Here is a 72,089-nt window from a genome sequence, read left to right as displayed (position 1 = left end):
GTGGAAATGTATAATTTGCTGGCAAAAGATGCCAGTTTTTGACATTAGAATATAGAACCATTCAATTAGATTTACAGTTCTGAAGTCTGTATTCCCTGGAAGATTAAACGTTCATTAAGTTCCCCCTTTTCTTCCCCTTTATTTCCTGCCTTTCATTCCCATCATACTGTAACTTTCATAAGCCCTCTTAGTTTTAGTGCTTTGGTAAAACAGCTTTTCTTGAAGGTATAAAGGTACTTCGGATTCTCTGAAAACATTTTAAAAATTCACCCCTAAATAAGTAACTCACCCTTCCTTCCCTATCCCCTTGTCACCCGCCATACGTCTTCATTAAGATGCATCTAAAAGAAGGTCGTCCATAATTTAAACAATTACATCAAGGGTTTGATTTTCTTTCTCTTTCTCTTTTTTTTTCTTTCTACCATTGTTATGACTAGACAGAGGATCATACTGAGTACATTAGCCAGGCAGTGACTCAGGACACCTACTGCTTGGAATGCCATTGCACTCTGAAAGGAAAGGGATAAAACCGTCTATCCTCCAGCCCTGAACCCCACTACGTAGTAATATTTCTGCCACAAAAATACTTTGCTGTCAGCTCCAGCAAGGCAACATTGGATAGCTGCGGTAGTTTGTTGTCAAAATGAAAAATGGTTCAGTGCAAAAGGTCTCATTGCTGGGATGCTAACAATCAAGGAACACTAAGTCAAGCATTTGACAAGGAACTTTGGTCTTGCTGTTAAATACCACTTAATATTGTCCTGCCCGATAATCCCTGCTGTTTAACAACTGTGCAATCATGGCTCAGTGATGGCATTATGCCTTTTCTGAAAGGAAAAACTAGGCCATATGTCATGCATTTGCCTGCAAAAGAAAAATACATGTCTCCTAACATCCAAGGAAAATATAGATGTTTCAAAAATAAGACAATTACAAACACATTATAGCCTCGATTCTTCCTTGGAGTTTGTGTCCAAAGTAGAGTGTTGTAGTTCTCAAGGAGGTTAATTTTGGATGGAAAGCTGAGTAACCGCTAATCTTAACCTGTTGAAAAGCTTGTGTGTACTGCATAGAGCTTAGGAGCAAATGAATGCAACCCAGCCTTTATTCAGCAGTGGAACTGGAAAGCTTTGTTGTTATCACTCTGGTCTCTACATCTTCTGCCTAAGGAAGGGCTCCCTCGTGGCATGAGTTGTCTCTCCCAGTTAGATTTGTTGCCTTCAGGCCATGACCCCTCATGTACCCATTCTTTAACTGGTCCTCCTCAGATAAACCTCTGCATTCTTTGTGTCATTTTTCTTACTGCCTTTCAATGCCTCATCTCTTGGGTCACCCAGCCACAGATGACTCCTTTCCCTGTTTTGATGTGTCTTTTGGATGGTTTAACTCTTTTTGCGAATAGCACCTTTTGTATTTATTTGCCCTATTTAGTTCTGAACATACTTCTGCATTATGATTTGGGGAATGCGTAGTATGAAGAGATCCTTTACAACAGCGGTAGAAAATGTTGCAGTGTAAGATGAATTAGCAGGAAAGTCAATAGGAGATGTCGTCTTTTTAGTTTACCTACAAATCTAAGCCAGAGCTGGAAATAAGGATATTCACACTGAAAAATGGGCAAACAAACAAAAGCAAGAACAAAAACAGTCACTGAAAAAGAGTGAAATGGGCAAAACTCTAAGTGTAAACAGTTTGCAATAGCACAGAAAATAGTGATAATGACTTTCAAAGAGGGAATTCCTGAAAGGGCGAGAGACCTAGTAGCTAAGGAAGAGCTTGAAGACAGCATTTGGGAAAAGAGTAGAGATCCGAGACAACTCAACCTCTTGTTAGTTCAGTGTCCTACTGCTGAAGGGTGAGATCCAGCAGCTGAGCCTGGCACTTTTCTACTCATTTCTTCTCCATTGGTGTGCTGTCAAGGGAGAGCTATATTGTGCAGCATTTTGCTTACATGTAGACCCAAGTGAACTAAATAAACATACAAAAAAGCAAAGAAATTCTGGAAGAGATGGCTGATGGCAAATATTTTTCTATGCTTGATGTGTCAGCAGGGTTCTGGCAGGTGCCCTTAGAAAAATACTGCACACATTTTTCTGCATTCAACACCCCCTTTGGGAGACACTGTTTCCTCAGACTGCCCTTTGGGTTATGTTCAACACCAGAGGTGTTCAAAGGAAAATACAACAACTGTTTGATGGCACTGAAGGACCAAATGTTTGTTTAGGTGACATTTGGATCTTGGAAAACCAGGGAGGAACCAGTCAGTGGTTCGGAGCAGCCTTGGAAAAAACAAGAGCTAGGCTAAAAGCTAAACCAACAGTAAATCTGTGAGATGCCAATAACATACCTGGAAGACAAACGTACATGGCAAAGCTAAGTGCAGATCACAACAAACTTGATGTTATGTTGGCTCCAGAAAGTGAAGAAGGAGTCAAAGGTTTCTGAAGTGTAGAGGAACCTGTTCCTGATGTGACTGCCTGGAGAACGTCAGTATGAGTGCCAGAACCCAACCAGGTGAGAGCTGTGTGCTTATACACTCTGACTTGTTATCACCAGACCAATGCTTCACAGTGCTGCCAACTGATTAGCAAATCCCTTGGCCAGAGCAGCCGAGTGTGTGTCGTGATGTTTGACTGCTGTGACCTGATTCTGACTTGATGATAGAGATGATGGAAAGGGTGTTGTTTTGTCTGTTTCTCAGCATTTCTCATGGTAATCTACTTCTGTGAGGTTCTTCCAATCTGTTAAGTCTCAATCTGGAGAAGCAACTCTCTTCAGAATTACTAAGATACTGGGCAAGATTAAGGTCTTGTAGACTCCACTCTCACTTTACAAGATCAGTCTCATATCTAGGAAATGCAGAGACCACTGTGGTGGTGGTGGTGCTGCTGCTGCTGCTGCTGCTGCTGATGATGATGATGATTTGAAAGGAGTGCACTTCTCCTGTAAAGACTTTGTGTGTTGTCATGATTTTGTACTTACCCCAATGGATCAAACAAACCTATGTTGAAGAAAGGCATATGCAAACTCCATATAAATGGAAAACTAACCTTGTTAGAGCCAGTTCTGCCACAGTAAAACTCCATTTGTTTTATTTTTTAATCTAAATTTTTACCAAAACACTTTTTGTGTTTGCAATAATTGAGAACTGTACTTATGTGTAAAGAAAGCAAGTTTTAAACATTTCCTTTATGCAGTTCATCATGGTAAGGCATTAGATATCTCTTTTCTGGGAACAAAGTAAGCAGTGAATCACTGATGATTTTGCCATAAAAGTAAGTAAATCATAAAATGAATTTAAAAGACTGAAAGAACTGACAAAATTTGTGGTTTTGCTGTAATCTCCACTGTTGTTTTGTGTTTTTTTTTCCCCTTAATTATCTAAGTAGGTGAAAGAGTATCAAATTTATAGTGAAGAAAAACTAATCTTTCTGAAACAGCTTTTCCTATATACTACATATATCCCTTCCTGTAGAATGGAGTTTTGTTTGTTTGTTTTTCTCCTTGCAGTGATGCAGCTCAAATCCGCTGGCTCCAAAGGAGCTCAGTTCTGTTTCAAGTATCCTTAACTTTATGAGTAAGGCACCATTTTCCTTGTTCAGCAGCCCCTGAGGGATAGCTTTAAATGGCTCTATAAATCTATTACTGAAACTCTGCAAGGAAATGATAGCCTGCCAGGCTGAACAAAACAGCAGATACTGTGTCAGATGTGTCATATCTTGTCAAATGGCAAGTACATGGCTACTGGGGTTGTGTTTCTATTTGCTATGGATATTAGCTGGTTGCAATTGTTAGGAAGGATTACTCACCCTCTTTACATTAAAGAGATGAAATGGAAAATAAAATCGTTTCAAGATTTCCAGTGCTAGAAGCTGGCTTTATGTGTTGGAAGCATCTAGGCTGAACAACAAAAATGAAGGAACTGCCTCAAGGGTCTCACCTGAAAAAGGGATAAATCCACTTTAGGTACTTCGTTTTATTTGTTGGGGGGAAGAAGGTAATGAGAAAAGAACAAATAGTCAGTCCCTTGAAACTGGAGGCAGAGCTGGAAATGCTTGGTGTCAGCTGAATTTGAAACTCTGCAGCTCTTGGTGCATAACTGGAGGAGAGGACTAGCATTAAGGCCACACAGATCACAGACAGGGTTTTCACACAGCCTCACTCCTCAGGTGAAACTCTTGCTGGGAACTGACTTCATGGTGGCTTGGATGGGATGAGGTGTCACAGCTCCAACCACTACCTGTATTTCTGGTAAATCAGACTGGGCTGCCTGTGCTTTGTAGATCGAGACTCACCAGCTTCCAATTACAGAGGAGCAGAAAGGCAGCAAGGCAAGCACTACCAGTGGCATTTCTAATAACAATTCCCTAAATAGTAGCTTAAAAAGGCAAGGAAGCAAACAAAGCTCCATAAACTGCAAAGTTAAAGCTCCAAAATTACCGGTATGACTACAGCTTACCTTGAAATACTAATCACTGAAAAGCCCTGCATTTAGAAGTAAGCCTGCTATTGTAAAGGTACAGGAATGTTATAATGAGACATAAATGACCTCTACCATTTTTACTATTTATTCTCTTGAATGGATGCTATAATAGTGGATCTAGGTTCATGAATGGAACATAGTTACAAGCCAGTTGAGGTTGTCGTGCTCCGGACTAAAAAATGAGATTTCTAGGCTCGCTCTAGACTTAAGCAGAAAGGTTTTGCCTTCTGGGTTGTGGAAGCAAAGGCACTTACAAGTTGTCCTAGTCATTTCCTTCTCGTTTAGATCATTAGCCATGGAAGCTGATATTGCTAAAGGATGTCAGGCCAGGGGCCAGCCAGGATGGAGTGGAAATTTTCCCTCACTTCTTCATCTTCCTCTAATCCAATATACTTCGATAAAACTTACTCTTGAGGAACGCTTTGCAGAATTTTTGTGGTATAAAAACAAGACTGAAAAGTAGTTAATAAATCAGAGATCTGGCCTCCTACACTTACTTCACTCATCTCCAACTGAACCTTCTACTTTTTCTCCAAAGAAATAGAAAAAATACCTTATCACTTACCGCCTCAAGAAAAAAAAGCAATGCTAATTCCTAGACCATTCCAAATTTTTTCTTCTTTTTCTGGGAAATTCACTATACTCCTTTACCATCTGGCCAAATGATGTAGGAAAAACCACTCTACTCATTTTTAGTAGCCAGTTTTTTCAACTGAAAGTAAAAAGATTGGATCTTTCTCAAGAATGATAGGGAAACCCAGAAGTTAGTTGGAATCAAATTCACAGCAATGTAGTTGGAAAAGAGCAACATTCCTCCATCTTGTTTTTATATTATCATACTCTCATGGTTTCTCTAAATTCTATACTCTGAATATCTATTTGGACCGGATCTTCAGGACTAGATGTGAATTGAAGAACAATGGCTTGGGCACATGGCAGTTACAGGAGCTTGTGAGCAGGTTGAGTCACCCAAATCACTCTACACCTTGGGGTTTTCCTTTACTTCACCAACAAATATAAACCTTATTATCCTGAGCTGCTTCCTGAACTGGCTCCTTTCCAGGGCTTTTCCTTGCCAAAATATTTGGCTGACTGTAGAGACATTCTCCATATTTTAACTTTCTGAATTGAAGTTAATGGGACCCACCTGGTCTGGTTTGGAGATGAGTCAGCAGAAGAGTCCAGCATATTTAGAAAGAGTACTTGAAAGTCATGTCTAATAGAGACTCAAACCCACTGAAGACAGGGAGCCAGAGTTTACGTCACCAAGGCTTAAAACTGCATTTGCTGCGGGACCGTGGTGGTAACTGCATCTCAGTGACATCTCCTGGGATTTTATAGAAGTATTTGTCCAGATAGATAATATTTCAAAATGAATTGAGTTTGTGATTACAGTTATTTGAATGGACAGTTTTGTGTAATCTTCCATGCTTCACTTCCCAAGCAAAACTCACCTTTATCAGTAAAATCCCCTAGATCAAAGCATGTACTTGCTGTTAACATGAAAAGCTCCAATGGAAGTAGAGGCTGTAAGTTCTTCCTGTTCTTGTCTGGCCAAATGAAGTTGCTGCTGCTGGCAGAAGTTATTCCACTTTAGCACCTCTCTGTGGGTTTCAGAGCCCATTCTAGGCTGCAGGTAAGGCAGTATGACCTAAACCTCATCAGTGCTTCTCTCTGCAGAGAGGGCATGAGACAGTGGATACTCATAATTCTGGCCATGAATGTAATGGTGACTTTTCAAGAGAAGGAGTATTAGCAAAAGAACTGTCTACAAATAGAAAGCAACCTCGTTTGTGTCAGAGTAACTTCTGCCTTGGAAAACTGTCCCTGCTCCAACCCTCAGTAGAATTCAGAACTTTCATCATCTCAAAGTCTGTGGAGGAGAGGATCACATACTCTAGGGAAGAACCAGGGACAGAGGGACTGGCAATTTACGTTATGTGAAACCTATTGTGCTTGTAGATATTATGGAAAAAATGCAGAACAAAAATAACTTGCCATTCTTAGCTGACATTAGAACTAGTAATTGTAGTTTAAGTCTATTCCCAAAGAAATGTATCTGACAGTTTTCAAGACAGATCAGTCATTCTGCTAAGTAGCAAGATCCTAAGTGGCAATCTTTCATTCATGCTCATTCCTTTCTTCTCTCTAATAATTGAAATGCTAACACTGAGCCAAGACTAGATGAAACTCTTCAGATGTATATTTGTGGTTTGCAGAGAATTCCCTACATCAACGTTCAGTGTTTTTAAGGGAGGAAAAAAATGTTAGCAGTAAGATGTTCCTTTGGAGGCAGTGATTGTTTCACCCCCATGTGAACTTCCCTAAGAGAATGGATTAAAAGCTGTATAAAGTGACTGATAATAAGAGTGAAGTAATTGTGTGCTCTGTCCTAAAACCAGTTTCAATAAAAACTGATCAATTCAGCAAGCAAGTACAGTGTGGTCCTGGGCTTCTCTGCCTGGCAAACAAGTAACCTTGGGGCATGTGTTCTGGGGACTGCCTTCAGCACAAAGCTCAGTCCTCAGTCCTGTGCATCGTGCTCAAACGTTGTACCAGCTGTAAAGCTGGGCCCTTAGAATTGGGATGTGTGCATGTCTGTTGCCAGATGGCAGTGAATCCTGTAGAGCAAGGAGTGATGGAGAAAAGCTATTTACAGCTTCTGCAGATTCTCTTTAGAGTAATTGGGTAACCTCGCTAATTATAGAATAACTACAGTAATTAAAACCAGAGAGAAGCAATAACTCTTATCTCCTGTATTAAATGCATTTAATGCATTTAACAAGTTTCTAAATGTCAGAAGCACAGCCATGTGTGAGCCCCTGACTGCCAAGTCAATGTAGGACACTGCTGTCATGGTTTTTTGCAGTAAAACTGTCAAGTTAACAAAGAAATCCTGTTACAGCTGTAACTATGACTGTGCACTTGTGTCCTGGAGGCAACTAGCCATGAGGGAGTTTGAGTTAATCATGTATGTGTAATGAGGCTGATCTTCAGTTTTGTCCTAATTGAAGGCTTTCTGATTGTTTTTATGGTTTGAGCTGCAGTGAGAGAGAGTTTTGTGACTTTAATTTCAAGCTATCAGTGTTTCTATTTTCACCTGGGAATATTACAAAAATCCTACGTGAGAGTGGTTATTGTAGCTAGCATCACATGTGTGCTTCCAGACAAATCCTTGTTTCTAATTAAGATACATGATGGATTCCGCAGAGCTATGAGATCTTCAAGAAGCTGCAGTTGTTCTTAAAAAAAAGCAAGGGAAGATAATAGCTTAATTAACAGAATCTGGATCTCATCCAAAGCACATTATGTCAGTTGAAGTATGTGAGGTGGGGAAGCACAGGGTGGCTGGCATGTGAAAAACATCACTCATGATGAGTCTTGCAGGAAAATGCCAGTCACACTTCAGCAAGCATCATTGGGTGTCTGCTGCCTGCTGCTGAGCTCCACCACCCACCCTGACATGGTTGTTACTGCTTCAAGAGCATTATGGTCTGTAGCCCTTATTTGCTAGGAAACACTCCTTCTGCCGTCCTCTATGGCATCTCACAGAGTCACTCCAGTTTTGTTCGGCTCAAGCTGTAGCTCAGCTGGGAACTCAAATTGCAGTGCTCTACTTTGCATTTGCGGCCAGTTAAACCTGTGTAATGTGCTCAGGTTACCAAACCCTACATTTAAACGTGGAAGGATCACAACACAAAATTTCAGCCAGGGTGAGGCTGTCACTCCCGTCTCCTGCTTCAGGGCACCACTTGTATTTCCAGAGTAAGCTGCAATCTGTCCATGTCTGACACACAGGTGGGCCCGCCCAGTGTGGTGGATTATTATGTATATTAACTATTATACCGGAAACAAAAAGAGCCCTCTTTGCCTCTTGTTGCACCTGGCTTTGTTTTACATGTTCTGTTTGTCAGGAGGTGTGTCGCTGGTCCAGCAAATGTCACTGAGCTCATGACTTCCCATGCAAGTGCCCAAATGTTGGTTTTTGTGGACAGTCTCTTGTGAAGGGTGACACAAGAAGGATTCAGAGGACAGCAGTTCATTCTTGCAGTGGGTTCTAAGACTTCTGGAGTTAATCATTCTTCAAGGGCACAGCAAGGCACAGCAGTGCCAGGTGTGTCTGATTTCCCCAGGGCTTGATTATCTCACGATAACCACATCCTCTGAACTTGATTTTCTGCTGTGTTTTCCCAGGTCGGTGTTTTCTTTTTGTTGTTTTTGTTTTTACCAAGGAATTATTTAGGTAATCTGAATTGACCGTACAGTTTGCCGAATGAAATGCCCCTCTTTTTTTAAGAACATCACATAGCCAGTTTGCTTAGTGAGAGAGGCTTGCAGAATGAAATAACCCCATTTATATTTTTAGCTTCAAACATGGGTGTCATTTCCACTGAAACTTTATGAACGTGGAAACTCTGAGATCAGCCTTGAACTTGTACAGGTCAAGCAGCAATGAAGATTTAGAGGGGCATGGGAATGGATGGCCATAAAACAAACAAGAAGATGAACAAAAAATAGTTCGTACATCCCTTGAGCTGCTGACACCTATTCCACTGATGTGGTTTAAGGTATCCCAGTGCTCCCATCTGCAGTGCTGTGTCCCAGTCACGCTGGCTGGATATTACTGACGTATTTTACTGAGTGTGCTCAGTTTTACCCAGAAGCTATCCCTTTTTACACGAGGGATGCTCCCAGCTTATGTAACACTGGTCTTTTCTCCCTTCAGATTTTAAAAGCAGCAGTAAAGCATTCCAGCATTCAGCATTGTAGCATGGGAAGTCTCTCTGAATCTAACCCCCAAAACTCATGAGCTGCATTTCCAGCTCTGTTCCTAACTCGTGTTGTGAGTTTGGACATGGCATTAGCATCTTCATGTGTTGTTTTTCAACAACTAGATGACTAATCTCAGGTAGATATGAGAAAGAATTCAGTCTTGTTTAGATCACTGGTTTAATTCCAAGAAAAATCTCGCTAGACAATCCTGATATACTATTATTAGTAGTAACACAGTAGTGGTGCAGTCAAGATATGGATTCCTCAGCTTATGTGGCCAAGCCTCCTTCTTAATTATTAGTTTTACTTCAAAGCAAGTGGAAAAAAAAGAAAAGAAAAAAAACAACAACCAACTGTTGACAGCCTCAGTGCTGACAGGAGGAGAACTCAGACTCCCGTGTCTTGTAGTAAATGTGACATCTTAGCTAATGTGTCTAAAAATAAAAGGGAAGCGGTGGAGAAAGTGCCTGTTACCTGTGAGTTCAGCCACACCCGGGTGCATTCTTTGCCTGATGAGATCTTTTTGTGACAGAGCCAAACTCCAGATTTCCAAAAGCCAAAGTGTCAGTCAAAAATGGTAATTTCACATCCACTTCTTGCTCACCATCGCTAATGTTTCATCTGCTGACAACGGAGCAGTGACAGGGGCTGGATCAATTCCCTTGGAGGAGTTTGACTCAAAGAAGCTCACAGCGTTTTTTGGAGGTTCCAATTCTGTGTGTATAGATGAATTTAGGGACAGGTTATCTCTTCTATCACCTCTGCACCACTCTGGACACATAGAGTGCCTGGGGGCAGAATTTGTCACTAGTTGAAAGAATTGAGAAGAATCTCTATTGAAGAGGTTCCAGTACCATCCTCCATCAGGCATCGGTCTGCTGAGAGCCTTGGTAGGAGGCAGTGTGTTTTCTCAACTGGAATGCAACATGATAGACAACAGCAATCAGCTGGTGCTGTCCCTGCCAGAGCTACAAAACCTCCACAAATGGACCACAGCTCTTGGTATCCAACTCTGTAAATCTCTGTTGACTCTGGAGAATGAAGATCACAATCATTTCGGATGGCACAAACGTACTGGCAGCTCGCGGCCCTTCCAATGCGTGGGGCTTTTTAGGTCAAAGCACCTAGTTCTACAACGAGTTGAGGATTTCAGGAGGAAAATTTTTCATCATGATTCATCAAAACCACGGCTTTTTGCGGGAATGTATCCATTTTGACAACGCTTCCCACATGCAGGACGGCTCTTGGCTTTTGACAGTGAGAGACATCTTTAACAGGCAGTCAGAATATTTGAATTGGAATACCCAAGGTCCCAAGCGACAGCTTTCACCACTATTACATGTCCTCGGGTGGGTCTCTTTTTCTAAAATATTTATTCCTAATACCGAGAAAAGATGTTTTTGCAATCTCAAGCATTTGTGGGATGGGAAAACTGTCAGGCATCTTTAGATTTTATCCAGAACTCTTTTTTTTTTTTTTTTTTGCAAGGATATTTGTCTGAAGCATCACTCTTCTTGTTTTAGACATATTTTTAGTTAAAACTAAAAGCAGATGGAAGAGATTAGTTTTTCTATTTTTTTTCTGAGGGAAATAGTGAAATCATCAATTTTTGTTTCGAATGAAATTTATGGAAATGGCTGCAGGAATTGACAATTTTATTTTCTTTTTTTAGATCTGAAATAGGATAACTAGAAATTTTAAGTTTCCTAGAATAAAATCCATGTTTGCATGATCAATATTTTGTTTAAGTTTTCATCAAGCACCACAACTTTTTTTTTTAGTAACTTACTGGACAAATAATTGTAAGTTATTTCACACTCTAAGTGCAGAACCCTGATTATCTGAAGCAGATTGGTTAGTTCAAACTGTTTGGAAAGAACAAGAGGAAAATACTCTTTACTAAAAGAGTTCAAATTAAAACAAAGTTGTAATTGAAAACAAAATTCAAATGTCGGTGTTTTTTGCTATTACTTATTTACTTAGCATGCCCATTACTTTCATAGCTCTCATCCAAGAACAGGACACCATCAACCTCTTCTGTGATCTTGCTGAAGCCACTGCAAGATTCAGAAGTTGAATAATTTGGCTTTCTTCCAGATGAAAACAAAATTTCATTATATCTCATCAAGAAGAATGGTAATTTGTTTGCCCCCTTTTTCCTATTCAGACATGAAACTTCAAGTTGCTCAAAGCTGACGTTTGCTTGCTGAGTGATGCTATAAAATCACAATGTCAGGCACACAGTGGTAATACTCATCTTGAGGAAGTGAATGGAAGTGATAGTGAACAACATATGGGAGCTAAAGGTGTCCATTGGAAGAGTTTGAAGACAGATGTGTGTTTGGGATGAACGTGGAAGAAGGCTTCAGAAGCCATAACACATTCAGTATAAGGTTTCTGCAGTAGCACAAAGACATCCAGGTTGGTTCTCAAGTCTGTACATCTCCAAAAGTAGGTTGAGCATGTAGCAGACTGAAGAGATGTTTGGGCTGGTAACTAAGCCGTTAACATTTGTGGATCTGATACAGGGCTTGTGCTGTCAATATTCTGAGAATTACAATGTGGGTGTCAAAGCCCCAGGATAGCATGTGTTTCATGGTATCCCTCTGCAAGCTCCAGCAAGGAGCCCCTTAGCAACACTGGAAATCCCCACGGTCGCATGAAATGCGCTTTCCTGGCACATCAAGAGCTGAGGTCATGTGGAATGTCTGACTAAAAGGGTTTTCTCTATCTCAAACTGGAAGAAACAGCAGGCACTTTTATTGTTTTTCCTGAAACCTGCCTCTCGCATGGGTGAGTGCACTGGCACTCTGCATTTCTTCCCCCTTTCAATAAAACCAATTATCTTCTGTTCTGCCTTCTAGGGGCCTTTGCAGTAACAGAGGAAGAAGGTCCTTTGTGCTGCCCTCCGTTTCACTTCAGATAATAATATTCTGCAAAATTCCAGAAACTCCCGTCAGTCTTTCAGCTGGTTACAGCACTCTGATTTTGTCTTTAATAATAGCAGTAAAGTGCTGCTATCCAAGAGGCTGTTTTCTGGATGCAAAATTTCCAAAATGTGAACTCCAAACCCTTGAAATCCAGGCTTCACCAGTGTGACTGTGTGCCATGGTTGGGAAGGAGCAGGAGCTGTGGTCCTGTGAAGGCCTTGTCCTTTATTTTCTAGGTTTTTCTTTTTCAGTAATAGTAGAAGGAGATGAAGAACCTGAATCCCCAGTGAAAAAAAAGAGTCACAATTTTCCCTTCTCTTCCCTAACAAAATCCAGCCCCTTCCTGTAGAATTGCACAATCATTCTGGTTGGAAAGGGCCCCAGGAGGCATCTGGCCCATCCTTCTACTCAAAAAAGAGCTTAAAACTGTGTTTGGATCCGGTTCCTGACATCCAGTCAGGTCTTGAAAACCTCCGAGGATGGAAGTGTCACAGCCTTTCCTGTTCCAGCCCTTCATTACTCTGATGGTTAATTGATTTCTCAAACTGAGTGTGTACACAGTGCTTCAGTGGTGATTCTGGTTATAGTGCTGCTATTCTCTTTCTGGATGACATCTCAGATGTCTGACCATTTTCTTGATCTTTGAGTTTCTCCACAGAAATCTCTTACTTTGGGGTGTCAACGCATTGCTAAAGCTTTAAGCTTCTGGATTTTAACCTCAGCTTTATCTATTCACTTGCTTATCTCTTGGTTACCTGGCATTTCAGCCTCAGAAGGCAGAATTGACACATACCTCCTGTTATGATATGACTGATTTGGGGTATTCTGTTATCCATCTTTTGTCTCACAGTACACAAATACTGAGTGTATATGTATCTCCTTGCACAGGATGCCAACAGATGGCAATATTTTATTGTCATTACTGAGTGCAGTCCTTTACTGTGTTTTACTTTGTCTTGTAGGAAGTTTGCATTCTTTGTTGTGAATTCAGGAGTTGCTGAAGCTTGTACTTGTCTAATCCTAGAGACACCTCTCCACTGTGGCATTTTTGTTTTCAGTGGAAATCACAACTGTACCTTCTAAAATGTGTCACATTTGAGAATTTCACAGGAGTCTCTTTTTAAGCCTTTGCATGTGCTGTGGTTCCTAGAAGGCTCTGCACACAAACTGAAACATGAGCTGCAGAGCGCATCTGAGATTTTTCCCTGGAAAAATCCTTCATGTGCATTTTTGTAACTGCTGCATTTCTCTGTACTCAGAAGACTTACAGGCCCTGGCTTCTACATTACACATATTTCATCAGGAATCTTTTGCTGCAGTAAACCTCATTTTTGGCTGTATTTGCTGTGGATTTTATTTTCCTAATCATTCCAGCTTACGTGTTGATGTGGGTGGCAATGTATGCATAGACCTAGGAATGAAAAATCCTGCCCTTAAACCATTGGGCTTGCCACCTAATCTCTCTGCTTCCACTTCACTGCATGCAGTGGCCTGCTGGAAGATTTTGGACTCAAGTGCTATTAGTTATTTGATCCAGTTGGCGAGGTAAAGAAGGTACAGGGAGGTGTAAGTCAGGCATGAAGGAGGGGAAACCTGATTATGTCTCATCAAAAAGCCTAAGTTTGCAGAGGGTTCTAGAGCATCAAGATCTGCTGGGGAGGGCTGCTATTTCAGATAGGTTTTCAGCTGAATGTGCCAGTTTGGTCAGAAATGAACCTCCTCAGTCCCTGTTGGTCACTTTTTCCTAGTTGTTGTGAGCGAGCGTTTGGCAGGGGAAGGAAAACAGATGGTCCTCAGCATATTGTCTTCTTTTCTTTTTCACAGTTCACTTTTTGAAAGGGGGAAACCCAAGTAAATAGGTCTTCTTTCTCTTTGGGCCAGGAATCTATGTATCTCTACACAACTATAAAATCCTTTTAAAGAGCATGCCTTTTCCTCTCCCATTATGTTGACAATAGGTGACACAGGTATAAGCCATGTCTTGTATCCTGTAACAATACACATCAGCTTTGACCTCTGCAATGAAGGCTGGACTCCAGCAGCAAATCCTCAGGCAATAAAAATGAAACCACCAGAAAACCAACTATCATTTATTTCTTTTTAAAAGTGCTTCTTTCTTTCTTTCCTTCTTTCCCTCAGCAGACTTTCCCTGTGTTGAAAGGGATCCTCTGGTCACAAGTCAGCAGGCGAGGTTGTCGAAAGCTTTGACAGTCAGTGAAGTGGAACATTACAACACATGGTAGCAGCATGCACCAATGCAGAGTCCCTACACTACATGGACCTCCCTCCAAGAGCAGCTTCAGATCATTCCTCATACAGGCCCCCCTCTAGTGATTCCGATCCCCTACTTCCACTAGTCCTGACTTTGCCCAGTCCCCAGGTTGTCCTTTTCCACAGGTATTGGAGTGAGCTGGGAATAGGAGAAATTCCAGCATCAAGGGCAGGAGAATGTTTGATGATGCTGGAATGGGCTCTAAAGGGGTAAAGGACAGCAATGAAATAGTATGAAGTCTGTCCAGTTAAGGAGCATGGAAGCAAAAATTCTTGCTTATAGGAGGGTATGCTCTCCTAAAGGACAGTCTTGCTTATAGGAGAGTATTTATTTTATTTTTTATTTTCTCCTCAGCCAGAGTAGCATCTAAGTGCCTTTTGCAACATCTTTGGCACCTCTAATGAATGTGGCAATGCGTATATTAAATGTTAAATGTTAAATCTGTGAGCTTTTATGTTTATCTGAGTTAATGAATATCTAAGCAGAAGCCCAAGAAAATTGTTTGCAAAATGACATCTTGAAGTTACTTGCGTGACACACATGTGACACTGGCACAGGCTGCCCAGGGGGTGGATGGAGTCTCCTTCTCTGGAGATATTCAAGACCCACCTCAACACCTACCTGTGTGACCTGGTGTAGGGAACCTGCTTTGGCAGGGGGGTTGGACTCAATGATCTCTAGAGGTCCATTCCAACCCCTACAATTCTGTGATGCTGTGATTGCTAAAGCAAATAGCACGCAGTATTTACTAGGTGCAACACTTCAAATCATATTAATCCAGCCAGTAAAGTATTTATGGCCAATAAAAATTCCACGGTGGCGTAGCTGATTTGTAAGGAGGATGAACAGGAGACATGCACCCTGCCCCAGCCAGACTGTCAGAAGTCTGGGAGGAACAAGAGAGCAGCGAGAGGAAATGGCACCACAGAGCTCAAATGGTCCATGAGCTGGGGACAGCAGGAGAGGGGGGCACATCAGAGTACACTGAGGGCTCTGTTTGCATTTTGTGGTTGTAGGAAACAAACAAACAGATGCATAAATGGTTGTGCTGATGGTAGCTGTGAATAATGCTAATGCTAATATTTTAGGCCTTTTTTTTTTAGTCCTTTAAATTTGGATAGATGTTACTTTTGAATTTCATGTGTAACTGATTGCTTTTGGCCCAGGGGGATCTAAGGAGCATATTGATTTGGGGACATCAAAGACTTTTCAACTAACTGTGGGTTGGTCTGTTCTTCCTGTTTTGTTTTATTCAAAGCTAAAGAATCAGACAGTTCAATGAAAATCACTTTCTTTCCTATGTTAGCTCACTGGAGATGATACGAGGAAAATGATACCTTATTCCCAAACTTGACTGGCATCTTGAAGCACTATGAGTCAACAGATGCTGGAGACAGCAAGGCTTCTGGTGTTACTGACAGGTATCTGTGTTACCATTCCCAAGGACGAGGATAGGCACTTGCTATTTTTAGGTGGAACACGGGGAAGAGAAGGGAAGAGACATGAACTCATGGAACAGTTTATGATTTGTCACTGACATTATGTTGCCTAGTCAAATCTTTCTTAACTGGTAGTAGTTTGGCAAGCATCTTTTCATGCTGCCACCCAAATTAACATTCTCTCTCTTTAGAGGTTTATGAGTTAGTGTTGTTGAATGCCATTCTGCAACAATAACAGCAGAAATGGGAGGGCAGAGGCAGTCTCACTGCAAATACAAGCATATGAGGTCTTTTGTTTGCTTACTTCTGTTTTTTTCCATGCTAATTCATAGGTGACTTTCCATTTGACATCCTGTATGGCTCTGAAAGGACATTGCTCCAGCAGAACTTGTGCCTGTAATACCACCACCCTTTAGAACAACAAACCCATCAGTACGTGTAATACTAAAAACCCTGACATGGCATGACAGAGATGAACAAGGGCAACACCCAAAGTTAGCAAAGGCAGGCTGTGATACTAGGGTTCCTGGGAAGCCGTAGGTCCAACTTCTTGACTGAATAAGCTGCATAAATTTAGTCCAGCAGAGAGATTTTGCCCTCGGGAAGCCTCCAATTCCCATACTCTCTTGTCATACAGGTGTTTCAAACTGCAGAAAGTAACAGCTGGATTGATATGTTCAGTTTGGAGTTGGTGTTGTTTCAGAGCACGCTGATACAAAGTGCCACTGGCCCACAAGTGGAGTTACTTGTCCAGCTTTTGTTCTCATGCTGGAAATAAAAGAGAAGGTTTTGGCAAAGAGGAGAATTTTCCATTGCTTCCTGAAGGAATAAGGATTTGTTGTGGTCATTCTTAATTACATTGAGGATTTGTGGTTCTCTGACACCCGACTGGATGTGGTCTGCAGTAAGATAGAGACCTCTGTCAGCTCATACAACTGGCTTTCAGCCTCATGGTTCTGCTGCTCTGTTTTTGTCTTTCCTGTACTCCTTTGTAGAAGTGCTAGCAGTATATGGCCAAAAGCAAAGAAACAAAATTTTCCATGAGCATGAAGTATTGCATAAGTTGATGTATGTACACCTAAGTGCCTACATGTGTGCATTGGTATCTGCATATATACTTTATTTTCTTTAATCATTTCACATGCAGGCAAAGGATTCTATACGTCAAGTCATATATTTGTGCATTGTATGATGTGATGGAAATTAACACCTTAATATATATATATGAAAAACAGCTCCAATTGGATTTTTTTTCTTTTACTGTGTTTCCTGCTCCTTGTGACTAAGTGTGGGTAATTATCTTGGCTCACTTTTTCCACTCCACCCATGCTTAGAGAAAACCTGTTGCGAGTTTTCTTGATGTTTTGCTTTTTTTTTCCCCTCCCTCTCCTTTCTTTTTTTCTTTCTTTTTTTTTTTTCTAGTTTTGTTAATTAAAAGGTTCACAAATTATTGTATGTGATAATTGTTTTTAGTTGGGTTTAGCACCTTGAAAGTAGAGATTTGAAAAAGGAAGTCTAGATGTCCAACACAATTTATTTTTGTTGTAAGAATTATGTATATATAAAAAACCCTGCATTTCTAAAAACTTCTGATGAACATCCCCATTTAATGAGGATTGGACCAAACTGTTGTTCACACTGAAAGAGCTCCTTTCTTGCCACTTAATTTCTTTCTGTTTGGTATGAATTCTGTAGCTTCCAGACCTCATATCGCTCACTGGGATTGAAACTCAAGGCCACATCTATGCCATTTTCCCAAAATAGCTGTGCTGGAGGGAGAAAATCTCTCAGCAGCGAACTTCCACATCCCCATTGTGAATTGCACTCTAACTACAGTCTGTGTGACTCCTTGCTTGGGCAGGACTGCCTTCAGAAGACTGGCAGGCAGCAAATGGTTTTCTGTGCGCACCATCCTAAATCCGTCCCCAGATCCCCCAAGGTCACAGAAGTAAGAGGAAGCATGTTTTCAGGTACGTCAGAGAGACACTGTTTCCTTGGGCTTTCTACAGCCTGAAGGACACATCTGGTGGAGACTTCCCAAAGCACTCAGCCTTGGTGTTCCCATTCAGCTGAATACATTGAATTAGCTGACAGTTGAAAACTGATTAAATTAGTGCAGAAGGTGGGTTGCTGGCTGGCATTTGGAGCCTTGCTTTTTAAAAGTTGTAGGGTTTGTTGTTGTTTTTGTAGTTTTATTTTGTTTTTACTTTGTTTCACAAACTTTCAATTGATTTCAAGACCATTTTCTTGTCTGGAGAACCAGACCTTTGGAGTCTACATTTCCCCACCTTGTAGAGAAAATCTGGCAAAATGGAGCAGTAAATTATCAAATAATACACCTCATTCATATAACATTTCACACATAAATAGCAAAAAAACATAAACATTGACCTCCATGGATCAAATGAAATGGGTCTCTTAGGCATTTTCGCCTGACCTCCAAAACATCCATAACTTTTTTTTTTCTCTAATAAATGTATTCTAACTTCTTAAAGGATTTACTGTTTTGATCTGAAGAGAGTCTTGCTCTGTTCTGCTCAATGGTTAAACAACACTAATTAAAGCTTCTAGAAGATGCAGAGGTTTAAAATATGGTTCAAAGGGTGACAGTGGTGTTTAATGGAAATAGACTGTTCCATTAATGCTTCATACAGGTGATAAGAGACTTAATATTACTATTTTAGATCATAAAATACTGTGCGTTGCACAGACCTGGACAGATCCTAATTATTTAAATTATGATTTATTTTATCTTAATGAAAAACATGGCTGTCAGAAGTACGGTGAGAGGTAGGAGAAAGGATGGGAAGACACTTAGGATGTATCTGTGCACATAAACCGTATTGTCATTCTGCTGGTAAGAGCCATACAAAGCTGGCTATTGAGCTGCCAGCAAGAGTTCATTGGGACAGTGTGACTCCTGTACTCAGTATAAAACGAGCTAGTGAAGAACAACAGAATATTCATAAAGGTTTTGTTTGGTGATTCATTTCAGTTCTGAACACCATGAATGAAGAAGTGTCTTTATCCAATGAGTTCTTACTTTCACTGTTTGCATATGTTTGAGTTTTCTATCGCAGACATTGTCAGTATCCACATCTGTATGCCTTCCTTTCCCCGTGCATTTGCCCGTGACCCTGGGGCAGGAGTAGGCAACTTACCCAAAGACAGAGTGAAGAGCAGCATCAAATTATGCAGAACCTCGCCATAAGTAATTAACAGATGATATGTTAGTTGAGTGCAAATGCATTTATTTCTAGGAGGAATAGTTTTATGGTTTTCTGCAATTAATTACTGAGCACAATTCAAACAAAAGAGGGAAATAAAATGTCTCAAACATAACTTTGAATCTGTGTAAAATAATTTTGGAATTTTTAGTATGTAAGCAGTGAATGACTGAAGAGGAAACTGGTGGGTGCTTTTCTAGTTTCTGTCACTCTGTGTGCTTCTTCAAAACGTTTGCTTCTCTATACCTTTCTTTTGAGACTTGGAAATGTTGGTGCCTTTCTTATGAAGAAAGGTGGTCAGTAAGAATATGGAAATCAGTTGTAAGATTACCCAAGAGGAAGAGGTGGGGGGCTGGAGCTGGGGCTCGGGAACATTTCTGTTCCTCTCTGCAGCTTTGCTGCCTGGGTGGAGAGGACCCGTAGGAAGTCCTCAGCACTTTGCAGGATCTGACCCCAGTATCCGCAGGCGATGGTGCCTGAGTAAGCGTGTGGGTTTTCCTGAATTACGTTTGGCTGTCAGCTTTTCTGCTGCAGTCAGCAGGGACTTGTTTTGTCTTGCCATCCGCCAAAATAATTCCCACAGACTGAGCAACCAGAAAGGTTCAGGTACAGGTTACAGACTTCCAGTCATCCAGAAAATTGACAATCGCAACAGGAGATGGATTTGACTGTGTCTCTTTTAGAATATTTTTCCTCATGCATGAGATGTTAGGCAGACATCTTAGAGAAAAGTATCAGGTCCTTTTGTTCTGCCACTTCCTTTGTTTTATCAGAGGAATCTGACAGATCCAAGGGAGATTTCGTCGCCGGTGGCTTTGGTGATGCACATGCCTTGCACACACTAGAGCAGCTGCTCTGGAGCAGTTGAGCTTGATGCAGTGTGAGATAAGCAGGAAGAAATAGAGGTGAAGAAGAAGGTATGCATTAGTTCCGGTGACTCGAAAAACCCTGTCAATTTTATCCCATTTAATTTCTGTTACTGCTCACTGCCAGTCTCTGGCAAGAAAAGATTCCCAGTGACCATTTGCTGGAGGGAAGAAAGTGTGGAAGAACCAGTTGTGGCTGGAATTTGATTTCATAAGAGAACAGTGATGTTATTTGTTACACAAAATTGAAGTGCTGTTCAGCTTTAGATAATGCTTCATCCAAAGCCTAAAGGAAGAAATCATTGTCATCATTCATTATCCTTTTGAATGAAAAATTTTTCTTCTGAACCAAAAATATCATCTTTGGAATCCAACCCTTACTGTTGCTGTCTGTTGCACGCAGTGCCCCAGTCCAATAAGAGAGACCTAACATATTCTAGGCTGTGCCATGATACAGCTTGGCATTGCTTGTGTGATTTCCCTCCCCTTTGTCTAACCTAGGTTTCTCTGCAATGCAAGGGCAAATACTGATCATCGTGAGATAGAGGAGACTCCCAGGTCTGTGTCTCATTTGACCGTATTACCGAGTGTTTTCCTGGCACCACGAGGCTACGTCTTTCCCTGTGTAAATTCTGAGGTTCAGCAAAGAACAGCCTAAAGCATGGGTTACACCATAAATAATTGTTCAAGCTTTAGTGCTTTGTTGAATCAGGATGTGAAAAGTCAGCTGATGGAGAATAAAAACCGGCTTTGAAACAAAGGTTTGCTGAGTGACTTTCATTCATGAAGAACAAACACGGTTCTACTTGGCAATGGACTTGACTAATTCTGATTTTTTTAATGTCATTATGATGAACAAGATAACAAATAGTACCTGATTCGTGATATGTCTTATTACTTAGATACAATATCAGCTTTACAGATTCCATCTTTAGCATCTTTGTATTTCTGTATTATCTTATTATTTATTAGTTAATCTGCATTATATGCCAAGTGTAAAAATCTCTTCTTTTGAACAGCATTGTTTCCAAGATTCTTTACATTTGCCCTTTGGGAGTAAGAAAGTCAAATGATAAAAGATAATTACATAAATGTGGTCTGTAATTCACATACCAGTGATGGGAGAACAGTCAAAAAGCATTTATATGGGAAAGGAGTTCAGTTCAGAGCCTGCTATAATTTCATCAAGTTATCATCAGATGATGTGAACAGATTTCATGATGGAAATGCTATGGTAGCCAGCGCATAACTCTTGTTTTCCAGTCCTTGCTCTCCTCTGCACACACTTGAGCAACTCAACATCCTTCTTGTAGTGAGAAGCCCAAAACAGCAGGATATCCAGACCCAAATTTCACCTCGTTAACCACTGTAGCATAAAATGGTTGTTATATTTTTTCCTTTTTTAGTGTACCTTTTCTGTATTTCCTTTTCAGTGGGATTATAAGCGCAGCTCTAGGCAGCAGCACTTTCCATGCCAATGACTGAGGATTTTTTATTGCTCTTCTCCATTAAGGTCATCTTTTCTCACCACCTCCTTCTCCATTTGTTTCTATTTTTTCTGTATTTACACTCCTGTTAAAAAGAGGAAAAATGAGCATCTTAAGCAGTAAGCCATTTGTGGAGAGCAACACTGAATATGTGGTCATCACTTCCCTTACAATCTGCTTGGCCATATCTACCCTTCTGATTGGCGTATGATGCCACCATGTAGCAAACGGCTTTTTCACTCACTCTCCTATTCAGACCTGTTGCTTTTTGCTCTGTGACATATAACAGATGTCAAAAGAAAACATTTTTCAGGGAAGAGAGCACTTACCCCCACTATTGTTGTAGATGCTGTGAGCAGCTCAGAGAGGGAGACAGAGATTCACCCTCAGACATGTTGCTGCTCAGCAGGTGGCCAGGTACCAGTACTGCCAGGCAGGGGACCAAATCTGAGCTCTGATAGGAAGGAGAGCCAAATGTTTCCTTCTTTGGGAGCTCTGATGTTTCATTTTTCAATGATATACATGGCATAGTAGAGAGAACTAGTAGAGAGAAATAGTAAGGACTGGGGCGCTTGCTCAAAAGGGGCAGGACACTACCAGATGGTATGTGCCAGAGCCAATGATGGCCCAAGGGCTTTCTGCTAACAGAAAACGTTATATCTCATCCAATGTTTTTTACCTTTAAATGCAGCCTCAGAGGGAGGCCAAAAACCCAGAGAGTCCCTGTGGTTTCCCTATAGCAATTTCAGCTGGCTGGAGCACCTGGCACTGGCCCAGGTCTCTCTCTACAGTGACTTGGATCACATGAGGCCATGTGCGTTGGGGCTACAATGCCAGGTGACATGATGAAAATTCAGTGTTCCTAGTAGGACAAATCACAGAAAATCGGGTTTGTCTCAGTCTGGTGGAGTTGCCTGGCAGTTCAAAGGATAGCATGAAAATGTCATCCCTGAGCCAATGAAAGCACTAACGTTAGAACAAATCTGGCAGTTCATGACAGTGTAATACCTGACATCAGTCATGATTAAGAGGTCCCCTTTTTCTGTCAGTGGCTGTGCTCCTAACCAAATGCTGCATGATATGTTTTCCTCTGGACTGTGAACCCTAAAGTTAGTCTACAGGAGAACTGTCCAATTTTGGGAGGGCTCTAGAAGCCGGTAAGCAATGGTGGATAAATAAATAATGCTTCCCTACCTGACTGTCTAATCTGTACCCATAACTGACAACACAGTCTATTTTTGATATGGAAATCCCAGAGCAGCTGGGTTTGTTTATCTTTGAAAGAATTCAGCAACATTGCTTTCATTTTGCAGACGTAATTTTTTTGTGCTATATATTTGTTGCGGTCAAAATGCAAAGGAGGAACAAGGGAAAATCCACTATCCACATAAAGTCAAAGACAAGTGAAAAGAAATATGTATGAAGTCTGCTGCTGGTTTGTTTGTTTATAATCCTCATCTCTGTTTTTCCTACTACTGAAGAGGCAGAGGGAAAAAGGAAAATAATTACAGTCATGTTGGGAACCTCAGGAATTATATTAAGTGAGTCGCATAGTAATAATGTTGGTCCATTTTTGATTTGTAGGATGGCAGTATGAAGTATCACAGATCTCCGAAACAAATCTGGGTGCTAGCATGCAGAACACAGTGACTGTCTCAAAGGCTTGCTTGCCGGGACATGCTCCCTCTATTGCAGCAAATCCTTCATACCTATTTGCAGTCATTAAAGTAATCTGTGGCAGTAGAGAGAAGGGAATAGAGGGAAAACACAACTGCAGAATGCTAAGGAAATTACACAGACACTGTCCACCCCCAGATCTGACTTTTCCTTCCATGTGGTTTTGGGATACATGTGGGATTTCAGTTGTACTTGGAAAGCATAATGCATGTACCAACATCTGGAAGTATCATAATGGTTGCTGTAAGAATTATTACGGTAGTTGTGGATGAAATCTAGTGCTTTGCAGCACACGCAGCCTAGCAGCGGCTTGCTTTAGTTATTGAAAATATTTTAATGCTCTGAACCATATTTAACCAAAAAGGAAAAAGAAAGAAAATATAATCAAGAGAATTCAGAAGCGGGATGGGCGCTGAGCTCCTCTGTCCAGACAGCAGGGCTTGTGAGGGCATGGCCTGGGTAGAGCTAGAAATTTTAGGTAAACAGTGAGTTTTATAACTGGGTTCCCTCTTAAGGCTGGGTCAAGCCACAGAGGCTGAGCTTTTCAACTATTTCCACGAATCTGGCTTGCTTTATATGTTGGGTGCCACCATGGGATTCCGCTGGTTCTCCTATTCCGGTGCAAGTTAGGAGGATAAAAGAGGAAACTTTCAGCACTTAAAACTGATGGGTGCTTTGAAATAGTTTTTCTCTTCACCATGTTTGTGTTTCAGTTGGCTCATCTGCGAGGCGGACAGCACATTTCTCACAGGGATGTCAGGAGATTTGTTTGCTGTTCATATATTGATTTTAAAGGCTTGGAAAGGAACTACCGAAATTGTGGTGTGTAGCTGTTACTTACTCCTTGGCCTGTTTCTTGAACGTGGGGAGACTTTCTCATTGACTTAATTCTGTGTGCTCTGAGTAGTCCCACCACCCACTGTGGCTGCTATCATTACAGGACAGAGCTCCACAGCTCTTCTGTTGTGCCTGAAGGAGTGCTTGGCAGAGCTGTGAGCCGTTCCTAGGAGCAAACACACACCTGATGGCATCTGTGAACACATTTTCATATAAAGGGCTAGAAAGCATTGTGTATTAGGCATGAATTGCTTGATCTGGCCTGAAAGCACCAACATCTGAACCTCAGGTTTGCAGAGGATGGATGGGCTTTGTAAAGATGTGGTTTGTCAACAAGGAATTACAGCATAGTTGGATGTGACATTTGAGGATCCAGCAGGGTGTCAGCCCCGTTTTGGGTTTCTCTTCACGTCTGTGCACTGTCCTGTGGTGTTTGGAACCTTGTGGGCATTTTATCTTATCTGCTGTGCAGAATTGGGAATGCCTGTTGGATTCCTGGTGGGGGAACTGCAGCCTCTGAAGGAAACCAAGCCCTGAATGAGAAGAACCCAAATGAAACCTGTTGACAAAGCTCATTTCTGGCCACGTGCCACTTCAAACAGGCTGCAGGCTGGGGAAGGTGGGTGTTGTTTATCAGAGACACAACTCTTTAAGTTTTATAATAACTGCCTTTCAGGAAGAGGTCTAGTTTAAGTAATTCCTCACTGTATCCCGTAGTGCCTTCTTGCACCCTGGGCTCTTAAAACCCAATTCTGGGAATCAAAGAATAATAATTAAAAAAAAAACAAAAAAACAAAACAAAACAAAAAAACACCTATTCACTTAGTTCAGACTAAGCCAAGAATGGAAAACTGTCCTAGAGGTGCTTTTGGTTCCAGCAATAATAAGACCTGTCACTTGTTACATGTTAATTGCACGTTATTATCTTTCATAGGTTAAGTCAACCAAAGGTTTCTTATATAGTTGGAAACAAAATTGTAATCTTTAATATGGTTTACAATGTCAGGTTGGGGTTATTTTTTGTTGTTGTTTTTTTTTTTCCTGGTAGCCTTTTGCTCTTAGACTGACCCTTTGCTAATATATCAGCTACCTGTTTCCCCATGGAGATGTATTGCCATTTAAGCTATCTTCCATATGATAATCTCAAAACACAGCCTTGCAAATTTGGTGTAAGTGAGCCTTAAAGTTTCCCATGGGAAAGGTAAATCATCATCCTTATTTTTGAAAGAAAAGCAGTGTAAGCCAGTGATGGATCTAGGAAAGGAAACATGATTTCCAAGCAATGAAGTTGTTCTACTACCACAGATAAAACCATGTGCTTTTACCAAGTGCTTGGCAATAGAACTATGATTGTCTTATAAAACTTTGCTTTATTAAAGAAACATTAGATTCCCTCTTTTTCTCTGTAATTGTGTTCCTTTAAAGTCTACAGCAATTTTCTCCCCCCAGTCTGAGGATGGTATGTAGCTGCTGCTGTCTGCAATGGTGATTTATCAGGATTGGGAATCCCCAATGCTGATTGACTGCTTCTTGACACTGTTGATCAATCAAATCCTGAGACAAGCAAAGGCAGATACACAGGGACAGGGGGATTGGCTGCACTGTAACCTAATGCATTCTTGATGGGCTTCTAAGTGTTTATGCCTGAATTGTATTTGGCTAAAGGTCTGTGTTGATAGATGGAAGAGGATACCCAGGATTTCTTGCATTCAACACTAATGAAAATGGAACCCAGGGAAATATGTAAAACACACTGTCTGTTTTTTTCTTCCAGTTTGGAAGATCCTGGCGAGCTACATCAGACTTGTCTAAGTGCACCAGCATTTCTGTAGGTTACTATATCATGCAATACAAAAGCAACACCACAGCAATCATCCTCCTGCTACTGCACTCTCATCCCATATTTTGTCTGTTTCCATCTTGTACTGACTTTTACTGCACAAACAATGGAGAGTCTGATATTTCTGGCTGCAGACATGGGGAACAGTTTTACTGCTCAGAACTTTTTCTCCGTTTCCCCATGAGTGTAATGTAAACCTGGAATTGCAGGATTTGCCTTGTTATCACTATCTTTTTTTCTCTACAGATGAGTCTGGACCTGCTCTTCTAGTCAGGGTTTTAGCATTCATTCATTGTTTTACTTTCTCACAGGGAAAAAATTAAAAAAAAAAAAGGAAAAAACCCACAATCTCAATTCTCTTAAAGTCTTGTCCCAAAAAGAAAACAGTATTCTGCTACCAACTGGGAAAACAAGACACTGAACTTAAATGTTTCAGGGAGAGATTTTCCCTGAAGAAGAGGAATGTATTGGTGTCTGAAATCATCCTTGGATTTAGTCATATTTCTCTAGAGTAATGAAGGACAGTATGTGGCTTCTCTTTATCCCTGTGGGGGTCTGAGCTGAGCCATGGCTTGGGCTGCAAGCAAAGGGATGAGTGGTGGAGAGCCCCCAAGAGGAGATTGTTCTTTGTTTCCTCACATATCAGCTTTAGGGCAACAACTTTATTTGTGTTTCTTTATCTACCTGGACTTGAAAGGGAGTGAATCTGAAATTGGGTGATGAACTTTTAGAGAGCTAGAGAGGTGAATCGTGGCTGTGGCTCCTGCAGAAGTCAGCTCTGTGCTCTGTACAGCTCTTTGGGCACCTCTTGTCAAAGGTCATCCAGCTGACAGTGTCACAGCGGTTTTCTGACCTGTGAAGTTAAAATAAGAGCAAGTCACCGTGTTGCCATTTCTTCTTGCCTTACTCATATCATTTGTATTTAAAAAGAAAACAAACAACAGTTTAATTAACACACCTGTTCCCTTATCTCCTGCCCTGTTTGTACTCACCTGTTTCCCTGTTGATAGTCAGGCTGTTTTCATGTGTCTGCTTCTATAATAATTAATCCAATTCCTTTAATTTCAACTCAGAAGAGAACACAATTTCACGTATCTCATCGTATGTTATGTTTTGCACCTGGAGTGGTGTGGGGATATTTGGGGGCTTAGCTGGGAAGGGTGGTTTGCTTTGTCTGCGTAGCAGTTTGCCTCCAGGCACTTACAGTGTCTGATTAAAGCCTTCCCCCTCCTGAAGGACAGCAAAAAGCTCTGCAAGAAGTAACAAGCGAGATACTTTTTCTGGTCGTGGCAGGATGTGAGCAGACCACCACATTAGAACAAAAGAAAACAAACCAGAACCAGCAGCTATAATTACACAGTACACAGCTGGGGGTAGGAGCCAGCACATCCAGGTTTGTACAGTATATGTATAAATATATATATATATATATTTTTTTTAACTCTTACATACTCTTTGGAAGAGCAAAGCGATGGGTTACATTTAGCACAGACATTAGGAAGGTCATTTTGCATCTGGCAAATAAGGTGCTGGGCTGCACCAGCAGTGTGGATGTGCAGCTACAACTGTCTGGCTGGAGAGCAGTGGCCTTAGCGAGTGAAGTTTGTGCTCTGTCGTTCAGGCAGCATCTGGAGGTGCAGAAACTGATCAGAGGGCTGTAATTCAGGAGGTGGGTTCACAGCAGTGTAGAACCCTTCTTGTTTACACCACGAGGAATAGTAAACATGAATAATGCAGTCCTATCAATGTCTTCCTTCCTTCCACGTGAAAGCAGAATTTCTCCCCTACATGCAGTACACCAAAGGCTGAATCATTTCCAACCCTATCATTAATGTTTCTGGTGCTTCTCATCTGGAAGAACCAACCAGTCCCAACGTGAGCTACTGCTGCTCCTGCTGGAACATGCCATCATAGTGAAGTTTCCCGTAAAAAGATTAATTCATAGTGATAAACACTGTGAGGCTATTTGGTTGTTTTTCTGCTTTGTTGTACGATAGGAAATGTACACAGCATCGCCATACTGCCTGTGCTTCTGTAAGAGAGTTGTTTGTGTTTGGTATACTCTAGGTTTGTTCTCCTTCACTTTTATGAAGTTTATGGCTCAAAAACCAACTTGAACCAAGATTCTAACCTGGTTGAGCTCATAAAAATGGGATCAGACCTGCTTCAGCAGAAGGCTGAATTGGAAACTTCTTTAGTCTCAAAGGCCCTCACTTTTTTTTCTTTCTTGCTCTGTGCTAAGGATGCTCATTGCACCCATTTGTTCCATTCCTGGAAGGGAAGGAGCATGGAAATACCATAGACCATCCTGAAACATGCATCTTGATGCCCAGTGCTTTCAAGATGCTCCATGCAAAAGAACATGCTCCATGTTTAGCTGTTTAATGTGTTGGTGGACTATTGTGCCTTTGGAGAGCCTTGGGTGCCTCTGGGAGAGAAGAGCTGCTTGAACAGACAAGTGTGACCCCTGCCTGGTTAAGGAGGTGAGCACAGCAGGACCAGTGTCCCATCTCTCTGTGGGGCAGCATCCTACAGCATTATCCTATCTGCAATGTTCTTCTCATCAGGGGAAAGCAAGCCGCGTTCCAGGAGTGCTTCTACACAAACTGATGTGAATGTTATTTTAGTTGAGGACATCTAGTGGAGGAATAATATACTACAAATACTACAACTACGCAGCCCTGTGCTAGGGCTGAACTGGAGATTGTGTATATGCCATTTGTAATGGAGAAATCCCCACTTTCAGAATAGTCTCAGAATAGTCCCATGGAAAATGACAGGTGTGCATTTATTTAATTTTAAAATTACTTCTAGAAAATTTCTTTTTTTTTTCATGTTTTTTTTCATGGTTTTTTTTCATGTTCACAGGTAAAGACGAAGAAAAAGTTGAAGTTGTGAGAAACCCATCATTTGGGAGAAAATATTTTTTTCTAAAGAACTGGAAGAAACTAGTCTAAGATTATAAGGTAGAGAATGAGCTTCTTTTTGTAGCCTCAGCTTCAGGAAGACTTTCAGTTTGCAGATTAAAGTGATAATAAAATGAATGAGGGAAATGATGACATTATTTTGGAAACAAGAGCCTACTTCTTGGCTTGTGTATGTGCGGGGACGAGGGATGTCTGGCATGGCTTAGGCCTCTGCAATCACCATTGATGAAGGGAAAATGTCACTCTTTTAAGTTTTTTCTTGTGTTGATGTACCCAAGTGCTTACAATGGCTGAAATGTCTGGAAAAAAAACAAGAAAATCCAAGTTCATGTTGCTCTTTAGTAGCAAAACTTTGGGATTTGCAGATGAGCAAATGTATTTCTTGCTGATTGTTGTAGAAGCAAAGGAAGGAGAAATATTTTGTATCTGACTGAAGACATTTAAAAGGCAAGGCAAATGGAGGGCATGGCCACGGGATCTGTCACGTGTTCCTGAACTTGCTTCTCCTGCACACTCAGCCCTGACACAGACAAGACCACATTGCAAAATTCTTTGCTGTTTAAAAAAAAAAAAATCCCTGCAAACTTCAAACGTTGCATTTTGCTGTGACCATCTCTGGGTGATCATTCTTAGATAACACTTGAGCAGCTTGAGCTGTTAAAGTTAGAGAAACTTTTAAGGATAACAAAGAGAGTACCAGCTGGGATGCCTTCATTCACCCTGTGCTCTCCTGCCTTGACGTAAGCACTCATTATGTGCCTGTGCCAAGTTATCTCACACCTCTTCCCTTGGGCCAGCCGGAGAAATGTCGAAGATCTCCGCCTGTGGTGGTGGATCCAAGAGTTCTTCTGTTGGCTCTGAGGCAAGAGTAGTTGATCTAATAATTATTTTCCATCTCTAACTTGTAGGAGGCCAATTCCTTCCAACTTCATTTTTCTCCTTCTGGGATACTGAAGTGAATAATAAACACGAGTGTCCTGTATCACAATCCCTTCCTGACACTCTCACATGCTCCTAAGTATGTCATCAGTTGCACTCAGAGCAATAAGTCCCTGCTGCCAATACACGAGCAAAGGTTTCGGAAAGAGTCGAATTGGAAAAGAGGTGGGATCAGGCTCGCCCACATAATTTTCTTTTGTGCCAGTGCTAACAGACGTTTTGAGTTAAAGTAAGAAACAGCCAGGAAAAATGTGCAGATGCTTAATTCTCTGCAGGATTTATAATATTATACGGTAAGCGTTTGCACCCTATACAATAAAACCAAGTTGGCTTTACTACATATAAAAGAAAACAAAACAAAAAATCACAAGTTTGACAGCAATTAGAGTGAATAGACATTTATTTTATCCTTTTACTAGCAGGACCGATTGTGATTTTATGCTCTGAAAAAGCTCATTTTAAAGTTTTATGTCTGAAGTGGCCTTGCCAAATCTAGCTTAATATTGTTACATTAAATGGATGGTAAAATGTGTTCTTAAAACCCTCCATCCTGTAAAGGACCTGGAACCAGGGAACTACTGCTAATGAGAGTCAGGTCCTAAAATGCAGCCCTGGTGCCTGGTTGCTCGCGACCCAGCCGAAGGTGTCTGCCAGTCCCTCCCAGTACGGATCGTCCTCTCTCATCAGACTGCATGCCCCATCCAAGCTCCCACTGACTTCCAGCCACCCAGACCACTGGCCAATTCCCAGCCCCAGCAGGAAACCCAAACTGCCTGGAACCATGCTGGCACCAGGAAAATCCTTAAAGACTTCTTTCACGTTGTCAGAAGCAGATCTCTCGCCTTCTGCACCAACTCATCTTTTTGTCAACCTCTTAGCTTTGAGAAGAAATCCAGGTTTACAATGGCAAGAAGGATTGTAGTAACATTTTCTTATTTTCTTTTCTTCACACATCCAAAATCTGCATGATTGTGTAAGATCTCTCCAGTTGTTCAGGGATATCCCTGTAACTTGCTCACTGGTGTTTGGAGGACTCCCGTCATTACTGCCATTTTATCCTTACAGAGGCCAGTGCCGTCAGCCAATCCAACCCTTTCAGAACCAGTGCCTCCCAATATTGTTTTCTCCTCTTTTAGAGTGAGGGATTGAACAAAGCACATGCACCAGCAGCTGTGGTTGGTGTTCACACATGCACATGACATTTGGTATGCCACCAGGTCTACCTAGATGTGCTCTGGGCCACAAAGATTTAGTACAAAAGAAGTTGACATGGAAATGCAACATCATAATTAGCTCTGCTCTAAGCATGAGGAGCTGAGAGACAGGACAGGTTAAATAATGGGACTTACATCTGCAAAATGCCTCTCCGAGCATATGAGGCCCCCCAGACTGGTTAAGCAGTTCTCCAGGTTTGTGCTGAGGGTGCCAATTAGTGGTGCTGCCCTAATACCCTGCAAGGTTCAGAAGACTCACAAGGGTGTGGAGAGCTTCCCATGCACACCCAGCGTGCTCGCTTCCCTCCTCAGATGAGAAGAGGAAATAACAGCACACGGAGCTAAGAGGAGATAATTACAGGGTAAAACTGTCCAAGCTGAAGGTTAGATATTGCCTGAAGGGAACACACCAATGCTGCAGGTACTGAAAGCTTCCAACTGCCACCACACTATTTCTGGCAGAGCAGGTCTCTAGGCAGAGCTCACCATGTCGTTCCCATACATGAAGCTGGCTCCTGGGTTTGGGTCTGGGTATGACTTGTACAAAGCTGAACTCCTCCAAGTCTTGCTCAATAAAAGGCTGCAATGGCTGAATTGTGCAAGGAAGACAAAGCTGCACAAAAGTTTTGCAAAGCAGTGATGGAGCTGTGCTGCTTGCTCTTGCAAGTTGTCCAAGACCTCTCTGCTCAGTGATACTTTACCAGGAATGAGCAGCAGATATGGAAAAATAGCTCACAAATTGTTCTTGATCGGACCAGAACTCTTATCAAATGTTATACTATGTAATCTTCTAAAAACAAAGATAGGGTTCCATGCTACAAAAAGAAACACCAAAAAAACAAACAATCACTGGAAGATCCCACTGAAATCCATGATTTTTACTAATATTCCAGCCCACATCCTTCCATTTCATGAAATGTTGGTTATTGAGTTGTTAAGAAGCAAGAGGAGATGTGTATCCCTGCTGAAGTTATAGGACTAATGGGGCATTTTTACATCTCCATTCCTCTTCCTTCTGCTGCTTGTTGCTAAGGCTGATTGAGGCCAGGACTTGAAGAACCTGCCTCAGAGAGACACTGATCCTGAAAACTGGAGGCTCCTTCCAAAAATGCTTGCATTTCTAACAAAGTAATGCTCAAATATAGCACTGTTGTGTAAAGCCACTCTGCCATTTTGATAGGGAGACATTATTCAGGAATACAGAAAGTTTTGTATCTTAATGTTGCTTTAATTAGAAGACAAATAGTTTGCAGACTGTGGCTCGCCTGCTCTTGTTTGGGGTTCTTACTGAAAGGTTTTTTATCTTTCCTCAGATGGTGATTTCCATTCTGTTTGCTTATTGGCCCTTATTAACCTTTTATTTTTGACAATCTTAAAAGCAAACACCAAAACTACAGTAACTGAGAAAATAGAAATATATTGCTAGTACAGTGCCAGAGGTTTTTTCTTCTCCCCCCCCCCCACCCCGGTAGTTTGACAAAACAAGTCACATTTAATACTGACTCTGGCTAATCCTTTAGTGAAAGGTCTTAAATGTTCAGTTAAGTTCAATACATAAAGCACTTTTGCATTAGTAAATGTATTTAATCTTTCTGTTGTGTTTATTGGGACTTAAAGGTAATTATAAATGTGGATAGTGCTCACATTTCTTAGATGGAATGAAAATCTGCTGTCAGAAAATGGACCTATGTATTTGTTTGATGTTGGTTACCCCAGGAGACCAAGAGCTAGTGCAGTGTGGGGTCGGGGTGGGGGGGGGCATGCACTGGGAAGTCATTTCTTCCCAGACTGTGTTCTAGTAGGTAATGTAAGCTGCATTCATCCTCACTGCTGAGCTGAAGCAGAGCTTGTGCCCAGCAGTTAGATGGGATGGCTGGTGACAGCTTTACCCTCCAAGCCTCCTCTGGCAGCAGCCAAGGCACAGGCACAGGCCTTGGCTCCCATTGACGTTCACCTGGTGGTACTGCAAGACCCCAAGTCTCTGGAAATTGAAAATAATTCCACGGAAACTGAGCAGGAATTAAGTGATCTGTTTTTGTCACCTCACCGTGGTCAAATTGTAGACTGTCTTACAAGCAAGCATCTTTTTTTCTCTCTGTCAGCATACGTCCCTGGCTGTTTACCACCGATATCGTCGTTGTTTCCAAACGTACTGCTCTATTTAAAAATCAGCCATCAGCTTTCCCAGGGGAACGCCGTGCCTATCTGCCTGCCCCATGCCCGGAGTTGTGCAAGCGCTGGGCACCGCGGGCGCTGGAGCATGGCCAGCTCCTGGCAGGGAGTGAACATCCCAGCTGGGTGATTCACCGCTGTTGGAGGCTGATGAGGGAATCCGCTTTCTGCAGGTACAATTAACAGGAAAGAAAATAAGCATTAGCAGTCTGCGCCAGCGTGGCTTTCTTTTTCTCACACCTTCGGGACAGTCGCTGAACTCAACACCTGCGTAGGGGTTAGGAGCCAGTTTTTAAAGGTCTCCACCCAGAGCTTTTTCTGGAGGAACGGCAGGACGCCTTTGGGATTGCAGTTGTAAGTGGGCATTGAGTTGAGATCTGATGGCTATTTGCAGATGTTGTCAGAGAGTAACTTACAAATCGGAATCATAGAATCATTAGAGTTGGAAGGGACTCTTAAAGGCCATCCGGTCCCACCCCCTGCAGTGAGCAGGGACACCCACAGCTCCACCAATGCTCAGAGCCCCATCAACTCAACCTGACCTGAACATCTCCAGGGATGGAGTGCCACTACCTCTCCAGGCAACCTGTATTAGTACCTGACCACCCTTATTGTAAAGACCTTCTTCCTTATATCCAGTTTTCTCTCTTAATATACATGTGAAATCCAGGTTCAATCTTTAGAAGAAACCAATCGGTAAGATTGCAGCCACCATTTTCAGTTCATATTTTAAAATGAAATATGAAATCTATAGCTTGACTGGGTGGGAGAGATGTTTTTAATAGGATGATCTTTGGTGCCCAGCCCCTCTAAAGTCATTTTCAGAGTGTTGAGCTTCTCAGTGCATGGAAGTATAAATACATGAGGTAAAAAGTTAGAATTCCCTAGTGCAGAGATACCAACATGTACCACTGTAGAAAGATATAACATTAAATAAATCTGGAAAGGCTCAAAGTTGGACATTCATCTTCTCAGCACAAAATACAGAGCCGAGGGTGGATGTGCTTCTAATTCAGGCCATCTCCAGCAGACGCCTGAGGTTGAGCAGGATGAACATGTGCCAGGTGTTATTCCATGACTTGGTGTCACTGGGAGGAGAAGGTACTTCAAGGAGAGCATTAATTTGGGAAGGGCCTAAAATAATTAAATAACTCACTTAATGTCACAGTATTTCAGTTTATACAGGAGGAGGAACTCTGGCAACGTGAGTCAGGCCCTCTTCTAAGAATGACTAATATTACAAACAAATGCTAAGATAGTGGCATTAAATTCACTTTTTTAACTGCAGTTCTTAAAGGTCATAAAACTGATTCAGTTTTCCAGTTTCAGCTTTTCCCATCTACTTTGCAGAATGGTAATCAGGTCATTGGGCCATTTCGCTTGGAGACTGACCAATACGTCCTCAGCTTTATTCTAATTATAGCAGTCCTTTTTTTAGCATTGTTAGTTTTCCCAATTTTTTTTTTCTCCACTTTGCTCCTTTAAAGTGTATTTCATGCAGCAGAAAGGTGCCAGATCGACATCACTGGAAAATGACATTCCATGGCTGCTGTTTATCCGTGGGGAGCAGCCTGTGTTTACCCGCAGCGTGCTGGCAGTGCAGGCTCACTTTGCACCGCTGCACCAATGTGCCTTAACCTTGACCTGTGGCAGCCAGGCTGGCTTTAGGCTCAGTGCCATGCTGTCCAAAACCACCCCGTGTAGGCAGCCAGCATGATTACCAAATCCTCTTTCCTGGTTGCTTTGAAACTCAGACAGCAGTCGGCAAAGGCTGGGCTTGCAGATGTAATGGCATCAGGAAGGTCCTTCTGCACAACATTCTTGCACAGAGAAAGTGGCATTTGGTTTATTCCTCTGTAGCACTCTAAAGAAGCACCTAGTCCAGGCTGGTTGCTCTACACACCTTCTATAATTGTCTAAGGAGGGCGAAGGCCCTATGATGAGAAACCCTACGTGAAGGCTGTGGCACAACTCCATTTCCAGCTTTGCGTTCCTTTCTCTTGCCTCTGAAGTGGGCTGCAGAAGTAGCTTAAACTAGGCAAGTGGCTTATAGTTGGTAGAGTTTAGTGAACTGAATCCCACCCAAAATGATCGGAGGAGAAAAGACATATTGAATAGCCTCGTTCTTCTGCTCTGTCACTTGGTGTATATTTTCTTAGGCCCCAGTCCTACAGCTAGGTTCCTGGAGACTCAAGCATCTGCCCCAGCCGATCCCATCCACAGAGCAGGGCTTTATATTGCAGGCTCTCCAGGGTGCTGTCTGCAGTCGGCTCCACAGAAGTGAGGGTCTTTAGAAACCTTGACATCTGCACAACACCCAGAACAATGAGGGAAATGTGGTCCTGTTGGGAGCCCCTGGTTATGATTGAAACATCAGTTTCTAAGTAAATAGTACTTGAATTAAATTTTAATAACTCCGCACTGCTGTTTATTGTGTCACCAAGAAGTATTATATATGTTATAATCGCTGCAATTTGCTCCTGTAATTGCAACTTCATTTTTTGCAAAATGCACGTGCTTTTCACTTTCAATCCATGAAAAAAAAATCGGATTGACCCTGACAGCTCCCAACTTTTCCTTTCTCCCCTGTGTGCTTTCATTTCTCTTGACGATTCTTGGCTTTCTGCTTTGGAAGCTGCAGAACTGTTTGCAGGCTGCAGCAAGTACTTATTAAAAGCCAGCATAGCATAATGTCCCCAAATACATTTCTACTCACGATGTTCCAGAAATGATATCCAGTGTAGAAGCTATCTAGTCCAAGGGAATAAATGTCTTGTCTTGATGCCCCAATGTTCCTCGTGCTTCAACTCTGAGAAATGATGAGCTTGTTTTCAGTGACACAGATGCTTCCCAGTGCAGTGGACTTCCAGTGGAACATTGTATGTTATACTTTCTCTTACACTTTAGTCTTTGTTGCTTAACCTAATGTATGTTCTGGCACAGCAGAGGCTTCAAGAACTGCAGTGAGTTACCTGCTTGGCACGCTTTGCTCTGCTGACTTACTGGCATATTCAGTGCTTCGGGAAATATTTTCTGCTCATTTTTGAAGTCAACAGAAGATGAAGGTGCTCAGTGGTAAGGAGTCCTGCAAGTCTACCAGCATCAGTGGTACGATTGTGCCAGAAGAGCCCCTGTGAAAATACACTCACAAAAATCTTGCAGTTATCTATCAGACATCTGGTACAACCTTGGCTCAGAAATATGTACAACAGAATAGCAGAATTGTGGATTGGTTGTTTTTACCAGAGAAAGTGCCATAAAGATTAAATGGATTCGTGTAAGAAGACTTTGAAACTCTAAATGCTGTAGTCTCCATGCAGATCTCCATTCAGTCTTTCCTCTGCTATAGGTTTTCTGTAAAACCTGAATGAACCAAATAGATGAGTCTCATCATAGCTGACTGCTATCATCTGCATGTCCACCCTGGTGAGTCCCCATGGACTCTTGGTCTGCTACTGGGCAGAGCTACATATGTGCAAAAAGGGAATTCTTCTTCACCACTGAGGCTCTGCGTGTTGTCCTTTAGATCCTATCCTATTTATTCCTCTAGCCCTTGGGCCCTTGTCCATTCAGAAACTTCCCCAAGCTTTGCATTTCTGCAGAGGGCTTAGCGTGACGAGCTGTTCTAGCATCCAGCCACCCTGACATCCCAACAGCAAAAACAGCACAATACAGAAAATGTTTTGACCAAATTCTAGAACTTGTGAATAGAAGAAAAGACTCCTATAAAGTATGCTTTATGATTTATTGTCTCCAAACAAACCCATCTAGTGGGTCTGCCTTCAGATAGACAGATATTTGTCACTCTGTTATTGTTCTACGTTGTCAGTTCCAGACACTTAAGTATTGTTGGAATGCAGTAGGGGAAAAAAAGTCATGTTTTAAATCTCCGATGGGGTAATAAACCGCAGCCAGGAGCTAATTGTCCTGAAACTTGATCCTTTACAATATGTTATTGCTGTAATGGGACTACCCAACTCTACTGCACTGGGGTTTGTTTCACCATTAGTTAGGTAGTACATACACATTCAAAAAAAAACCCAGATCACAGGTTTGCTCCCAGCTGTAGACTTAAGCACAATTCTCAAAGCGATCGATGCATTTTGTACATTAAGCTGGTAAGGGAGGGTATTAATCCTCATCAAGTTTAATGGCTCGCTGTGGATTTGCTTCCTACCAACTTTCTTCCACCCAAGAAGTCCTGAGAATGTTGTACCCCTCCTGTCAGGAGAAAATGAATCATTACTCAGAGTCTGGAAGGCCAGAGGTGAATTGGAAGCCACACTATGGAACACTCACACTACAGTATTATTATTTTCTTTTTACACTAGCATTAAATAATATTTGAGCTCAGGGTGGTCAGCCCAATGGGTGGTTTTACATGCTGAATGTAACCAAAGAAAGAGTACATCCATCATGTACTCATTTTAGTTTTTGTTCAACAGTCTTCTTTTGTTTTGTTTTGTTTTGTCCCAAACTTGTTATTAGCCAACCAGAAGCTGTAGAGACAAACTTCTAAATGTGAACCTCAGTTAGGATGAAATTTTAACTGGAAAATCTTTTTTTTTTTTTATTTTGGAAAAGAAAGTGATGTTTCTTCTCAGTGTTCTTATCTGCATTCCAGTTAAGGACACTTGGACACTTAATAGATTTGCCCAGTGATGGTTGGAAAAGTTGTTCAAAGGATATCTTAGCCAAGTAGAATGAGATTTATTGAAGCTGATGCCATGCAAGGATCACATTTTAATGGAAATACACTGCATTTTTATTTTCATAATTTTCACACTTTAAAATCTCTTAAATGCTCTTAAACCTGAAGCATTAGGCACTATCCCTCATGAACAGGGATCAGTCATGTGCCTGAATAATTCTCTAGCAAATCTACCCAACAATCGGTATCCTTGTGCCATCTCATCGTACCTGCACTTCACGTGCAACAGCCCCACTCTGATAGTGGATACTTGGACTGGACTTAAGTTTGTCAGGGCCTCTCTGAATGTCTGCAGAAGTTGTTGCTTCTGAAATGATGCTTGGAGTGCTGTTTGTTGGTTGCATGCTGTTACTAATAAGGGGAAAACGTTTTCTCCCTGAAGGTGAGCAGTTATTGGTGCACACCGCTCCATTAGCTTGGCAGCCCATTGACACCATGCTGCCTTGCAGGTGGGTAAAAAAGATAGCTGCTTCTTTACACAATCAAGGGTTTGACAAGTAAGCAAATTAATTGAAGAGGGTGCGATACTTCAGTGAAAGTTAAGAGCTTGGTGTGCAGGACCCAGCCATGCAGAGAGCCTGTGTGAAGTGAGGAAGTATTTTACACAACCATTTGTCAGATGTAAATGCTCCTTAAACAATGGACAGTCTCTCTTTTCAAGTGAATTCACTCCCTGCTGCCTAAGGAGAGCTGAGATATACATGTATATACACATTAAACTCCTATGGTTGAGACTCAGCAATTAGAAACTAATTACACTAAAATACTTAATCTCAATATGGGGGGAGAGGAGGGGAGGGAGGCACACGACGTGGTTGAAATTTAGAGTTGTTAATCTGTCATTCTAAGGGAACAAGTGCCAGAGTGAAGGAACAGACCTGGCCCAGACCAACTTGAGGAGGTTTTTCTGTTTGCTCTTCCCTTTAACTGTGAGAGTTCCTATTTTCTTAACAGGGGCTATTACTGTGATTGGGTTTATATTGAGCTTTCCAGGGGCATTTCAGAATCTAATAGTTAAAAGTTATTCTCAACCAATGCAGGAATGAGCGTGAAACTCCGGTTTGGTGTACCTGATAAAAAAACTCGCACCAGTGGAAGAGGGTGCCTTGCACTCTCAAATACTTCTAAAAGAGATGCTGTAGCTCGTTGTGATGTAAGATTGACTTAATTAATATATGCTGTATTTTAAGAGGTTCTGCCACAAGCAGCACGTCTCTACTTGGTTATGCGGTGTCTCATGTTGTGCAGTGCAGATAACCACAAGTTCATACAAAGCGTGGGGCACACCTGACAATTTCTTATTGAGTGATAGCTCAACAGCAAGAGGCTCTTAGTAAGGCCAGGAAGCAATGGGATTGTTCCTCAAGGTCTGGGTGGCAGCAAGGCACTCCATAGAGATTTAATTTTTTATGCTCTGCCATGTGTACAGTGACTTATGAAACAAGCACTCCCAGTGGTTTACCATTCAGTTCTCTATGTCTATGGTTGAGGTGGATGTAAAACTGCTGCTTCATGTTGTTGTATCCCAAGAAACTTTCCTACTAAGTCAGGGATTTCTTCAGTTCTGTGCAGCGTTGGCCAAAATGTGGAGTTTCCATTCTCTGGGAAATTCCCCTAGATAAAATCTAACTTCATTTTTCCTTCTGGGATGTGTCAACTATATTGTAAAAGCTGGTAAGGAAAAAGCAGAATGTTCTGGCTCTCAGAAATGAGAAATCACGATAATTTTTGACAAAAGTCAGCAAAATTGATATACATCTTCGAAACATTTGGATTTCACAGCAGAAGGCTGCTGCACTGGAAAAATATCGATCAGCTCCGCGTGCAAGATCGTGTTACGGCTGTGGAGGGAAGTTCGGGAGAGGCCTTTGGGTGATTCACGTTCCTCCTGTTTCCCTCCTGACGTTGCGAGGGGCCAAAATAAGCTTCAAGGGCACAATCACATTTGGGGCTGAATAGTTTGGCAGGTAAACCGTGTTCCACAGACATCGGGGGTACACACAGCTGAGTCGGAGCGGAGCCCACGTTCAGCTCTGCACAAGAGAGGTTGATTGTTTTGGCCTCTTTCCTTTGCTCTAGGGTAAAATAGAGGCACCCTTCTTGGGATATTATTGGTGCGAAATCGTAAGTTACAGTTTTATTACCAGTTGCTGTGTGCGTGTGAGGGAGAGAGAGGAGGAGGTGGCGGGTATAGGAGAACATAACCACTCCTTTGTAACTATGAATCCATTCTTTTTTTTTAATTCTTCCTTTTTTTTTCCCCTTTGTAAAACACACATTTAATTTTTGGTAGAGAAAAAGAATTTGCCTGTCCAAATTACATCGCACATCGACATCGTGTGAATGGCTTTTTAAAGTTTAAGCCTTTCGTGAAAAATGTTGGCTTCTTCAGTTTGCAGTGCTGAAAAAATATATATCTAAAAGAAATAGTTGGGCTGCATGGGTGGATTCTCTCTTCTCAAAATGACCACATTACCTCCTACAAAAAGTTTCAGTCCTATGTTGCTGTTTTTGCACGCAGCAGTGTCGGATGCTCACAGTTCAAATTGAATTGATTTATTCTATAGGAGAAGAATTTGGTCTAGAAACCAAGGCATTACCTGGCTGTGGATCAGCTGAACAATGCGAAGGTCGTGGTACCACAGATAATCTGATTTACTAGCACTTATAGCAGAGCCCAGTGCTGCACAGGACTCCAGTCCAGCAAAGGGAAGGCTGCCAACAGAAGTGCCACCAAAGATCAAAGGAGCAGAGGGCAGAATTAGAGATTGTTTTCCCAAGCACAATAAAGCTGGTTATGAGGCTTACAAAAAAAGGAATGAATAACTGAATCAACAATAAAACATTTGGAGAGGAGAGCAACACAAGTTATAATACCCCTCATCCATGTTTGATGGCATATTCAGTGTAGTTCAGTGGTACAATATTCACTGGTTTTGTGGCTGTGGGACGTCTTTCATGGGGATTTACCTGGACAGAATTTTAGAGGACAGAAATATTTGGAAACTGAATAAGAATGCTTGTACTATGTGGGCAGTGCGGCAGCTCGAGGAGCTTTCCCATGTGGTCCCTGAAAGCAGTGGCAAATTGTTAGAGACCACCTAACATACAGATCTGGAGCGACCCTGTGAAACATCTCCCCATGTTTCATTGCTTTGCAGTCTGTGCTGAGCTGTGAAGTTCTGTTCAATGTCTTGGTTTGCCTCCAGTAGAACAGGCTGAAAAAATCGGATCTGAAATTGAGGTTGGTGGGGGGGGAAGTATTTCTTTTTTCTATAAACTCCAGGATGTTGTTTTGAATGAAGTATTGATGTGTTGACTTTTCCAATGGCAGAAGGCTCAGCTGATACACTGAGTGCAGCCGCTTTTTGTTCAACTCAACAGGATCAGGGCAATGTGTTCTTCAGGGCAATATCGTTACAGTTTCGTTTTTGTCTTTCTCTTTGTGCCCCTCTACTTGGCTGTGGCTACAAGAGCATTCAGCCACATTCTGATATATGCTCTCTGCCAGCTCCCTCCTCCCAGTTGGCTGTGGCCAATCTTCTGCACTTAGAGTCGGTGGGAAGTGTCCTTCCACATGTGCTCACTCACTGTGTTTCAAGGAGTGAATGTCCATTCATATCTTAGCTCATCTATAAAGGGATTTAACCACCATTTAAATGATCTGTATGTAACGTTCAGACACATTTGGCAAGTTGTGAGTTCACTTCAAGCACTGCAGGGGTAGTGGGGATGGTCTTTTTCACTCCTGCATGTGGAAGGTCCTCCAATTGTCCTAATTCCAATTCTTGTTTGGGAACAGGAGGCAGGGACAGTGAACGACCTTGGACAGATTTGGCCTTGTGATGATTTCTATTCCAAACTGCAGCCCGGCTTCTTTGCTCTTTGAAGAGATACTCTATGTCAGTTCTAAATTTAGCAAACATTAAAGTTACCTCGGTATTTTTTATTTTTTTTTAATGATTGTTACAGTATTTTGTAACTTCTGTTCCCCTCTGGCTGGGATTCGAGAAACCTCTCCCACCCCCTCCCCAACTCCTTGACAGCAATCTCTAGTTGTAAAATAATAGACCATCAGCCAGCAATAATTTGCAATCCAAACAGACTTGACGCTCTCTGACATTTATTGAAACCTCAGACCCTGTTCGCTGGTTTCAGTTTTCCTCCCTTTGCTCTGTTTTTACAGACAGACAAGTGCTTAGATTTGGGTTTAATAATGAGGAGAAATTTCGTCTTGGCCCAGCTTTGCTTGTGTTGGCTGCGGCGGGAGCTTGCAGCAGACGGGCGGTTGGAGTTAATTACGCTAAATGGTGAGAACATTATTTGACCCCACTGGTTCGGCACCAGATGTTGTGCGTTGCCTCTGAGAAACCAGCACAGACGTAACGCTTTCAAGGCTGGATGGGGAAGGATAACAGACCTGGAGCTTAGTCATTTGTTGCAGCATTAACTATCCTGGGATAAGCCCGTGACAAACAAGGCAACAAAGCAATCCACCGTGTTAGGTAGAGATGACAACATTCAGCTTTAACCACTTGGGGCAAATTAGGGTCTCATTGTAATATTGGAAGTGAACGCATCAAAAACTCAAAATAAGTAAATAAATAAATCCTTTTTCTAAATGTACAGTTAACATGCTGCCAGCACGAGGTATCAACTTTGGTAAATCCTTCCTGGAAAGTGAACTTTACATTTATGGGCCAGACATGATGGAATTTAATGTTTGAAAATGATTAAAGGATTTTGTTCTTTCGTAGTAACAACTGCATTTATCAAGGTGGCAGACGTGGTGGCCTCAGAAAGAGCTGAAATGTAACTGAACTTCTGAGTTTACACTGGGTTGGGTCTGGGAATCCCTCTGGTCTTTAAGCATTAAGGTTGGGGAATTACATTCATAGATATGGGAGGCAGGGAGTATAAAGTGTTTATTGACCCCAGTCTGTGTTAATAAAGCATTAGAAGTATTACCTGCTTGGGGATTGTCAGCACAAAGCAGAGCTGTATTGACCTTTGTGGAAAACTGAAACTCCTCTTAGCCTTTGAATAAATTGTTTGGGCTGAGGAAATGACAACACTTCTGCAGACTTTGATATTACAGAAGAACTAGGTTAAAAAATTCCTTACATACAGTGCTGCATTCCCATTGTGATATTACCTTGCAAGGCAGCGATGATGTATTTAGCATGATAAAATTCACAGGTATATTTAAGTTGGTCTATTTTTCCAATAGGTGACATCTCTACATTTCAGAAAGCAGCAGCCCCCCTTCACCCTCTTCTCATTGGTGGGCTTAGATGCAGTTCTGGGCAATTCACGCACCCCCAGATCAGCTCTGGACAGCATTTATTTGCCTGTTTTGGGTGGCAGTTTCTATTGAGGCAAAGCCATTGACTTAAGTGAGCAGAATCTGGAATAATGTAATAATTTTAGTAGCTCAAGGGCTGTAGTACTTTTTAAAAGATTAGCATTTTCCTGCAGGATTATTTCAGGAGCTTAACTTGATGCAGTTGCTGGTTCAGCCGTGCTCTTCCTTCCTCATTCTATCACAGGGGGTTGCACATATCTGTCCTACAGCTCTATGCCTTCACTGAAAAATAAAGAGCAAGTCCTGCAGAAGAAAGCAGAGCGATTGCACTCTTTGGGTGATACATAGGTAGCACTGGATAAACTGTACAATTTGCTGTCTATATTTCATGCAAAGTTGAATGCCTAACCTCTCCACTTAAAGAGGACTTCATTAAGCTTAGTAGTCCCAGTGAACTTCTGTTGAAATGAGAAATATTATTTTGGGGGCACTGAGGTTTCTAAGATTTAGATTCACTTTGCAGGCTGCAATGCTATCTGTGATTTACTGTGAACCATGAGAGACATTAGCTGAAATTTTCAGGAGCAGATTGGGTAGAAAAAATTTATGACAGCATTTCGAAACATTAGACTGACGACTGCATGCCAGAGCGTGACAAAATAGCAGGTAATAACAGATCTCATTAGAACTGTTTATTTAAATCAAACATTATCCTGTCAGAGATGTTTTCACTGCTCTATAGGTCTTATTTTCATCCAGATTAACGTCTACCAAATACATGCACCCAGAAATGCCCTCCTACAGATGACTCCATGCCTTCATTGCAGTGTGCTCATGAAGCTTCGTGTTTTCTTATGAATGTTTTAAATTCTAAGGAAAGTGCTACTTCTGTTCCTCTCCATTCACAATCTCTGTATTTAATTCCCTATACTATGAGGTTTTCAGTAGTGTGGGTGATTCAGACACCAGCACACTGATTCCAAATCACAAACAAGTCCTGTGATGCTGCAGTGCAGGAAGGTGCCTCTGATTGCTCGCCCCCATTACTGAGCTGAAGCCCATGGCTGCTGTGTCAGTGTGTGTTATTTACACTGCCAAGCATCTGCCCTCGCTGACAAAGCAGGATTTGAGCAGCACAGCTCTGTGGAGATGCACTAGACGTCGTGCCCTTGGAGAAGGCTTGGCTCATAGACTGCAGCTTTGTGTTCAGATGTGTTCTGCACAGTGTAGATAGCATGCTCAGCCCAAATTGCAAGACTTGGCCTCACCCTCCTTGAACAAAGAAAAACTCAACATTTAAACTTCTGGTTTTCGTTTCTGTGGACAGTTGTCCTTCCATCCTTTCCTGGTCTTCTATTCCCTCCTCTTCGTTGTTTAAATACAATCTCACTGTTGGGCTCAGGCAGTGGAGCTGTGTGTGATGGAAGATTTGGGTTGGCCACGTCTCCAGCAAACGTTAACTGCATAGCTCTTAAAAATGAAAGCAATGATGTCACCGTGGCTCAGCTGAGGGCCAGGAGTTTGTTTGGATTTTGCAACTGTGGATATGAAAAATACATTTCGATCCATCTGGTCTAAATAATGTTAAAATCACTTTGTGTCCTGTATTTTATCTCAACAAATCAAACTGTTTCCTTTTGTTACAAGAACCTGGGATGCTTCAGTCCTTCTGTACCTTCCAACTCCTTTGTAAAGGAATTTCAGGGGCACAAAAAGTGGCCATTTCTGAAAGTTATACTGGAGGAACCAATGTATTTCCCTGGAGGCTGTTCAACCCTAAGTATCTCCAGGTTAAAAAAAGAATTAAAAAACTTTAATAGAAAGAACGCCGTTCCACCATCTTTAGATAGGCTCCCTGATGTCTTACTACCTTTGATTTCCATTTGCACACCTCTGTGACTGATGAAAAGCAGCAAACTATTAACTTCAGTGGAGCCATTTTAATTGGGGCTTTAATATTGCTTCACATGCTTCACATCCACCTTTTCTTTACCCTCTAAGCTCCAGTAAAACATATTTTAGCCTATCAGGGTTAACAGGTATCCTTCTGCCAGAAACCCATCAAATTCATTTACTAATGATGTATATTCAAGACAATATAATGTTTTTGATTCGTGTTTTTTGGAAAGCATTTTGAGTTGACTTCCTTGTAAATCTTGCCACTTTATTAATCCCTGTTGAGTGTCTGGCAGACAGCGCTCTGCTTTATTTGGCTGATGGCACTGGCTTTGAGATAATGCCCAGCCCTGCCATTCTCATTAGGGTAATAAGCAATTTAAAAATGTCTTTCAGCAGCAGGTGAAATGCCTGATTGGCCTCACCTGCTCGGTCCCCAGCATCAGTCAGCAGCAATGCCCATGGTGGCATTACTCACTGAATTTATGGGAATGAAGCATGCCTTTGCTGTCCCACTGAGGGTACCTGAGCTCTTCCAGGGAAAGTCTTTCAGAACAGAGTTTCAAAATGCGCTTCTGCAAAGCCATTACTTCCTGGCAGAGTTTTATTTTGCCCTGGTGTGAACTCTGTGATTATCAACAGGATGAAGATGGTTTGTACACTGGAAGGAACTTCTGAATCAAGACAACTGCTTCTGTTACACAACAAACCTTATCACCAAGTATAGTATCCAACCCCATTCTTCTATCTTTGAGCTGACTCTTCTATACTCTCCTATCTCCAGCCATGTTCTGTTCTCTTTTTGATTGTGCTGGGTGGGTAATGTATATGATGGTCATTTTTTATCACTTTTCAAATTTTCCTCTGTTTATGACCATTTCATGTTTATTAATATTTGGTTCCCAGTGCTTAGGAAACCTCAAGATTCACATAAATGGGAGAAGAGTCCGGATTAGTAGATCTAAGCGAACTTAAGGATAACCAGATGCGTTTGAAATTAGAGAAACTTTTTAGCAGAGAGCAAATAGCCCCCAACACAGTTAGTTCACAGAAGCACTGTACTTCACTGCTAAAATCTGTAAATCATTCCTGCTTATATTTCTTAATGATATTAACTTCAAACCACCAAGCTCAGTTCTGTTATTTTTAGGTAACAGAGAAGAAAATGTTCCTTGCTTCAGGAAACACAGGGTATAATTCTGTGGCTGACATTGTGGTAGTGTTCGGACTGATTTTTTCTTTCTGGCTAAGCTGTGTGAAACTACAGAAATTGAGTTTTCAAGCACCTGAAAGAAACAAGCCCATTAGGAACGTGAGAAGATACAGTGTGGGTTGCTCTTCAGCTGCCTGGAGGCCTTCCCCATGGCTTCCCAGCAGCATTCTCCCTGTGGGATGGAGCTGCAGCCCTTCATGCCTGGTGTCTTTGCTGAGCCAGCTGCCCAGGTGCTGTTAGTGCTTGTTGTTGTGGTGAGTGATCCACATTATAAACTAAACACAATTAATTCTGTGGTCTCAGTGGGAAGCTCACCCCCAGCATTTTTGCTCCATTCTCATATTGCAAACAGCAAAGAAATGTGGTGGATTTCATCCCACAGTGGTGATGGGCTGCCCCTGCTGAACGCATGGATATTCGTTTCACTGAGGACAGCATGGTAGCTCCCAGCACAAACCAGACAAATGCAGACACTGTCATCTCATCTCCTCAAAGTCTCAGTGATGAGGAGTTGCCTTCTGCAGGGAGCCAGGCTATGTGCGTGGGTCCAGCAGACCACGGCCATGGCACACACGTGCCAGGGCTTGAAACAGAGTATGAGAAATGCACGTGGAAAGGAAACATTGGTTTTGTGGCGCTGCTTTAAACCGGAGCTGTGCAGTGGAAAATACCACACTAGCAAAGTCAGATTGTGGTTTTTCTTTCTGGTTAAAACCAATCTTTCTTTTTGTTTTCTGCAGTATCTTGCCTAAGGAGAAGGGGGAAGCATCTGTGTCACAGCTTGCAGAACACCAGTGCACCCTGCCAAGCCACAGCAACAAATCCTGAACAGGGGAGAAAGTTCCTGGAGGTGTTCAGGCTCCAAGGTTGGGCTGCCTGGAACATCAGTCTCTAGTGTGGCAGCACAGCTGGAGATTGTGTCCACAGTTAACTCTCTTATTTCACAATAATTCCCATGCAATGCAATGAGGAGAGAGCTTGAGCACTTTCATCAAGTAATGAGAAGCTTCAGCTTGATTATTTCTCTATAAGATGGTCTTAATTAATCAGTATTGCAGCAGACTGGAAAAAAAAAAAAAAAAGTACCTGGAAAAAAAACATTCTTCCAGTTTTCATCTGGTTTATTTCCTCTCTGTGCCCAAAAGATGTCCTCTAGTTAACACTTGATCTTGCTCATTAGTTCAACCTGCTGTGTATTTATCAATATTTCTCAATACCAAAGTTCTCTTTTTACCTGTTATTTCATGCTGCTGAAATGCAAGCAGAAGAACAGGGATAAAGTTAGTTGTAGTCTTTGGCTAGGAGGATTAGTCACAGATGTTGGATTATTGCTACAGTGGCAATGACAGAAGGAATGTGTAGAGACTAATGGGACACGTGAAAAGAAACAGGAGTATTTAGATCATAAATGACATTTAATTCTTCTGTTTCCTCTTCAGTAACAACAGTGGTAATGATAAGAATTCAGGTGACAACCTCCTCTGACATTACAGACAACCTTGGCTGTGCAGTGGCCAGATCCCTGCCTGAGTGGCTCACAGCTGACAGCACTGCACCAGCCCTGTGTCTCAGGTGGATCCTACAGCCCTGCAATGTCTCTGGCTCTCCCACTTCTTCCACCTGTTGACTTTTCCCTTCCTGTCCCTGGCACAAGTTGCTCCTCCTGCACTAACAGACCCAAGTCGATAAATCACCGTTGCTTGAGTGAACTGAAAATACTCCGTGTTTCCTTTCACTGTATCTCACACTGAACATACCTTTTGGGAAAACATTTGGCACTCAACAAATGTGAAATAACTGTTTCAAAGCTGCTTGAGGCAGCATTCACTGCAGGAAGCCCCAGACCTTCCCAAGGGTGCCCATCAGGCTCTGGAATGAACCACACATACAGATGCATTGCTCTGTCTCCAAGTGCCTGCTCATAGTGTAACAAAATAGATATTTATTCAGGGGGAACGATATTCATGCTTGCACCTACGGTTCATTTTTCTGTTCCTGCTCAGGGAAGCAAACAAAAGCTGTGCTTTCCTGTTTGAAGGGATTTCCCTGGAATGTGCCCGGACCAGGTGTGTCTTCTACGCGAATTTCATGGCCAACAGCACTCGTGTTGTCTGTATAAAACCATGAAGTTAATTGGACATTTGCAAATCAAAACTCTCCACTCAAGTAACAAATGTATTTACAAACAAACTTTTCTACAGTCAAACTGTGTGAATTTAGCAGTGTGAATTGGCATAATACGGAGGGGAGCTCATCACAATGAAGTGTATGGTGTGAGTTATTATGGCTCTTCTGGCCGCAGCAATTACAAACCAAATTTGAGCAGAGCACCTTGTTCAGCACGTGGGCATAATCCACAGCAGCCTGAGCCCCCGGAGGTTTTGGCTGTTGAGTTGAGTTACTGTTGCATTCAGCTCTTGTAGTGGTTTGCCATTGTTACAGCTATCCGGGATTAAAAGGAAAGGAAAAAGTCTGGCTCAGACAAGGCCAACACGAGTAACATCAGAAGCCTGATCATTTGTCACCTATGGTCACTCGAAACCATTATTTCTTTTACACACTGCAATTGCAGATGGACTTGTGTAAACAGTGTAAAGATTTATTTTCTCAAAATATCAGAACCACTTAGCGTGAGTCACAAGCTAGATTTCGGGCAGATAATTTTCTTCTAATAGATTTTTGGGTTAACAAGATAAAAATTAACATGAAAATGATTATGTGCTGACTGAAGGAAACCTGGTTTTATTTTGTTCCCTATTTGTTTTACAAGGGAAGTCTTCAAATATCTTGCAGGGGCAAAAATATTTAAAGTGTTTGCACATGTTTCCCATTTCCATTTTATAAGATTCATTCACAGTCAGCCAAGTGTATCTCTCTTTCTCTTTCTTCCTTTTTTTTTTCTTTTTCCTTTTGATATACTTCTTAATTAGTCTTAAAGGCTCCAAAGGTGCTTTTTTTTCTTTTTTTTTCTTTTTCTTTTTTGTTGCTGTCTGTCCTTTTATTCTAGACATAGAGAGTGGCAAGCAATGCTAGCAGTTAAGTCATAGGGCTGTAAAACCAATGCTGGATGCTCCTCAAAGGATTATGGGGTGTCCTATGATTTGCTCTTTCTACTTGGTAAAAAAAAGAGCAAAGTGGAGATCTAAGGCTTGTGCGTCATCGGGAACTGGAGTGGCTGCACTTGGATAATGTAGATTTGGCTCTTACTGCCAAATTCTAGCCCCTGTGAAGGCTTTGCCACTGGGCTTAGCATATAGGTCTGTCTTCAAAGGGCTGGAGCCTGAGCTGAGCTCTCACTGCAACGAGCTCCAAGCATGCAGGGAGCTGGGGGTTCAGCTGCTCTCTGCTGGGTGGGCAGCTTGAGCAAGGTCTGTGCTGCAGGATGGGCAGGAGTTTGGAGGCCTGGAGAAGCTGCATCCCAGGGCCACCATGAGATTGGCAAAATGAGAGATGCCATGTGAGGAGCAGGGCTGCAAAATTGTTTAGGCAGGGGATTGTTTTGGATTGGGTGTTTTCTCTGTTTTTAAAATCTAGCCCATAATGGTTGACAGACAAAGGTGATGCAGCAGCCCCAAGTGATAGGGAAGGAGCGCGTGGGGGAAGGAATGACTGTACCCTGAACCATCCCACTGCTGCGCCCTGGGCTGCTCAGCCTTGGGCCTTTGGGAACTTTGTAACCACAAGTTCTCCAATGGGAAATACAATGTAATGTGTGCTCCAAGGTCTCTTTGCCAGTTGTGGATGAATGTGTCTGCTCCAGCACTATCAGGACAGAACAGAACGCTTCTAGGGAGCATCTTATCACAGCGATTAAAGTCGCTTTGTAGTTTGCAAAGCGATCCCTTTCTCCCATCCATTTCAGCACTGCAGTTAATTCTCTCCCCTCATTTTAAAGCTAGAAGAAAGGAGGATTTAAAGAAGCTCAGGGTGTCTCACAACTCTGCTCAGCATTGTGATAGCCTTGAAAGTTCTCAGAGCATCGTGAGTCAATTTTTGATTTCTTTAATCCCAAGACAAGTCAGTTTCATTTATGGCTGAGTGACGTTGTTGCTGTAAATAAAATAGGTGTGAGTAGTACTTCACCAGGACAGAACTAATATATGTTCTCACCACAGAAATAAATACATAATTAAATAAATTGGGGGTGGGGATACCACTTTAGTACCAAGTAGGAAAAAGAAGAAAGAAAAAGGAAAAAAAAAACCAACAAGAAATGAGGGGAAAAAAAGGAAAAATATCCAGCTGTTTGCAGGAGATATGTGATGTATTAAAACTGGTACTGGAAAGCTGCCCTTCTGCTGGTGTAAATCAGCAGATCTCTTTTAAAAGTGGGCAAGGTTTCTGCAATTTCCATCCAGATCAAGGGCAGAAGCCCTTATCTGCCTGCAATCTTCACTGCCTCCATTCTAGTTCATGACTCAAGCAGAGTGGTTCTACAGAAGTCCTCTTTGCATCAGTTCAGAATGGAATTACACTGTTCGACCCATAGTGGTGGAATGGGTTTGAGATTCAACATATGGTATTAAAGAATGTCAAAGAGCCCATGGGCTTCCCTATAGTTTCATGTAGGAAAGCTGAAAGTCCAGAGAAACCAGCACAGGGCTTGGCCTGGGGGCCAGCAGCATCCCCCCTGGCCAACTATCAGCAGAGCCCCATCCCCTGCTCTGGGCCAAGCCCTGTGCTGAGCTCAGTCTGCCCTACCACGTCTGCCCCAGCATCAGAGGCAGCACCTGAATCTCACTGCTCCTTCTTTCTTCTCTTGGAACATTCTCAGCAGTCGCTGCAGAGGTTTTGCTAAACATGTCAGATTAAAGGTATAACCAGACAAATAAATGCAGTCCATCTGAGGGCATGTTTCCTCTCACACGTACAGTGGCTGTCAGCATTTTGAATAGGATTCAGAAACATGTCCTTGAAGCTAGCTGGAATGTGGCTTAATGTATCAGGGGCAGCATTAGAGAAGGGAGAAAAAAGGATGAGGGATGCTTTCATGGAAGTGTGCCCCCTTGCCTTTCCTCTCTAATGTTGCACATATTGCAAAACAGAAAGAACAAAATGAGGGAGGAAGGAGGATGGGAACCTTGTCTGTCTCGTTCTGCTGGGAGCTCAGTGGGATTGTTCTTGATGTACTCTCCATCTTCTGGGCTTTTTTATTCACACTCTTTCCCAGGCTTATTTTCCTTTTATCAACCATTTATTTATAGTGAAAGGCGATTTAGGATGAGAGGTAGTGGTCTGAATTTGCGCCAGGGGAGATTCAAGTTGGATACTGGGAAAATTTTATTCTAAAGAACAGTGGTGCAGTGGCACAGACTGCCCAGGGAGTGGGAGATTCCCTGGATGATTTCTAGAACCATGGGGATGTGGCACCAAGGGACATGGTCAGTGGGCATGGTGGGTGGGATGAGGTTGGGCTGGATGAACTTAGAGGTCTTCTCCAACCTTAACAGTTCAGTGACTATGATTCCTTTCAAATCCTTCTAGCTGCCAGATTCCAGCACTGCACCCAGCATATCTTCTGTTAATATCCCTGTTTTAAATGGACACTGAGACATGGGGTGATAAAGTGACTCTTCCATCTCATACTTCATTCTCAGTCTCTTCTCGCTGCTTGCCTTTCTGTGCACAACTCATTTCTCTAGGAATCATCTTTCCCTGGTCAAGATTTTGTCTTGGTGTTGTGCAAGGTGTGGCATCTGAGCAGCCATTCAGAACTGGCCCATGCTCTGGTTGTACCCACATTACACTGCAAGGAGCAAAGCATCCTGCAGATGGGTGATGGGTGTCAGTGCCTTCGTGGGTAAGCAGACACAGAGCAGGAAGGTGAGCAGAGCCCAGTGTGTCCAGGGCAGGGAGGAAGCACATGCTGAGGTCCAGATGGTCTACAAGAAAATATTTCGTAGATTGTTCACCATGTAACCTCTCCTAAATAGTGCATTATCTTATCTAGAAAATCAGTGCTCTCTTTTTGTCTACATGAATTAGTAGGAAGACAAAGTGCTGTGCTACAGTGAAAGAAAAACCGTTCGGGCTCCTGTGCATTGTAGGGTACTTAAAATATCTCCTTAAAATGTAGATTTTGACTTTCTGCCCAGCACTGCCTAGAAAGTTTTGCCATTAAAACCTAATTGCTATGTAAATGTTCGCTCAGTATTTCACAGCGGAGGACAAAGTGGTTCCGTGCTTCGCTGTAGTATCATTTTTGCTCCCAGTAATCTGTTCCTTTTATTTATTTATTTTTTTCTGTGACATTCTTTTGGTTGCAAGTTACTAATCTTCCATCATGGAATAGATTGCTCTGCTCTGAAACTGAAGGGGAGGGTAAACTGTGTTAGGTTTCCAAGAATTACTTACCGCTTCCCAACCAAAAGATGGATTTGCCTTCTCTGGGGTCACTGGCACCATCATTTTTCCCTGAATATTCCTGACATGTCACAAATCACTGCTCGGTTACTGACTTGGAAGAGGTCTCTTTTGAGAGGGTGGGGGAGCAGGTGGCTCAGCTCCAGAACTGAACCCAACACTGGGGTGTAGGGAACACTTGGGGCTCCCAAACTTGTGTTTGTTTAATAAGATGCATGGAATTAATAGAGTTAAGCTTTAATATGCCAGCCCTGCTCTGTGACCCTCTGTACCTGGGGAAGGGTGGGAGGAGCTGAGGAAGTCCCCAGGATCACAGGCATTTACTGCTGAAACATGAGGCTCTCTCGTTACCTTTGGACTGCAGAGGTTCCTCCTGTCACGAAGGCAGGAAAGCAGGAGTTTTCCTTTGTCTCCTGTTGAGGGCAGTCTCTGGGAAAACCTCATTTAGGAAGGGAAAAGTGTGCAGAGGCAGCCAGAGCCAGAGTGGGCACTTTGCTGCCACTTTACCCATTGCTCTGTTAAGAACATTTGCACATACAACGGTTTGGAAGTGGAGTTGTCCTTATGCAGAGCCTGCTGAGATGAACAAATCTCGTTTCTTTCGGCCTTCTTAGAATTCCTCATAAGGGCTGCAGGGCACAGCATGCCCTTTCCCTTCTCTTTAACACAGGGACCAGTGGATTGATGTCCTTCCCCCATCAAATAAAGGGTTCTCCCACCTGAGGGATGGAAAGCAAAGACAAAGGTCATTTTGTAAAAGCAAGAAATAAAAGCAGGCTTCAGTTCTGTTTCTTGCTTTACCAGGGAAGGGAGCCTGTGTCTCCAGCATCCTGCACAGTGCAGGTCTCCATGACTTGTAAGCACCAAGTCAGAAGCTGAAACTAATAACAACAATGAAGCTCTATTATATTTCAAAGTAGATGCTTATCTAAGTGAAATAAATGCATGTTACTCTAAAACGGCAAGATTTATTATTTGCTATTTATTTGATCTTATGGATAATTGTTTAATTAAAGCAATTAGTAGCTGCTTTCAAAACCCAAAATCATTCCTAACCTAACATCCAGCAAGCAGTTCCCCTTTTGTTCTTCCTTCTTAATGCTTTCCTTTGCCTGTTGGCAGTGCCAGTAGCTGCAGTGCGTGGTATGTCTTCACTGCAAAGCAACCATGGCACTGTGGGACTGGATCCTAGGACACAGAGCTCATATGGCACTATTGTGGCATCCACACAGCTGCTGTCACTTCAGTCACAGTCTGATTTGAGTTTGGCAGGAGGTGGGAGAAGTTTATTTCAAGTTGAAAGACTTAAGTATGTACAAGTCTATTTGCTGTTTGCTAACAAATTCTGGCTCTGAGTAATGTTTTGGATTTTCTTCTTCCGAGATGAATGGTCGTGAGACCATAGGAAGTTTGTCTGAGTTATTTCATGCTGAAGAACTACTAGATATGTGTATTGTAAGGGCAGAGTCAAGATGTAATGCTCTGAAAGGACATTCTGTGATGGAAATCTGTGTTGATGATCAGGGGGAATTGCAGAAAAGCAGCTAAGTTCAGTTCTCCCTTCAGCCTTGTATGTCTGCTCCAAAGGGAAAACAGATTCGTCTCGACTTATAAACCTCAGGTAGGGAAGAATGACTGCTCTCTTCTGGTCAGCCGAATGTGTTGGGGATAAAATATGTGGACAAAAAAGAATTCCATTCTGGAATTTTCCTCACATTTGGAATAACTGAGCACTCATAATTTTGGCTGATTTTTTTCCTAACCCTTGAACTGTTCAGAAATCCATGAACAGTGTCATTTCACGTCAAGAAACAGAACTTTGGGAAGTGGGTGATCACCGAATAACTGGAGGAGGAGTGCAGAACCTGATGGCTGGTGCTGGTCAGGACCCCAAGCCCTCCACCGCACAGTTTCAAATGTGCCATGTAGAAAAGTTCTGCTGTCAGTCAACTGTGATATCAGCTCATATCCATCTGACTTCAGTATCAGAGCAAAGCAGAGACTGTTCTCATTTCTGTTTGGTTTTTAAGCTTCTCAGATACTTCTTGCAGAGCCGTGCACACTGAGTGATTACGTACATCTGACATTACTGCAAAATCCAATTTTTGCTTGAAGTACCCCTTCATAACTGTGTTGATAAAGCTTTAAAAGATGAGACATCACTGCTGTGCCCTGTCCTGGCCATGCTGTGTGCAGGGTGACCTCTGGGTTGCTTGTTGGCCATGTGCTTGCAGGCACAGGGATGGCTGCCTGCTGCAGCACGCACCACCGAGCTCTGCATTCCCCTGGAACTCTGTAAGGGCAAAGCAGGCTCCAAAGAAAGCACTGCTCAGTCTGATTGTTCTGAGATAATCAGTGGAGGAAGCAGGTAAAAGACAAACCCTGGAGGTATTTATTCTATTTTTATTTTGTTTTCAGTCCTTCTGCAAGGGGTGGGCACTTTGTAGACCTTTCACAGTTCAAAACGCTCTTAATAAATGTACACAAGAGGCAGCGTGGATGGGTTTGAAGCCGGAGGTAATCAGATTAGGAACGAGATAAGCAATTAGCAGAACCACTCAAAGTACCAGCTGAAAGAAGAAAGCACACACAGGCAGCAGCCTACCTCCAGCTGTTCCCTCGCTCAGGTTCAGTCTGTGTACACAAACAGCCAGCGTTCCAGCGGGGCTTTGTGTGGTGTTATCTTGTTGAATGGGTAATTTCTGCATTAAGGGATCTGCAGTTTTAAATTAAAGCTCTAATTCTTCTTGGCATTGAAATCCCAACCTACGTGACTTTACACTCATAAAGCACTGCCAGTTCCAAGCCCACTTCTGCTGAGCAGGAATGTACCCACAGCACATTCTGCACCTCGCATGGGCTGGGTGCTGCAGCTGAGGGCAGGAGAGCCTGCCAGCATGGCACGAGCAGAGTCACACTGGGGACAGTGGCCTTCAGAGCAACCCAACGAGCTGCATCAGTGTTGTTAACAACTCTCAGGCATTACTCGTTGGTGCGGTTTCCTCCAAACTTTCTTGCTTATGTCATAACGTTTGTGTTAGAGCTTCAGGAATCAAGGGCCAAAGTCCTTGCAGACCCTCAGGAACCTGGAGGTGGGGAGTTGTCCTTTGTAGGATTTGCAGAACTTTCCACGACAATGAGCTCGTAGGGGATAGGAGCCCAGTTTGCATTGTAGCTAAATGCAGAGCTGCATTTTTACATCTATCAAAACATGATCTATGTTTTTATTCCAGATCTCTGCTTTTTTATTTTTTGTTTCTAAACTTTTTATTGTATTTACTGGAAGCACTCGAGGGAGAGCCAAAATCAGAACTTCATTATGCCAGGTGCTGTGAAAACAGACGTGAAGCTTTGTTCCCATTCCGAAGTGTGTGTAATGTAGGTAGATGAGTTCAAGTGTCCCCTTCGTTTGGAAACACTAATGTGTTTGGTGGCCCCATGGGGACATGAGAAATTTCTCTGGGAAAATGGCTGCTTGCTCTGGAGGCAGAGAGGACATTGCTGCCTGTTTCTTCATGCACTAATTCTATCCTAAACAAGATGAGGAAGAACATGGGTGGATCTTTGATTCACCAGAGTAGCATCAAGTGTGTACAAACAGCACAAAAATGTTGTGTCTGAAAATCTGGTTAGGACATTAGCCCTTGAAATATGAGTTCATAGAAGACCAGCGAATTGAGCATCTCAGATGCACTCCTGGCGTGGGACAGATGTGACTTCTGCCATTTGCTAAGAGTCCACGGAGCTGTGTGTGCAATAGTGAGCTGAAAATTTTATTAAACCATTGCTTTGCATCTTTCTGCCAACATTTGAGATGTTGACAAAAGATAATGTTGGCGTTTCAAAGCCAGGGGAAAAAATCACACAGCATTTCTATGATGTCAGAGGAAGAAGGAAGCCAGCTTGAAGCAAAGGTCTGCTCCCAGGCTCTAATCTCGTAGACACCTACTTAACTTTAAGCCAATTAAATCAATGGAGTACTTAACCTTTGCCTACAGGAGAAAGGATTTGCCAGCACAGTTTATATTAGTGCCCCAAACAAAATAAGCAGTCCTCAAAAAAGCACTCTTCTTTCAGCAAAACTGTATCTGCCGTTAGTGTCACAAGTATAAAAATATGGCCATATACTGTTGGAGAAAAATCTTCCTTTAAGTGACACCAGGAAAACAATCCTTTCTGTCATCCTCAAAGATGAGCTGCAAAGCAAAGCATCTGCAAGATGCTGGGTGGATTTTGCAGAGCAGGATGGCTTGCACAGTGCTGGTATGTAGCCCACTTTGGTCCTGGCTGATATAAACCATGTCCAATGTGCCAGGCTCCTGGAAGCACAGAGCAGGGCACAGCCAGGGCTCCAGGTCTGGCTCACACAGATCCCCACACCCCTTGTGGCTGCCAGCCCACCTGGGGCTGCTCTGTGAAATGCCTCCCAGGGGTGAGTGCCTCTTCCCCTGCTAGCAGAAGTGCCCAGGGAGGGCATTTCAGAAAGGGATGCTATGAGAGACACCTCTGGCTGTTTGCTCTTGTCAGTTTGCTAATACCTGCAAGTGACTTCGCATAGTGTTGTGTGTGTGGAGGTGTTGTTGTTCTGCAGACCTAGTTAGAAAGAAATGTTGCGTGCTAACTTTAATGAAACCCAGGGCTCCACTGAAACAGCACCAATGGTCTAATAACACGTTACATCATTTGTCACTGGACACATTGAGAATATGTCACTGGAAAACCTTTAAAAGCTGAGATGTAAGTGGTGTGGAGACAACCGCGGCCTCAGCAGGGTAAAAAAGACAGTATCATTTATAAATGTTTTTGTGTATAATATTTACATTTGGAACATTTAAACGTAGAAAGGAAAAAAAGAGAAAGCCTGCCCTTAACATCTTCCCAGATGTGAACAACATCTGTCTAGATGTCAGCCCAAGGCTTTGACATTCATGTGGTAAAGGGGAGCATTTCAGTATTTCTTTTCTTATTTTCCTCCCATCCCCTCCATCCCCTCCCCGATTAATTGTCCCACATGTTGGTCACATCACTCTTTGCTCTGAGCCATATGGTCATATGTCATTAACCCTGGCGACCAACAACCTATGAAAGTGGAAACATATGTCCCTACCAAAGATAAATAGTAAATAGGGCTGCATGCACGGGGCTGCTGGCTTGTGTGGATGGGTGCAGTTTCCCTCTGTGCCAATTATTTTTTGGCTGGCAGCATGTTGATCTAAATGAGAGGTTTTCCTTTAGTTCATGGATGCAATGGCAGCTCTTCCAGAGCAGAGTAATCCCATGGGGCATGAGGGGACTCAGAAGTCCCTCCTGTCTCACCCTACAACATCACTCTGCCACCTCAGTGTATCAGAGATAACTGAAATATACACAGATTTGTGGCTGGCTGGCGAGACAAGCCAAAATATTTGTTTTTTGCCAGGTGTCATTCCTGTTTTCTGTGTATTTGGCAGCAAAGCCTGGGCTCTCATTTCCAGACAAGGACAGTGTTATTGCGTGCTCAAAGCTTGTTGGATTTCAACAGTAGCACAGAGAGGCAGTGAATAATAACTGGATATGTGCGCTAATGAGTTATTTTTATAACAAAGCTTCGACTTGTTTGGGTTATTTACCATGAAAAAATAATAATTATAATAATAACATAATAACACCTGCATGGAGTTGCAATGTAACACTGGAAAGAATTTAGGCGAATATCAAAATCTGTGGATTTGCTGTCACCCCTTTGAACTTCATTGCAGAGAGTGCTACATTTATATGCTAAGGGAAGAAACTTTGTAGCCTCAACTATTCATCTTTCCCTGCAGAGGCCTGGGAAGGACCGGGAGAGCTGCTATTAGCAGCAGGTCGGAGGGAGAATGGGGCTGATAAGGCACTGCTTGAATAAAGGCTGTTCTGTCCTGCCTGGGATGCGCTGCATTCCTGAGTTCTCGGCGCAGGTATTGTGCAGCAGCCAAACCCCAGATCCCACCTTCTGCTTGTTTGTTGGCTTTACATAATCCAGGTGAGCTCAGTCCAGAACAACACACATTTGCAGTGAGTCTCTATAATGTGCTTGTCTGGATGAACAACCAGGTGAGCCACGTGTGTTAGCAAAGATGTACAAAAGGCACAGCCTGAGGAGGTCCCAGTGGGGACGTATGCAGAGACAGGACTGCAGTACCTCAGCGTACAGCACGTTGTCACCTCTGCTGGTCCTGTCTGGTCCCCAGAGCTGCTGGGTTTCGCCCAGCCCATCGCAGCACAGCAGGCCCTGCTCATTTTATCGCTGTGGGATGTGATGGCCTTGCCGCATTTCTGATTTGAAACAAATTACATAGATCTGCCAGCAGATTTGCTATGAAAAGAAGAGATACGTGATACCAGCTGCAATCCAGATGCGATGGCAGGCAAGGTACTGGGTGGGATTCTCTTGGCCTTGAAGGGCACCTGTGGTCCCTATGCCCACATCCTTCCCCGAGCCTCACTGCTTTCTGCAGGCATTCAGCCCCCACGTGGTTCTTTGCACATTTTGTGTTACCAGCAGTCTGCAGAGATCCACTGTCATTGTGAACGTTGCTCTTGCTACCCCTAAAAGTTTCCTCCCCCTTGCTGCATCTCCAGCTATCTCAGGGATGTGTGCTGTTGTCGTGCTTTGATAGCAATCCCACATCTGGGAAGCAATGGAGGCTTATCAAGTTTTCATAGGCATTCTGGGATATCCTCTGTCGACTTTGCTGGGCTGCTCGTTGCTTCTCATAACACAGCTAATTTGATCATATTTATCATGCATTCTTCACACATGCTCTTATTACCATTCCAGTGCTCTTGTTTTTGCTTGTTCAGGCTGACCTTATGCATCTTCTGCCATCCTCTGCCATGGTCAAGACCTCCCAGCTTGTAGCCTGGTGGCCCCCAAAGGAAGGTGTGAAGATTAACAGCCTAGAGGATGTATTTAATGAATGGCAACAAGGGATTAGTGACACAGTGTCACCTTTAATGGCCTCTTTAAGCAGGCGAGCTGACACCCGTTTATTTTTGTTTGCACTGTTGAGTAAACTCTGGAAACGGACTGGATTTACAGTCTGCTCCCCCAGCAAGGAGCCTCCTCCCATCCACGAGCCTTTGCTTGGGGTGATGATAAAACCTGTAATCTCACTCGCACCTTTCTCCCAGGGGAATCCTGGGCCTTAACATTTTGTGGCCTTCTTCCTGACTGCTATAGATGTAGGGAAAAGCATTGCACTGGGAGAGAGATGTTTCAGGACATTGAAAGCTCTGATTGGCGGGGTGGGGGTTTCTGGCTCTGTGTGTCCACCAGAAGTCCCATATTCCCCACTCCTGGTCCTCTGTCCGTGAGTAACAGGGTGGGCTCCCCACAGCCTCAACATTATTTTGGAAAGGAACATTTTGGCAATGAATTCTAAGGCTATGTGTTGTTGCAAATGCAGGTTTTCCTGCTACAGAGCTGGCTGTACTACGCTGAGCAGAGAGGTAGCCTGACCACAAGTTTTGTTTATTTAGGAGTTACCCTTGCACTGATTGACATCACTAGCATGGATGTCCAACCTATTGGCTTCCCTGTGCCACACTGAGTGGAAAGGAACTGTCTTATGCTGCATATAGTTAATGTATATAACTAACAACATTTATTTCTATGTATATTTGTATTGAAACAAAAAAGATCAAGAAAGACATAAAACTAGTGGGATGTTTGACCCTATTACTGTGAAACCAACACGTCAGTCTGGTTGGTTGTGAGTGCTTGCAATTCTCAGTGTGTTCTCAAGGTGTTTGTCAGAGAATTTTGGTGAAATGTTACTGTACTCCACTCTTTGAAAACAGTTGTTCACAAATGTATGTATTGCCAAAAAGTGATGACATGGATAAGGTGTGATTGTGAAGCGAGGGATATTTTTCTTTGTTGAGAGAGGGCTTATAAAAGCCTAGTAAAGAGACATGATCAAATGTTTGAGTTGAATATCTGATTTCAATTCTGTACATTCAATTTGAAAATTTGTGGGTAAGGTATTTATGCCAGTTGAAAAGAGAGTCACAGATACACCAAAAAATTGGTGGTTTTTTTGTTTGTTTTTGTTTTTTTGTCAATCTTGAGACCTATCCTCAAATTCCTTTATCAAAATGGAAAGCAAAGCTGAATGTTTGTCACTGTTCACAGGACTGTATTAGCCAGTGTATCAAAATGCATGGAATTATTTGCTGTAACTTGAGATAGCACTGCACTGCACCCTGTCCATGCCCTCGTTGCAGCTGAGACAGTGTTTGGTTTCCTTTAGTTTGGTTTGGTTGTTGCTGAGCGATGAGTGGATGCCCAGGGCTGGGCTGGAACACATCACATTGGATAGGGCTATCCCACAGTGGGCCTGCCCTAAACTTGGAGTGGCTATAATTCAGTGCAAGTGTTAGGAAACCAGGAGAAAACACACAAAGCAAAGGAAAGCAGTCAGTTGGCCAGAAAGCTCTGTTGCAGGTTAATGAGGGAGATGGGAAGCCTCAGGTGGAGATGGAAGGTTGATGCTGAAGGGAATGCTTTGCAGTCCGTGTACATGGGAGCTCTTTGCTGCTGCCAATAAATAAATGCATTTTGTAGTGATGGAGGGACTGTGAAGAATCTTTTCCATTGCAAATGTTGCAATTGTATCAAATGTAACACAGAAATGAGCATCTGCAAATAGCTGGCCAATGAAATGGCTTTGATTTCAGCCATGAGCAGGGAGTCTCCTGAGATCCTATCTCCCTCCACGTCAAGGACAGAGTCTGATATGTTTCCTGTGCACAGAGAATAAAACAAACAGCCAAAAATCCTGACTGGGCAGGATTTCAGAGAAATGCTGCTCTGATTCAGCAGTGTCTGCTTCAGTGCGTTTCTTTATGCATTTAACATGTGCTCCTGAGCTTAGCTGATTATTTGTGTATAGGAATTCATTTTAATAAACAGTTTGCTGTACAGCAGAGACAAGAAGGAAATCAAGCAAGCAAGCAAACAAACAAGGAGAATACTCTTAAAGATGTTTATTCTATTTTTATGTACTATATGTAAAATGCAAGCATAGATGCAGAGATTAGAGCCCCAGTTGACAGCTTCTATGTCATAGACAGAAAATTCTGCAAACCAGGGCTGAGCCAAGCTGGCAACACATTGTCAGCCTGCAGTGACAATGCTTCACCCTGTCATTGTGTGGTCTGTAATCAGAGCAAAGGTGGGAAGTGCAGGCTAGGACTGAGGTTTATCAGCAGAAACGTGTGGCTTTAGCTGGAAGATAAATATCAGGCCAAGTGCAGAGCAGAGGAGGTGAAGAAAGCTGCTCCTGGAGGAAGATGCTCACCCAGTCCAAGCCAGTGCAATCAGCTCCATTGTCTTACAAATTAATTTCCCCTTCACATCACAATTTTTTATCTATTGTTTTTTTAATCGTGCTTGCTATTATTTTTGAAGCAATTAAAACACAGAAACAAGACCCAAGGAAACACCCACTGCATTCCTGGGCTGCTCCGTCTCTGCTCCCTGCATTCCACCCCAGGCACAGAGGTGGGAGGCAGCCATGTGCCAATACCACCACACTCCGTTCCCACAGGGGAGCAAAGCATGGATGAAGTAGGATGATACAACCCAATCGCTTCCAATGAATACAAAGTCTGGAAAGAAGTCCCCCAGGGCCTTTGTCCAAGTGCTGCTTCAACAGGGGTGCACAAAATGCCTTCCGCTAAGCAGGATAAACCTCTCTTAAAAGAGAAAATGAGAAAGCCAATTAACATTGCAGTCTCCGCACCCAGATTCCTGCCGGTTGGCATCGCTGCACCTTGGATGCCATGTGTCTTTGCAGTTGGATTCCTGAGGCTTAACACCTTAATTCCTGAAATGAGCCCCAGTCCTAATTCCTGATTTTAGGAAAACAACATTCCTCCCATTGAATGAAAACATTTGTACACAGTTCATAAACCATCTTCCTGAGGGGTGGGAGGAGAGGGGGCTGGAAAAGGAAAGCCTGCGAACGCATGGCAGCGCAGCATAGAAGTGCATTGTCTGTGTGGCTCTGACACTGCTGGCTATAGGAGCCAGCTGCTGTTTGGGTAAGTGCTCTGTTCAAATATCCAAATCCCCCGCCGGACAGAGCAAAGACCAAAACACTATGCAAACACCAATAAACACGTTGCATAGAAGTTGCTGGATCGGGTCTTTCATTTCTCTCCACCATTAACAGGTCCAGATTCAGATCCAGCGCCACATTCTCCTCTGCATCACCATCAATTATTTACTTCGGGAGTTTTCCCTGCTTCAATATACTCCAGAATTATTCACAACGTTGAGATTGCAGCACATCTCTCTTGTCTACCCATGCCCAATGCATGATGCAGTGTGTAAATTAAATTCTTGACGTGGGGATGAGTAGGGCTTGCTGCACTGTGGTTTGGATGATGGCCTTTTCCTGGAGCTTCTGGATGTAGTGGCTCTGAAAACTGATGCAATTTATGTGCTGACTTGTGAGATGCAGGGGGGGGAAGAAAAAGGAGAAATAACCAAAATAAAATCCATGGGTAGATAATTTTCTACCGATTCTCATTCCAAATGACAGGGGAAACTTACATCTTAAGGGACAAGCTACCTGAAATGGCTGGTAAAACATGATGAGTGGTGGCTCAGCCTTTCCTGCATTGCACTGAGCTGCCATCATCACTGATCTGTTTCTTTTTTTGATCAATTTATTCACTAGAAAAGAGAAAAATAGATGATCTTCAGAATTCTGTTGGGAAGGTGCTTCATGCCTCAGAGTGAGCCAAAGAAACCAGGAGTTCTCCCATTTCTCCCTTGCCTGGGCGGTTGCTGGTTGGGCAGAACTGGAACCAGCTGGAATCTGGTTGCAGGAGGGAGACAAAGACCTTTTCTGGTGGCTCAGAGAAACACAAGCATGGATTCAATCTACCTGAGCTGCAAGCCTGGTTGCCTCAGCTCAGAGATTAGCTGTGAGCAGTCTGTCGTGACGCGTTCATTTTGAAGAACGGAGAGAAGAAATGTTGGCACAAATTAACTGGAAAGGCAGTGGCAACTCCAACACACACTGTCCTCACCGCAGGATTCGGTCTGTTTTTAAAGGATTTGCTCAAACAGAAATTCTTGGGTGAAGTCCTCCAGCCTGCGTTCTGCAGGGAGTTGCCTGGAGGGCTTGGATGGTTCCTCCTGTCTCAAAACCTCTATTCTAGGAAAAATAGGTGAGATAATGCTGCCACCTCCATAGAGTTCAGGGTTGTGCTGTGCTCCTGTGCTACAGCTACGGTGCTACAGCATGTCGATGCACCTTTCCTCATGCCTGGAAGCTCCCAGCATGCTCAGCATCCTGCTGAGGGCCTCACCCAGCCACCAACCCTGTGCTCCATGGGCTGTGTGCGAGCAGAGGGCACAAAATGTGCTCCAGTGGGTTCTAAGACTGATAGGTAGATAGATGGATAGATAGATGGATAGATAGATGGATAGATAGATGGATAGATAGATAGATAGATAGATAGATAGATAGATAGATAGATAGATAGATAGATAGATAGATAGATTTTTTTTTTTTCGGGTGCACACTGCTTGTCAAATTGCAGGATCCAGTCAATACAGTGAAATTACAGTCCTGGGGAAAAAAAAGAAAAAAAGAGAGAGAGAGAAAAATTTGATTCCGAATTGGAGGGATTAATGGTCAAAAGAATGTTCTTCTGGGAGTAATCTAAGTGTTATATTTACATTTGGCTTGGAATTATTTGCAGTGAGGAATTTCAAATGCAAATATTTTAAAAGCGTAACATGTAGAGAGACACTGTGGGCACTTCTGTTTTCTCTAAAAAAAAAAAAGAAAAAAATGGTTTTCTTGACTATTTTTTATTGGAATCTTAATGAGACCATAATTACAGCAGGAAAAAAAAAAGGAAAAAAAAAAAAGGAAAAAATGTAGCTCTTAAAGGTTTGCTGTTACTGTACATACGGGCCTTGGATTCAAGAAAAAAAAAATTAAAACTATTTATTTTCCAAAGTGGTGCAAGGGAGGGAAAAAAAATGACTTAGCTAAGTAAGTCTTGTCCATTTATGTGCTTAGTCTGTATTTTCTTTCTCTAAAAAAATATATGTGAATAAATGTTGAAAGTAGGCAAGTTCTGTTTGCCTTGGCTCTGCCCTTTATCTTGTTTCATTGTGTCACGGTTACAAGGGCTGCTCTGGTTCCTGGTTGTCACTGCCCATCCCAGCTCGGTTGGGTTCTGCACCACCTAGGTCCTCAGAGACCACCTCTCCTTTGCATTCTCTGTTCCTTAACCTCATCTGCAGCTCAGGGGTTTCCTTTCTTTCACGGGTTGTCTCAATTTAAAGTTGCTTCTCATCATCAGTTGCTTCTTTCCACCTCTGTGTCTCTTGCTGCCTTCTGACAGATGCCACTTTAAGTGAGGAGCAAGCATGTTAAAATAAAGTCCCTTTTTTTTTTTTCCCAAGGAAGAAAGTGTCCATTTCATATCCCATATGTCCATCAAATCCGACACAGACGCGGAGCGCGACAGGCGCGTTCTGTGCTTCAGACCTCTGGGTATTGGCAGGAGAATGAATCTTGTGTCTGACATAAGAGGACATCAGGAAGCAGGGAAATGAACCTGAAGCTCTTGGACGGGGTCCACGCAGCTGTCAGTCACAGGGAGATAAACTCTGTGTGAAATGGGAACGTCTCAAAGCCATGAGTTCCCCACTTCTGCCAGAAGCACTGACGCTGAGCTCTGGGGGAGAGCAACGAGAGGCAGCCAAGGGGAACAGAAAACAGACGTGAATGGCAGCGTGTCTGCGAGGAAAGGGCCTCGTACAGAGCGGGGAGCACCCCCTGCACTGGGAGAAATAGGGCTGAAAACTCACGTACAAGTGGCATCAGTGCAAGGGAAATCTGCATTGCGTTGGAAGTGCTGGGGACATGGAGGTTGTGTCATCCCTGGAAAGATGGATGTAACTGTGAGCAAAGGGAAGCACAGCTTCACCAGCTCCAGGAAGATGTGCTGTGGATGGTTTCCTTTGTATAAATAGCAAGCAGTAGCTAAAGGTGACGCAAAGGGCTCCCTGATGCTCACAGCATCCTCCCCATCCTGGATCCCTGTGCCCCTGTGATAACTGCTGCAGGCAGAGGCTTTCTAAGCAGCTCATAAACTTCCACCCAGTGGAGCTGTGCCAGTGCCAAGCAATGACCCAGCAGGCAGCAAGCGTGTGTGCCTGTGCTGACTCAGTGATCTGATCCTGCTTTTAATTTCCTTTCTCCAATTTTCCTTCATCCTGCAAGAAATAACTGTGAAGTAAATCAAGTGCCCTATCTCCGCAGGCCGCCCCTTGGCTTGGCACTGTGCAGAGGGGGAAGAGCTGCCAGCCCTGCGGCCGCCTGACAAAGTGGGCTCTGTGAGCACCGTGCTCCCTGCAGCAGCAGCCCCACGTTGCACGTCCCCCCACAGCCACAGCATCACAGCCCAGAGTTCTGCACCTCACCGAAAGCAGGAATCCCTGAGAGCTGTGGGAATTGCTGGAGGGAAAGAGGTCGGGGTGCTGGGGAGCGCTGTGCTTTGAGATGTTGGTTTTGTCTTCAGCTTCGGGCTAGCAATGTAGCACAGCACTTAGAATCAAAGGATTGTTTGAGTTGGAAGGGACCCTTGAAGGACATCTGCTCCAAACCCCTGCAGTGAGCAGGGACACCCACAGCTCCATCAGTGCTCAGAGCCCCTCCAGCCTGAGCTGGAGGGATGGGGCATCACCTACTCTGCCAGTACCAGTGCTTCACTACCCTTAGCATGAAAAACATTTTCCTAATATCCAACGTAAAATTCCTCTCGTTTAGTTTGAAACCATTTCCCCTTATGCTGTCACAGCAGACCTGTTGGAGGCGTGGGGAGGATGGGAGCTTGTTACTGGCTGCTCAGCATTGCCAGCCACTGCCTTTTCCCCATCCCTCTTATCACAGTATTTACATGTGGAAACCCCACGGTTTGCATCAGCAGGCACATAGGACATCTGTAGGCACACCTGTGCCCTGTGAACTTTTATCTCTGCTGTTACATTGCAGCAGATGTGTAATGCTTGGTTTTCAGCAACTCTTGCTGTGCATTTGTTGTTGCCCTGAGTACCCTGGGTTTTAGCAGCTGCCTGACAGGACAGGCTTGTCATGATTATGTACATTGCTTGTAAGAGAAATACTTAAGAAAGCTCATTTAATGGGAGACTATAATGGAAAGGGGCAGATCGAAATGGAAATCATAATGTGTATCAAGCATTAAACAGTTTTACATAAAGTTGCATTTACACTGATAGCACTCTGTCCAGTGTCTATTCACATATGGAAATAGCAGATAGAGAATGTAATGGAAGAAAGCTCAGCTTCAGTCCTTGGCTTGTTGGCACAGTGTGGTCTGGGCACACTCCCTGTAAGTCCAGCTGTTCACCCAATAGTGAACACCAGCAGCAGAAAACAGGAACATCAGTGCTGAAAATTTCAAGTAGCTCTAACAGTGCATCATATTCTAGCACAAGCTGAACTTTCCAAAAGCACTCTGGGTCCAGTGTCACTCTCAAACTCACGTCCTTCTGTCATAAAAAATTAACTTAGGAAGATGCATTCTCCTCTTCATCGGTGTCTTTCCGTGTGGTTTTGCTCACTGCTTCTCTTCCCACCATAACTAATATCTGTCCTTTGTGGTGTTAGCGAGGATGCACAAATGCTCTCAAGTTAAAAGGTGATGACGATGGATTGTTTGAATGATCTCCGAAGTTGTGAGGATGGTGGATGGGGAAGGGGCTGCTCAGCCTCTGCTCTGATTGGGTTTGCTCTGTTTGCACTGAGCTCTCATGGTGTAATATCTCCCCAAGCTATAATATCATTCTAGTAATGTAATTTATAGCACTGTTTGTTTTCGTTTATGGTTTAACAGACCAGCTGGCAATTAGGCTTTAATTATGCTGTTATGCAAAGTATCTCCATTTATTTTTATAACATCAACTGCAGCATAAGCTGTATTTGTTTTTAATTGTGAAATCAGCCATGGCAACACACTGCAGTGATCCATGTGTCACAGCTGGGAATGCTGCTCAGCTTGGCTGGGTAAGGTGCAGAAGAGTGGGATGGGTCGCAGCCCTCGGGCTCCCCGTTCACATCATGGTATCACTGCTTCTCCTCCTTCCTCTGTATCATTTCTGACCAGAAGAAACCAAACTGTGACATTCCACACTAGCTCAGGGCTCTACCAGTTTGTGCTTCAGGCCAGCACATGGCTTGCTGGGCACGCAGGGCTGTGCTGTTAGCAGGTCTGCAGGGGGAAACATTTGGGCATGTGCATAAGTAAGCCCTCAGAAGGGCTGGGGATGAGCAGACGCATCCTGCAGCTGCCCCTGTCTTTCAGTAGAAGGCTGCACAGTGTAGCTCACATCTCTCTTCCTCCTCCATCCACCATCAGTCATGTCTCCCGCTGGGCTTCCACTCGTCCAGTTATCTTCTGTCTGAATTTCTTTCCCCTCTTTGCTGTCATTGTGCTGTATTTCTTGCCACATTCCCATGACACGGAGATTTTTTGCCCTTGTTTTCAGAGACCAAGTTTGAGAATTCCCTCGTGTCTCCAGCTGTAGGTGGTTGTTAACTTCCCAGCTTCCCTCTCGCCAAGAGCACTCACACACATTCATGAGCACTTAAGACAGCTTAGGCTTTGTGATCACAAAAGTTTCAGAGATTGGGTGTGGCTTGCATATGACTCCAAAAGTTTAAATCTGCATTGGCCAGAAGATGTTGGGTCTGCAAAACAAGATCCATAATAAATCACAAGTGTAAGGGGGTTGCAGATTACAGGAGAAGCTGCATAGCTGTCCTCACCCATCGGACTTTTTCACAGAACGACGTGTCTTATCTTGCTAGACAGGGACCAGGCGGACATGAGTTCAGCTCTTGGCATGACCACAGACCTCCTGAATGAGCTCAGACAAGTTCCGGAGTGGGCTGTTCCCAAAATCTGCTCCTGAAAAGTAGGGGCACCCTCCCTCCTTCAGCTCTCCCATCACATCTCGTTGGTTGTCCTGTCCTTGGGAGCAGGTGTCTGCATCCCTGGTGCTTCTGCATGTGGTCAGGTTGCAGGGTGAGTTGGCAGTGACTGGGGTTTGAGGCTATGAGTTCTGAAGCCCTGCTCCAGGGTAGGGAGTGAGTAAATCAGTTCAGTTAATGTGCAGGCTTAGGATACAGAAATACAGCTACCACCAGGGCACCCACTGTCTCTTCCCTAGGCCCACATTCCAGATAACAACACCAGGATGAATTACTCCAGAGTTATTATTTTTATCTAATGTAGTGGGAAATTGATACACCAAGGTTGCCTTGTTCCCTCCAACTGAGCAAATCCATCTCCTCTGCAACTCAGGGTGCAAACTTGCTGCCCGACTGCCTCCATCTGCAAGCAAAAAGTGAGGAGGAAATAAAGAGGCTTCCAACCCAAGGCTGCTGAAGCAAATGAAAATAACGGTTCTATGGCAAAATGAAATAGTATTTTTTTTTCTTTCAGAAGTCTTTTTTAAAATAAAACCAAAAAAGAAATGAAATCCTTTTGAGTTTACCTTTAATATTGTTTGCTTGTTCAGAACGAGCCTGTCAATATCTCATGGAAATAACTGGAGACGTGTGTGAATTAACACACACACACACAAAAATGCAGACAGCAAGAAGAAGTCATTCCACAGTCTAGCCTTGTTAAAGAGCACAGTTTCCAGCAGCAAGCCTTCCCCCCAGTCTCTCCAGCCAGAGGAATTTCTTTCACCTCCTCAGAAGCTGCTTATTAAAGCTGGGCTGGTGCTGGTTCCCAGGTAATAGAACAGCAGCAAAGCTTAACTAATCTAGATTTTTACTGCAGTAATTAAACTGTGCACTTGCTAATAAAAAGGTAACACTTTAAATTAAGGCCCCGTTTCTAAATGCTGTATTAATATTTATGAAATGATTACTGCATACAGCCACATTCTTTAAGGACTTATTAGAACGCGTGTTATAAAACTCAATTGTAATAAACCCTTAATGGTTATGCTCTGGCAAGCTGCAATTTCTTCAACCCTACAAGTGGCGTCTTCTTAAAATGGGAGGAAAATACCCTACCCCTTTGAGATCCCCAAAAGTTGTGTCTCTTGTCAACTATGTCTTGTCCCAGATGCTCATCCATCTACAACTAGGGATGGGATTTCATTGCTGCGGTCTTCCTTGTGCTCTCCAGCCACTTTACTAAGGTCTGGAGTCTCCTATGAAATCATAGGGATCATATAACCCCCTAAATCATATCTGCCACCCACACAAACATCTGGGTTGCCATAGGGCTCTTGAAAAGCAACAGACATCGCTGTTCTAGCACCTGAATCCTGCCCTCAGCATCCAGTGTTGGATGGCTGGGCTCCTTCCCCATCAATGCAAGGAGATAGGACTGCTGGTGATGATTTATTCCTCCTCTCCAAGGCGTTGTGACATCTGTTTGGAAACTCCTCATGAACTGGAACTTCACGGAGTTTGCAGCTTCAGGGAACGCTTGCATAGGAGACAGAGTGAGGTCACACAAGAACTTCAGACTCCCATCACCACCACAGTCACTTCATGGGCCAGCAGATGGAGGAGGCACAGCAGTGTTCTGGGAGCAGCAGAGAAGGAAAGTACTGAAACAGATTATTTTCTTCAAGGAATATATCCGAGTGCCAAGGTGCTCTTAAAAGTCATTTCTAGGTTTCTTTTCTATAAACAATAGATGCAGCTCTTCACCTCTTTCACCTTTATTTTCCATTTGCTCCTTGAATACTTCTTCCAAGAACCGTTTGCAAAGGGCTGTGCTTAAGGTGGTAATTTAACAGCAAGAGCTTTTTATTTTTATGCTCTTTGTATTTGTTTTCTACAGCTGTAACAGTCTGTGATGTTGTTGGCCCAATCATGGTGTTCCTCCCTCCTCCTTTTTCTTTTCCTTCTGCTTCCTACAAAGCTAAACTCAAGGTCTCAGATTGCCAAAGAATGAATGTCTGTAAAATATGTCACATTGTGAATGGCTTAGTCTAAGCTAGTGGGCTTTCTTGATGGATAAAAGTGCATGAAAGTATTCTCACACAGACATGCTTGGTAGTTTGGAGAATAAGTGATTAACTTGTTTTAATTAACAAAGAAAAATCACAACAATTCCAGCACAGCTCACAGACAACGTGAAAACCACGAGGAACCCAGAGAGAGAAGAACTCCCTCAGAAAAGGACAACCTCAGCCCCAGACACACAGCATCTTAAGGGCCAAAGACTGTGAGCAAACTGACCTAAGCTGAAGCATAGCCTTTATGGTGGAGTAACATAGCAACGTTTGTTATGTATAATAACAGCATCCAAAATGACACAATAAAAAAAGAATTATCTGCGATTAGAACTCAACTATTGAAATGCCTCCAGCTGGAGCCAAAATTTGGAAGGGGACAGGGGAGGGGGAAAGAGGAGTTTATTATTCCAGTAGCTGCAGCGCAAATCCCCTCTGGGTGCTCTGCAAACCACCCTCTGCTCTTTGAAACCATCCCCCTCATTGACATGGTAATGGTCTTTGTTGAATTCAAAGACGATTACATCAGAAATGTGTGGCCTCTTGTGGGTTTTCCAAGGCTTATAAAACACACAAATTATATGAAAATATTGGGTTGAAAAATTAGTAAGCCATAGGAGTTTGTGTTGTTTTAGCCACGCTTTACTGCAGGGAAGGAAAACTGTGGCTCCTCCAGACCTTTGCCCAGTCTTTCAAAGCTACTTTCTTTATTATTTTTCTTTTCTGGTGGGCTCACTTCGGATATACAACCTGTATTTGTAAGAGACTTTCATACTGCAGCAAGGTTTTCAACGTGCAATTTGTAGAGCCCAAAGAGTGATTCTCCTCTCAGTTTCTCCAGCACAGCCTCACTCCTGCTGTACAACCAAGTCCTGTCCCACTCACATGAATTCTCCAAGATTGTTCTCTTTATGGACTGCATCCAGGTGACAACTGTGTAAATGGAATGGGAAGTCGTGGTTGGGTATTATTTTTGCCAATGTGAAGAAATAAGAGGTTTGTAGATAGGGTAATGCTCTGTTGAGACAGAGCACAACGTACCCCTGCTGGCAGAGCACGGGTTCATTCCAGTGCCTTGAAATCCAAATGGAGTCCCAACTCACTCCGTATCAGTCCGCATGGTCAGGATGACACCTGGTGAAGAGCAGAGCCCGTGTTCACTCGTGTTGTTTCCCTGCAATAGCTGTCCCCTCATGTTGCTTGAGCTGTCAGAAGTTACTGAAAACAGAGTTTTGGTTGTCTGGTGGTGTGAGGAGGACAGAGCAGTCCCACAGCAGCACTGAGCAGAGAGCAAAGCCATCCATGACAACAGGATCTCTGATAGTGACTTTGTCTAAAGGCTGGGACTGGGAATTTGCATTCAGCTGTATGGGGCTCTTCCTTCTGCTGTCACTTGGGTGACTTGGTGCTCTGAGTGCCACTGATGCTAGCATCCTGGATGGCATTTTTGTTTT

This window comes from Cyrtonyx montezumae, unplaced genomic scaffold (assembly GCF_038088225.1).
Source record: "Cyrtonyx montezumae isolate F1298 unplaced genomic scaffold, pur_monq_1.0 scaffold_19, whole genome shotgun sequence".
In the NCBI taxonomy this organism is placed as follows: domain Eukaryota; kingdom Metazoa; phylum Chordata; class Aves; order Galliformes; family Odontophoridae; genus Cyrtonyx; species Cyrtonyx montezumae.
The sequence above is the reverse complement of the archived record's forward strand: the minus strand, read 5'-3'. Positions refer to the sequence as shown.